We start from the raw sequence: 60,948 nt of genomic DNA on the forward strand, positions 1-60,948 counted from the left end.
AGGTCTCTATTATAAGTGTTTTATACTCTTAGTTATTAACCATGCACTTTACATACTGTATAAAGTATACATTCATCTTTTTGATCACACCAGCTTAAAAAGCGATGCTAATATTTAAACTCTTACATTAACCTTTTCAAGGACAATTCCTGTGTCAAATGCTGTTGCATAACAAGAACTTTTTGTGACATGGTTTAGTGTTACAGTAATATTATTGTTACTATCTTTCAATAGATCATGTCAATATAAATGTATTCCTTAAACTGACTTAATTCCAAATCAGCCAACCACAGACATGCCTGGACCATCTACACTAAAATTCACAGTTTCAGAAAGCTCCTCTTTCAGATAATGATTAGATTGATGAAAAGTGAAGCTCTTCTACTTCCTGGCAACTTTTTCCATTTAACCTTCTAACTAAGGACCTGGGTTTTAATATCTATCCATCATTTGAAGGCTGCTACACCTCCTTATCAACTTTTTGACATCTTCCTTGTTTGTCACTCCTTCACAAAAAAACATCTGGGCTCCTCTTCAGCATGTCTGGGAACAACAGGCAGCGGAGCCACATAGACACTCTGGAAACACTTCATCCAAAGATAAAGAGATCACAAACTAAAGAATTAACATCTATCACTTATTGCCAACAAATTCACCTGCCTGCAACTGCCTTCATTTTCGCATCCATTTGCCTGTGCTTCACTCAGGCCCCAGGGACACATCACATAAACTCATATACACACTTATTGATACTTGCATATATTCATATATGTAGATGTATTTATGCATTTGAGAGATCACATCTTCCTCTATTTATTCCTCAGCTGTAGCATGCCCTAACCAGCCACATCCCACCACTGAAACTTTTGTGGGTTTGTAGCTCATGTAGCAGAGAGAGCTAAGGCATGAGAGAAACAAGACATCTGAATTCAAATCTAATTTGGGAACTCTCAGCATTCCCACACATTACATCTACCAGAGGTGTGATTAGGTTTAATAAAGAACTTGCTTCATTAGACCTATCTTTTTAAATTGGTTTAATCAATTGCAATTGGGATGCAGGCTTTTATACAGGCCTGAATGTTGTCATATCCCATTTCCATACACGTTCTCTATATTTTTACTTCATTCGTTTTGAGAAGAGGCACCTGAACATTTCCGTTCTCAGCTGTGCCCTCTGGCAATCCCATTTCTAAGGTGAGCGTGCAGCAGACGTTAAGTAAGCAGGAGATCTAAGGTGTTCCTGAGCAGCCAGGAAAGATCTGAGAGAAAGAAAGCCTGTTCAACAAACACATGCTGGGCATATAAAAGTTTACCAGATAATAGGATCATTGTGTGGAAACACCCAGCTCCTATCTCTTAGACTCACGGTAGCTGCAAAAATGACAACACTGGATGTAAGCACAACATTGGAGTTGCAGCCAAACTGAAAGAATAACAAATAAATGTGGTGTTAAACTTAAATCTGGCTCCCAGCTGGAGTTCTGCCATAGCCTGACAAGCACGACAGGGACAAGAAGACTACTCTGGAGATCAGAGAGCAGGTGTCTGTAAAGAACAAAGGGTATCCAAACAGTATTGTTGGCTGCAGATACTGCACTGATAACTCAGGCAGCGTTTGGAAAGAAGAAACTCACAGGAGGAGAAGGGAGAAAAAGAAAATGAAGATGGCAGAGGAATAGAAGAGAACAAAATGAGACAAAACAAATGTAAATCTTCCCCTCTCCAGGCAGAAGAGTCACAGCTCTCTCAACCTTTCCTCATAAGAGATTCAAGTCCCAAAATCATATTTGCTGTCCTCCACTGGACTCCCTCCAGCAGCTCCCTGTCTTCTTAAACTGGAGAGCCCAGAACTAAACACATTATTCCAGATGTGGCCCCACTAGGGCCAAATAGAGGCACAGGATGACCTCCCTTGACCTATTGGCCAGACTCCTCCTAATGCAGGATACCACTGGGGAAGTATAATGGGATGTTGCCTCTTGCATCATGTCTGCTGAGGGGAGAAAAAGACATTCTGAAAATATCTGAAATTTGAAAATTACAGGAATAGTAATCAGCAAGGATATAATAAGGACAGGGACACTGCAGAACACTGTTAGAAGTAAAAATATACTTAATATAAAAGAATCAGCATAGAGAAAGGGACCTGTCAACATAGCCATACCTTCCCCCCCAGAAGAGTTTTCTTGGACTACTAGCCTGTTAAGTTCAACTCCCACAAGGAAAGTCCTCATGTTTTTTCTCAAGCCTTTCACAATCACTTGTAATTTTCTGCTCTTGCCTCCCTTCTAGACTTTTGACACCTAATCAGATCTAATTTTTTAACAAAGTGAATTTAAGTTTTGAAGTAATCATCAAGCATACACTCTCTTTATTTAGCTCATCCCTAGCTAAATCACTACAGCAGACACCAGATACTAAAGGATGCAGAGAACCTTTGTGTGTTATGTCCTTTCACGTGCCTTGTCCATTTCAGTGCAGTAGGGCAGACTTCATATTCTGTACCCACTGGAGAATACTTTTAGCATGTGGATAGGATGCTCCCAGGACAAGAGAACCAGCTGTGAAAACTAGACTTCTTGCTGCCTCTTTAGGGAGTGGTAAGAAAAATCAAATCTTTGTGCAGAGTATGGTCAAAAAAGAGATTTCCTCAGGAGGATTTTTCTGGTGTGAGTTCCCAACAAAGGTTTTCAAAGACACCAGCCCTGGGAGCAGCAAGGCACACATATTTTAAGTGATTGCTGTGGACATCACAGGTCAGCATGTCTTCAGCCTAATTTAGGTGGAGCTAGTACATCTCAAATCACTGGACTGTTGGCTCTCCTAGAACTTTTCCTAAGCATCTCCCTATAATGAAGCACTCCAAAGAACGTCCTGCTCTGATGCAGAATGACACAGGGTTTCAGAAGTTTAATCAAACAGGAATTCTCTGTGGTCTTGGCCTATAATAAAAGCTTCCCAGTGAGGTACTGAATAAGCATATTTTTCTAAGCACTCTGGGTAGTGCTCTTTAGTCCTGATTCATAAATTATTGGTGCCTCCCTGTTTTTTCTGCACACTCCTTCAGTGGAGGCTTCAGATCTGTGGTGTTGGGTAACTCACTGCTGGCTGTCCCTTACTGACACAGACATTAAAACTTTCCTATTTACTCTTCAAAAGCCATTTAAACCAAAGGTACTGTGGAGAGCTTTGGTTTTATTTTACACTTCCCAAAAATATCAGTGAGAGGGGACAGAGATATTTATTTTATAGTCATAACCAGAAAAAGAGAAGTACGTAAGTTGAAACTGAAAGTCTGCAGTCTGCCTGTTGTTAAATTTCTCCTCTTCCTTGAAATCACTGGATACACATAGTTCCAATACTACTACATCAAGAAAAGTTGTGTTAAGCAAAAATAATGCAACTGCCTACTACAATTGAAAAAGAAAATCCAATCTGCTCTGTCAGCTGGGTCCACTTCATATGAGATAGCCTCATTAGCTTTTTAGTCACTGACTTCAGGAATGGCTTTCATAGGTGCTCCATTTTCATGTTCTGTGAGGTCCTCTTTACCCATACTACTCTCTGGGGAAGGATGTTCAAAACACAAAAGCAGTACATCCAGCAAGTAGCTTTCTACATCGTTTGATGGGAATGAAACCATTGTGAAGATTCATTAGTTCAGTAAATTTCTTCTTCAGCATCTGTGCTTTCTAGCCACATAAAAAACTGGTGGCTTTAATGTAAGATAGGCCATTAAACTATATGAATTACACCATGCTGTTTTGTAACTGCCACCATCAGGTAGACTGAAAAATAAGAAGTAAAAACCACAGAAGAAAAGAGCAGAAATTAGAATATAATTAGGCTAGTTGGTAAATCTGAGTGTCAATTCATTAACATTTTGGTCTGGCTTATACAACCTCTGTTTCCAAGAGAATTCTGACAACCATCTTGTCTTTTGAGGTCAAACTTTGGATTTTTTCCATTTCCAACACATGTTGCAGTGTGTGCTGCAGCATTAGTAAGTCACCATGTTGTATGACAGGTCAGACAGTATGGCATCAATTTGTGTGTTCTGTCACCAGTCTACCTCTGCTTGCGACCTTGTTGACTTCTGGAAGAATAAGGCCCACGTTTGTGAGGGACTTCATTAAAAGAAACAAAGATGCTACAGCTGTAGGGAGAATGATGGCTTCCCTTGACTTTTTAAAACATTCAGATGGAAAATGCTGAGTCACTTTCCCTATATAGATGAGCTCTCCTACAATAGTGAGGAAATACAATGGTTTTATCTCCTTGAGTGCCAGCACTTTCATTAGCCCACCTCATTTTGCAGAATGTCAGTCTCTGCAACTTCGTTGTGAGTCTTGCAGTATCTGACACTAGAGCTTGTTGCATCAGGATACAGCTTCTATTCTGAGCAAAACTGAGCTCTTTGGATTATTGAGAAACTTAAAAACTATTAAATGTGTTCCTGAATGGTTTCAGATGATAAAAAAATACAAGAAGTACAATGAAGATACCATTATCTGCAAACTAGTCTCATAGGCTTGGGTAATTAATTCAGGATTTTTAATCTTAGGAGATGTCAATCTTATAGCTATACTAATAAAAATCAAAATGTACACTTGAAAAATATTGGGATCATATCTATTTCCTTTAGTCATGCCCAAGCAGTTGCAAGTTTAATTAAAGATATCCCACTAAATTTGCTACTAATCCCATATAAACACATAATTTCTTTCTCTCTAGTCTCTATAAATTATACAGCAAATCTTTCTATGTTTATTCAAGATTTTATTTCTAGACCAGCCTTCTAAATTATTATAAGCTGCTCTTCTTTAGAGCATTTTATTCTTTGTTCTGGCAAGCTTTCCCAAAGGAGTCATGTTTGCTAGTTACTAGAAGGTATTGGCTTTCTTTTTGCTCTTCCGCATTGCAACTATTGTGCATTTATTCTCTGTTAAGGTCCAAAAGGACCTCAGCACCATAATTGGTACACCAGATACATAAAGTCTGCAGGTACAAGGCATCCATACCAGCTCTGTGGCCCAGGCAAGACAGATGATATTATTCTTCAGGGAGCAAGATCAGAACAACTTAAGCCAGCAAACTGTCAATCAACTGAGTTAATTGACTGTGGTGTTAGGCTTGACATTCTGCCTTGGAGAAAGTAGCCTGGCTACCTTCTTTCTCTGAAAAATAGCTGAACCATACATTTGTATTTCTTAATACATTACTAAATCTCTCTAATCCAAACTTATATTACCAGCATACTGTGTAACAAACATTAGCTTTCAGACTAGGATCATGTAGGTCATCCTGCAAAAGTGTAAATGATGAAAAGCCATGAGTGCAGACTATGCCTTTTATTGTTGTACCTCACTCTTTAATTAGATCACATTTCCCATGGTTGTGCTAATTGGGAGACACAGGTACTTCCCGTTTTTAAGAACTTTCTGCCTCAGTCAAACAATAGAAGGGGCTTTAATCACACTGTACAGAGAATCTCCCACACTCTACTGTCAAAGCACTAGTCCATCAAAAGCCATATTCAGTAAAAGATTTAATCTCCTAACTTCTTGTTGCAAAAGTTGAGTAGGAAGCTAGCAGCTTGCATGTCTTATCAAAGGTACAGGATGAACAAAAGGTTTGCAGTACGGCTGAAAACTGAGTGTACCAGGATTCTATCCTCTTAATGATACAGTCTCCCAATTCAAAGGGATTATAATAAAAAGGAGAGATACTTGAAAAGTTTCCAGATACTCTTCTGTCTATGCATACTTCTTCTGGAATTTTTTACACTTGGGTTGTAAGCTCTTTTTTGTCAAGGACCATTTCTATGCCTGTCTGTAAAGCATCAAGCACAATGGCATCTTGGTTTGACTTAGTTTCTGACACAAATAACAGTCTGGATCTTAGATGAAATGGTTTTTGAATCCTTTTAAAGAACAAATGAAGTATTGTTATTTTTGTAAGCACAGAAGTAAAGCCAAATGAAAAAAAAAAGGGAGGCAAACAATGCTAATGCTTTCTGCAGACAGAGATATTGAAAGAGAAATACCTCCCTCATATTAGCATGAATTATGCACCTGACTACCAGGAAGTTTTTGTCATAACAGAAATCAAAGTGGACTCAGGAGAAATTACCAAACTGTGATCTTTTGTGAAGCCAGACTTAGGAAAGATGTTAAAGGCAATTGGAAATGGCCATATTACCTAACGTTAGCAACAAAGATGAAGAATTACTTTCAAAAGAATTCAAGCCACGTTAAGGTGGCCATATTTTTGTACACAGAATGATGGTATTATTTTTGTGCCATCTGTCAAATCAAATTCAAAGACTTCCAGACTGATGTTGCAGGGAGTGGAAATACCATCAGATGCTTTATATTGGTTTTGATGTAAGGCTCAGTTAGCTCATTGCCTCCAAGAGTCATTTGCTCTGTTATCTTATGAATATAGAAGAGGAAGTGTAAAAATTTAAAGAGTAAAGCAGCAAGAAAAGTAGTATATTCTGTGTTCTTTGGTAATACCAACATGCTCTTTGATTTTACTTTAGGCAATAAAGTGAGTGTAAGTACCCATAGCAACCCAGTAAGTTATATCTGTTAATCCACAAAATATAATCATAGACTCATAGAATGGTTAATAATAATCACAGTTTTCTGTTGCACATAGTCTGCTTTATTCTGAATTTTGGAATTATTTACATTATTCTAAGAACAAAAAAATATTGCTTGACATCTGAGCAACCAGCTACAGTCAAACTCCTGCTGATAGCAAGAAATCCTCAAAAAAGACCAAAAAAAACACACCTTACAAAGGTGGCAGATATTTACAGAGAAGCCAATGACTCCTTTTGCCCTGGTGCCCTTAGCTTCAGACAAAGGCAAATTGAAAGCCACTGGCATAGAAATGAGTTGTTGAAGGTAAGACATCTCCCACTGAGCTCTGGGAGAAGTTAGGGGTTAGAGAAGGTGGCCTTTTCCTGCACCAGGAGAAGCAGAAAGCCCCATTTTCCTGGTCCCTCCTATAGGACCTCTGCCTGGTCCTATCCCTTCTCTTCCCAGGAGACCAAGATACAGAGGAGAGTAAATCAGTATGGGCTGTCTGCAAGTGAGCTGGAGAGGGGACAGATCACCACATGAAGCAGAGGGTATACTCTGGTGACTCAGGGGACTCAGGGGAAAGTGAAAATCCCATATCCCAGGGGGAAATAGGAAAAGGAGGAAAGAAATCTCAGGCTTCTGTCCCCACTTCCGCTTTCCAAAACTCCCCTCTCCAAGCTTCTCAAAATCTCTAATACTTTTGCCCAGCCTAAGTAATCCACACATCTTGTTACACACTCAGAATAATCTAATCCCACCATATTCCAATGGACTCTTGCCCATTCTCATGTCATGATTCCCCTGGCTTCCTCTTTAAAGACACTGAGCTTTCCCCACAGAGCTTAAAGCCAGCTCTGGATATAACATTGACATGGATAAGGACTGGACAATCACTCTGTCACTTCCCCAACACGTGGTGGAGAGTATCTCTGCTTGAAGAGGTTTCAGAGCATCCCTCTGATGCCACTACACTCCACCTCTATCCTGTGGCCAGTCATTTTTACTAAACCAGGAGCAGTGGAAGAGGGGAAATGGCCACTGCCCCATAAAATACACTGCATTTAATCCCTTCCATGGCTGCAAGTCTGTCAGGTCAAGACACAAAGCTTGTCATTCCTCATGTTCTCCATAATAACCATGCTCACACTGGTGTGTTGGAGCTGTGTCACATGCCACCCCAGACAGGAGTCAGGAGGCACCTGGAACAAGCATCCACACCTATGAGCTTAGGAGCAAGAGTTCCATGGCTGCTGGGAGCTCAGTCCTAACCTTATCATACACAGTGGCAGACTGGAGGTCAGAGGCCTTACCATTAAAACAGTGCTTGAAATAACATTTTTTAGACCCTGTTCACCACAGTATGCCATTTGCCTTCCAATGTCCACAACATGCCCACTGGTGTGGATTAGCTTTGATGGAACTGGATTGGATTGGACAGGGAGCAGCAAACATAGTGCTCCACTATGCAGCAGCAGTAAAATCTAATTATCTGCTTTTCTACTTTTAATCTATCAATCTAACTTTCTTTGTCTGCTAATCATTTTCCATAAACCTCAGTGATATTTTTCTGTAGCCTTTTCATTATGTTTTTCTTAAAAACGTAATGGATAAATGGATGCCATGGATTTATTTCTACTATCAAAGTAAAATAGGCTATCCTCTGATTTATAAGAGAAGACAACTTTATGCAGTACCAGGTATTTTAGATAGGACATAAAAAGTTTCCCTTTCCCATTACTTAAAGATTGAAATATATTTTTACTGTGAAATATTGTAAAAGATGATTTTCACTGTGCCCAAATGAAGTGAATTAGTTGCAGGAAAACTATGAAGGCTCTACAGAACCTGGAACCAATCCTTTGTTAAATTATAAAACCATTCACTCTATTTTGAGAATAAATGAGTATATTATACAGATTTCTAAAGGCTTTAAATCAATGAAGTCCCTCAAACTATCTTAAAACTTATTATTTAAAAACTTGCCATTTGTTCTATGATTTTGCTTCATTGGCTGAGCATGACTCCTTACTAATCCTCTGCTCTGCCTTCTCTCTCTCTCCGCTTAGTGAATATAGGCATAACTATTTTCCCCAGTATATCTCAAAATTTGAATCTCTTTGCATTGTGGGCTGTTGGTTTGTTTGTTTTTCCCAATAACTCCATTCCACAAACAGCTGCTTGTTCTAATACATCTTAAACTCTGCCTCATCAAGGAGATTCACGTTGTTGCTTTTCTCTTGGAAGTTTCGTGGAAGTTGGTTCCCAAGCTCAACATTGTCGCTGGAAATCCTCATCTTTCCCTTCTTGTGGCTCTCCACCACTGCACTGCCAAGCAGAGGCACAGCAAGATGAGACCTAAGTCCACTGAGCTGGGAGTAGTTTCTGAAGGTTTCAAACATCAGTCTCATAAAGTAAGATATATGACATTGTAAAAAGTCATTAAAGATATAAAACTAAAATTAGGTATTTGGTTCAATCCTTGCAATGGAATGATTCTTCCTGGTAATATAAGAAGGCTTTTGAAAACCCTGTTAATTGTTGGTGAGATCAAAGAGCAAGAATGTAGGTTTAATAGCCTTTCCCTTTTCAACTGAGCCCAATCAAGACAAATAACAAGTGGCCTCTACCATCCCAGCACTTCTATTGAGACCCATGTTTCTTCTGTGAGAATGTAGCAAACTGGAACTAAGCTCATGCTTGTCATTTAATGATTGCACTGGATTTTTCAATATGAAGCTTTTCCTCCAGGTCAGGGCAGAAGAAGGAGCTTAAGAATACCTCGGGCATGCTCTTCTGTGGCTTCAGAAGATGCACTCTCTCCAGTTTTTTAATGTTTTCAAAATGTTTCCTAAAAAACTAGGATGAAATTCCTTTTAAAGTGTTTACAGCCCAAAAATGCATGTTTCTGTGACTCCAGCTGGGAGTAAGGATCCAAGCAGAGCTGTTTTCTCTTACTTTGTAGTTTCTGGATCAGAATATGGGAAGATAGGAAGTTTGTCCAAGAAACAGCGGGTGTTAAATCTTCAGTTTTCACAGCTAATACTACATTTGAAACAGTAACCAAGAGAGCAAAGATGGAACACCTGGCTGATTCCACAGAGAATAAATTAAACGTGCTGTTTATAAAAAATGTCTGTTTTGCAGAGAAATATTTAATCCTTTGGAAAAAAAGAAATTAACAGAGGAGAAAAAAAGCATGAGGAAATTCAAGGAAAACTTAGAGCTGTAATTACTTGTTAGCTAGGACATGAAGGTGCTCATCATAATATCAAGATCATAAGATGGTTTTTCACTCTCAAAAGGAAAGTAAATTATTGAATGTTAAGTGTGCATGCATATATATATACATAATGTCAGTGTATGGGTATGTAATGTGTTTGGAACAGGTTTTCAGGGAGCTATTATTTATGGATTTTTCTACCAAGCTGGGAGGAAATGCTTAAAGTCTTTTTGCAGCTCTAGCACTTCCTTTTCCATCCTTGAAGAGGTCCTCTAAAACACCAAGAGCAAAATCTAATGCCTTTATGTGACTCTCAGAAGCACCATAATAATATGAGCAGCTGAAGAAAAGAAAAAAAGATGTATTCAAAGAAGTGAATGGGCCAGATTTTTCAGGAACATATGGAAACTAAAAAAAAAAAAAAAAAAAAGTCAACAGAGGTTTTTTTGTGAGAGATTTCTTTTTTCAGGACTGAATTTTTAAGCTCATGTTGCTCTGATGGCATGAAGGAAGCTTAGATCCAAAAGTTAGGCCTACGCTGCTGAATTAAGCATGCCTGAAGCTGCTCCCTGACATTAAAGCCAAATGGCATGGAACAGCCTGAACCATCTTACTCTGTAAAATATGGTGGTTGCAGCTACACTGCATTTGGGAGCAGTCTCTGGCCTAAGTTCTGAACTTTGCCTGAGAATCATTTGGGAGAGCACTACTTGGCCAAAAGCAAGCCAGGGGGCATTTCAATAATTTAACAATATAAATAATCAAGTCCAGTGATGTGCCCTGGCACTGCTTAATTTATTAGAGCAGACACAGCTGACACAGCCAGCTGCTGATCCCTTAATAGCACAGAGAAAGGACAGATGGCCTTGGATTACTCTCCTCTTCAAGCAAGGGTGCAGGGAGAGTGCTGAAGCATATGCAGCTCTTCACCAGGGGCTAAAGGAAACCCTTTCCACGTAGAGCAAGCCAGGGCTCATGCTGCTAGCAATGCTGCTGCTTTCCAGCACTGCTGCCTCCTTCCCCTTCAGGGCTGTGCAGGCAAACAAGCCACCTTTTGTTGGTCCCAAATCTATGTGGGGCTGGAAGATGCTGCTGCAAGCTGCTGGGGCACTGGAGGACTGACTGGAGTTAGCGGTGATCCTCTACAGAGAGCAGCCAAGGTCCATGGCCAGGGCTTGGACACAAAGCCCTCTGTGCAGAGAGACAGAGCCTTCCCACCCTGCTGTGCTGCAGGGGTTTACTCACTCCAGAGTAAATATTGAAGAGGGAAGGTTTAGCAATGCACCTTTAGCATGTTTGCTGATGATAGCAAACTGGGAGGTGCTGTAAAACTCTCTTGAGGGACCAAAGGCTTTGCAGAGGGACATAGATACACTGGAGCACTGGGCTCCGTGATTAATGGGATGAAATTTAACAAGTCAAAATGCCAGATTCTGCACCTAGGATGGAGTCACACTAGGAACAAGTATAAATGGGGAGAGGAGTGGCTGGAGGTCAGCCTTGCAGACAGAGGTGCAGCCTCACTGTGAGCCAGCAGTGTACCCTGGCAGCCAAGAGGGCAAACCCCATCCTGGGGTGCATCAAGCACAGCACAGGCAGGCAGTGAAAAGAGGATTATCCCACATTGTATTTAGTGTTGGTGCAGCCTCACCTCAAGTACTCTGTACAGTTCTGGGCTTCACCATTTAAGAGGATGTGAAGATCCTTCAGTGTGTCCAGAGGAGGGCTTGCTACAGCTTCCTGAGGAGCGGATGGGATAAAGGAAGTGCTGAGATCTTCTCCCTGGTATGCAGTGACAGGACATATGGAAATGGTTCAAAGCTGGGCCAGGGAAGCATTTCTTTAACTGAGAGGGCGATCAAACACAGAAGCAGGCTACCTAGAGAGGTGGTCAGAGCCTCACATCTGCCAGTGTTAAAGAGGCATTTGTACAGGGTCTTTAACAATGTGCTTTGACTTTTAGTCAGCCCTGAACTGGACAGACGATTGGACCAGACCATCTTTGTAGGTCCCCTCCAACTGAAATATTCTCATCTAGTCTAGTATAGCCTATTCTGTTTAGTTCTTGTTCTGTTCTTTGGTGCCTGGATTTTGGTTAATAAAAAGGTACAATCCATTTCACAACTGAGAAGCACAGTTCAGCTGAGACCTGAGAGTTGTGCCTCTCACTAAGGAGCAGTGTGCAGTGCAGGGAGAGATCAGATCCCCCTGGGTAGGCAGTGGGATCTCGGAAAGCTGGGGGGGGGCTTAGTAGGAGGTACCTCAGGAATTACATTCCCTGCTTTTCCAGGTGGCAGACACTTTCCAAGGAGTGGGGAGTGAGCTGCTGGGACCTTTGTACAGCAGAAGTCACAAGCGGGCTTAGGGAAGAGGCTGCACTATGTACTGCAGTTTACATTTCTTAATGCAGTTTTCAAAAAAAGTGGCTTGCTTTGCTCCTGAGTAATAGTGTGTCTTTGGTGTGCATTTTAAAAAAAAAATCTATCTCCTTTTTAATAGACTAGTTTCACTACTGGACTACTCTGATCATTAATTTTTAAACAAAATGTCTGGAAAGGTAGAAATAACTTTTTGTAGGTCACTGGATAAAAACCTACTTTTTCTTTAAGAGTCTTGTTTTAAGAACTATAATGAACTAAAACACAAACATTTAAATGGCATAAAAAATTAAAAGAAAGCCATGCAAGGCAGCCATGCATAGACTAGCTCCCAACGAGAGATGCAAAAAAGCAACTATTTTGTGTTTGTCCCTCTCTTTATATCTGGAAGGAAAGCAGGCAGTCCTGAGGAATTCAACAGTCATTCCTTATCTGCCTCACAGCACTCTGCTTTGGAGCTTCCATGGATGAGAGACAACACATGCCAGGACCCTCCACTCTTTCTCAGACATACAGTTAAGAATGGCATTCCAAACTCCTGGTCAATGAAGGCTGAACCTCATCACTAGGATCCAGCCTCATGACCATCACAGTCTGGATAGTTTGAGTCAGCCAGTTAGTTTTGTTACAAAACTCTGTCCTCCAGCAGTGTCCACTGCCAGCCAACATCTGGGACATGCAGCACAGATGCCACATTATGTTACAGGTATGTACACGTGTTCAGAATCTTGTCTCAGAGACAGCCTTCATCTTCCTCCAGTGGATGATAGGAGAGTACTTTTGTATGGGTTTTTGACTCATTCTCATTCATTTGCATTCACATGATATCACTGTATAGGTTATGACTTACTCTTCAAAGATTACCAATCTTCCACGGAAGGATTAAGAGTTTTGAGTGGGGAGGACTTGGTGCAAACCTGGTACCACAGGGTCCACATGGAGCCAGGACATAGGATGTGCTTCTGAATTCAGTAATACAGGCATGGCCTTAGACCTTTTGACACAGCTAATTCTACAATACCTATAGTATGAAAACAGGCAATTTTTAGAAGATTGTTCTGATCTCTCTCAATAGCAGCAGAGCACAATTTTCCTTAAAAAAAGGCTATATTTGTAGGAATCTCTATACATTCAGGACCATAAACATGTTACTACATTTCCTGAAAAAGGAAAAGAAGTAGCAGTCTCATCTGGTTGTATTTCCAACACAGAATAAGTGTTATAAACTGTGAAACAAGACAAGGTAAACTATATGAATTTCCTCCCTGGTAACCCAGTTTACTGTTAGCAACTGTAGAAAATAAAATTATGAAGTAATAACTTTTTTTTTTTTTTTTTTTTTTTGAGACCAGAAACATAAAGTCTCTTGCTCCAAATGAATCTGAAAGGTGAAGCCACTGCATTTTGCTCTCTGTGGATACAAATCATTCTGCTCCTGCTATCGTCACAATTAAAAATCATGGTAGCCCTAGCAACTGGACTGCTGAATGCCTGAGACAGACCATATAAAAGCCTGAGAAATTTCCCAAAAGCCTGGAATAAACAGAGTTTAAAGGGAAGCATTCTTCTTCACTCCTTGACTACCATCTTCTTGTTGCTGAGGAAAGAGGCAAGTCTCCTAACTCCCAATATGATATCTCTGTACATTAAATAGTTAGAATAAAGGCTAAATTCGAAACTAAATCACTTGAGTAGAAATTCAGCACCTAATTTACTGTAATATTAGGCCCCTGGCTCCTATTCTTTTCAGTTCATAAATGCAGATTGGCTAGAGGGACTGCAAAACACAAAGCAATAACATAAAATAAACTATTAAAGCAAAAGACACCATGTTCTTCTGATTCTCACACACACCCACACACGTACGCCCACACGAAAGCTCCTCAGGAGTAAGAATTCTGAAATGTGAAAACTCCAGTATACAACAAGGCTGTAAAATAGACTTATTACTCTTTTATGTACATGTCCTCTGTCATTAAGCAGCCTCCTAGAAAAAAGACCATGACATCTACAGGCGGGTTTTTTTTGCTGCTGAAGAGGTAATTGCTTTTTCAATAGAAGTCATTTCAAGCTACTCGCTCCATGTTGAGTGACACGCTGGACAAGTAATTCTGTGTTCCCACAATAGCAAATTAGAAAGGCAGCAGAGAGATAGAGTAACCACAAAACAACCCTTCTCTCCCCTTCAAATATTTGCATGGAAAGCACTAAGACCACCACGATGTCCAGCTACCAATTTCACAGTGGACTGTATTTCACACCCAATTCTTTTGTGACAGATCATGTCTACAATGGCTTTTAAATTATTGTAAATGTCTAGAAATTAAAGCAAGAACATTATTAAGGGTTGTTTTTACAGAAATCCTTCTAAAAATTAGGCTGTTTCTTCATTTGGGAAGAAATTCCTGATTCTGTCTGGTGCCTGATTTGCCTTTCAGAGTTTTCCTGTCTTTCAGTAGCCCTCTATTCAGGTATCCAAATTCAGTTGTAAGTCCCATTTGCCAAACCATTTGCTGGTAAAATTACTCCTGGAGAGTACTTGCCTTCTCATGTCACATTCTGGTTATATGATACACGTCCCACGTAAACTGGGGATTGTGTGCACCAGCAAAAATTATTTCCATAAGTACCACAATTCTTCCAATTTTAATTTTTTTTTTTTTTAAATAGAAATGCAGCTGTCCAGCCACAGTGATTGTATCCTCACCCTCCCCTTTAAAGTGTCTGCTGGTTTTGAACAACTCTCATGCTAGCCGCCCTTTGCTATGTGTCTGTGTTTCCATCTGGAGCTCACACTGCAGTTCTAACTTGCCCTCAAACCACTGCTGCTCTTTCCTAAAAAACCTGACTTGTCTGACCTCTGAAGAGAAAGGGCAGGTAATCCCAGATACATCATTTGTACAAGAATAAAAACAAGTGTTTGTGCACAGGAGGAGGCTTTTGGGACCTGGAAAGATTGAGCAGTTCTGAACAGGAGAGAAAGAACTGCAGTGCTCCTAATGAAAGGCAGAGGATAAAAAGGGTAAGAAAGTTTGAAGCTGCCACCTCCATACTGGATGCTACAGCACAGAACTGGATTCAGTGTCAATATTCAATATTCCAACAGAACTGGAGCTCAAATTGCACCATTCCCCACATTCCATAGTAGATGCTTTACATCACTGACAGAGAGAGACCTGAGGCAGGCCAGCCAACACCAGTTTATTCAAAAGCATGCAGCCTCCCTCAAGGATTGTCTGATGTCCAGCTAAAATTAAAGCAGCCTGCTGAAGAAGTGAAAAGCAATTAAAGTAAGCTTGCTATTGTGTGCTCCAGTTTATGTTCCCTCCTCATCTATACACTCTTTCCCAAAAGAGTCAAGCACACCTGGAGAGAAGAAGGACAGATTCTTTTGAAGCCAGTTTCACATTGTGCATTGACAGTCATAAGCACACAAAAATGAAAACAAAATATTAATATTGAAAGCATGCAGAAAACACTTCCAAATGCATGATTTTACAGGAAAGACAAAAAGAACTTCTTACAGAATAAATCAAAGCAATGAAAACAGAAAAAAGAATCATGCTGAAATCCATAATTCTGTACTTAGACAAAAAGCATACAAAATTTAAAGCAAGTTTTGCAAGCAATTCACTAAGTGGTTGTTCAGATTCCATGACTTTTCATAAATAAAACGACAAATATGTAAGGTAAACTTCCAGATGCAGTACACTGGTTTTCCCATCTACAAATCCAAGTCAAAACAAATTACTTGTCTACCCTGCTTGGACTCAAAATTAGAAATAAGTAGAGCTGGTTCACTTCTGGCTCAAGAGATTGGCTTTGAATTGCCTTGCTGAGCTGAAGAGCAGCAATAAGCTTCCTGTTTGTAGAAAATAATCTGAAATTTGGCACTTGTTCTCCCTGCAGTCCTCCGGCACAACAGCATCAATTCAGACTGCCTACTTTAGCTGCCGAACCTAAGTGCTGAATATCTCAAAATGGGATGCCTAGCCACAGCAGGCATCAATAATGAAATATTTTTGAGTACCCAGTTTAGGGATACTTCGCCAGTGGAAAAGCCAGGCCTTCAAGAAGGCCCCTGAAGAATGATTTGAAGAATGACTCTGTGAACTAACAAAGATGGCAACTTCCCTCTGCTGCCTGGAAGGCCCTTAACAATGAAGAAATAATCCTGAAAGTTTCCTTGGGAGTGCCAGCACTTTGCTGAACAGACAATAGTCCGTAGGAGAGGAGAAGGTGGGCTACTAGCAGGCATTTCTCTGGAAGTTTTGCATTAAGTGTTTGTGTCTGTCTGAGCCTGGAACAATGAGATCTCTCCCGTAGACTCCACATCACTGCTGTGTCCCCTCCTCCTGCTGCTCTGGTGAGCAGACTGCCAGCTCAGGATTACAGAATCATAGAACGTCATCTTGGAAGGAACCTCAAGGATGATCTGATCCAACTCTTCTGATAATGTTGTTTATATGATACGTCTCAGCACCCCATCGAGCTGAGACATAAAACTTTCCAAAGTGGAGGAATCCACCACTTCCCCTGGGAGACCATTCCACTGTCTGTCCTCATAGTGAAAAATTAGGAGGAGCTGCTGCCTTCTAGCCCCAAACCCAAGGTCAGCAAGGAACTGAGCCCAACACCCTCTCTTCCCAGGCATGTGCTATCTGCTGTAAGATGATAACGTAAGATGACTGGCACTTACTTTTTATTTCTGCATCATTTGCTTGGTACCACTGGTGTCCAAAGTAGTACATAACACCTGAGCAGAGATGAGATGAAGAAGTGTTCATTAAGCAGAGTCAGATGGAAAAGTATGGCTCATACTCTAAGATAAAAAAAAAGCAGTGGGCCATATTCTGTCTGTAGAGTTTGATTTTGCTTCTTTGCCTCTTCAGCCATGCCCAGGTGAGGCATGCATCACTGTACTGCTGGGTATCACCTCCTCCTTGATACGTTTTGTGCAGAGACATGTACACCTCAGTGGCCCTACCCTGTGTCGATGATCTCTGCTTGCTCACAAGTCACCACCAAGTCTTCCAATTCCTCTACCTCACAGCTGCCTTTCATCATCAAAGCTTTTAATGGGTTTATCATACAAAAACATTGCCCAGACTAAAATTAATGTTCAATACCACAGAGGTCTGAAACTTCTTGATTGTTGTGGGAATTCTTCCAGCTTTGCAGCATTTAAATTCTCAGCCACAATCTTGTGTTAACGAAGAAGATATTGTGTCTTGAATAGGTTCATGCCTTCCCAGAACAATGTTAGATTAGAGCTTAACAGTTCTGTATCACCCAGCTTCTTGTCGCATGCTTTTTTTTCTTTTTTTTTTTCTTTTTTTTTTTTTCTTTTTTTTTTTTTTTTTTTTTTCCAAAATTAAATCCAGCTTTACCTAGTACATACTGATGAGTCCAAGCTCCTTCTGTTTACATGTTGGGAGTTTCCTAAGGCTTATGGTACAGGCTGGGAATTCTACTGCATATTCTGTTTAAAAGAAACAATGAAAAAAGCAGTTGAATATTGAGTCCTTAAGTAAAAAGACAAACTAGGAAAATTCCCCCAGCCCTCCAATTTAGAGCTTGCTCGTTCAGGCCTTCTTCAATGCCAGCAGACTGCACACTGATAAAACCAATTTTGGATTATTTAAACTTGAGTAAAAATTCAGTGATTTTTGAAAGCCAGCATGAAAATCACTGGCGTAACGACAAGTTCCAGCAATAAGAAAATTCAATTTAATCATTACACAGGAACATAAGCACTGATGGAATTTCCACAGCTATAATGAGGCCAGTATGGAGTTCACAACCGTCTATGAAAAGCATGTTTAACGATGATGGGCTGTGCCATTGAGTGTCATTATTTATTTAAAGTCCTAAAAGGGAGCTTGTCGTGCACTCTGGATCAGTCTGATCAGCCATACAAAGTGATAGCCTAAATAGAAGACATGTCTCTGCCTCTTTCAGCTTCCCCTTTACGGGCACCAGAAAAGAGAAGAAAATACAGGTTTTGCAGCATTCACACAGAATCACAGAGTGTTAGGGGTTGGAAGGACCTTGAAAGACCATTTAGGCCAAGCCCCCCTGCCAGGGTAGGATCATCTCTCATAAACTGAAAAATAGACAACTGCTGGTGAATAAAGGCCAGAGTTCAGCTCCATCCACGGGTCAAGGCAACACTATAAAGGATGTAGAAGGATTACTGTCTTGCTTCAGCAATCATTAAGGAAGTTATCAAAGTAGAGAAAGAAGAGGAGACCTGGGGTTAGGATGTACAAGTGAAAGAGATGTGTATATGGGAACAGAAACAGACCAAGAAGCTCCTGAGTTTAAAAGTAAAGCATGATCAAATAAATCCAATATATAAATGATGATGCATTTAATGGTGAATAGATGAAAATCACAAAGGCTATGCCTATACTTGTAAATCAATTAGCACCAAGGCACTCAACAATGCCAACCTCTATTCTTTACATCAATAAGTTATTAGTGATCCCTGATACAGCTCAGGAATATTTCAGCTAACACAACCCCAAACATTTCTAGTTGTGATTCAAAAGTTAGCAGGGACAGGGAGTTGGCATTCAGCAGCTTGTATAAGAAAGGAGGATGACAGCAGTGTTGATTTAGGGTGTCCCATGCCATTCAGAAATAGCACCAGACAGTTTCAATAATTTGCTGTATCTATAGCCAGGAAGTTTGTCTCTGTTGCTTCAGCCACAGAAGTTGTCCTTGGCTTCATTCCTGCTCCTGAAGGGAGTGATCAGCAGGGGATGAATTTCTGCCCCAAGTCACCACTTGAGAGTGCAGAATACTAGCATTTGTTGCAGTGTCCAAATTGCTGAGCTTTTACAAGAAAATACATCAAAAACAGGAAAAAAATGGCATCTGAATGTGTCACAAGATTATTAACATGGTCCTTTTTGTTTCATTTGGTTTACTTGGATTTCAAATCAGCTCTTGAGGACACAATGTACTTTGGACTCCATATGAAGTCCTCAAGTCTAAGATAAATTTGAACTCCCTCTTTAGGGAGCAGACAAAATCAAATCCAACACCAAGCAGGAGAATCACTTACTCCAGTACTACAGGGAGAATTAAAATACTATTAAAATAAATGCACAGCACCTTATATTCTCTTCAGATTTCATTTTGGGAGGAATATTTTTTTAAGGTTAATGCTGCTCTTTAAGTTGTTGCAGAGAGCTGGGGAGAAAATAATCGTTGTGTATCAAAAAATTGTGCTTTACAGCCTTCAAAGGATTTTTTCAATTTTTGAACTTTTAGTGTCTCCACCTGTCTCTCTGCCATATGAAGCTAAGACCTTTGGTTGAGTGTTTATTGAACAGGTATACATTACCCTGCCACATAAATACTGTTCTACTGACATTTCTCATGCTAAATACACCCTTCTTTGACTGCTTAAAATTCAACATCTAATAGTCAGTGTTTGTAGAAAGGTACTTAAAGAGGAGAAAAAAAGAAAGGGAGAAAAATGTTTCAGGCACTGTTTCCCATGATCTTCATCTTACTGTATTTATCACCACAAAGCATAGCAAAAAATAGTCCAGAGCAAAGTTATTTTTTTAACATGCTAAAGTTATAAAGGTCTGATTCTGATTTTCTGATATTCATCAGTCTTAGTCAGAAGAAAGCCAGTTCCTCTGTATTTCACACGCTTCTCATACACCCTTCTCACTCTTTGAACACAAGGCTCAGAAGAGTGGAGACTGATGCATTTGAGGATATCAACCTTATTCCCTCCCAGACCCTGATCTTGGCTATATTTCATGCTTACACTGCCAAGGAAGCACTCACACATGTTGTTTTTATCAGCATCTTTGTTCTCAAGGGCCCCCATGCTGCAGAGGACAGCTTGAAGACAGTTTGACCACAGCCTTTCCTCCCCCTTTAAAGAGCATAGAGAAACATCTGTGGAATAAGCCTGATTTTCTGAGGAGCTACTGGAGCTAGAAGTTATTACTAAGAGAAGTAAGGCAAGAAGAGAAAAAAGTAGGATAGGTCCAGGAGGGGACATTGGAGAAAAACAAGCCCTGAGTTGCTATGCTTTTTATAGATGTAGAGGGATTGCCATTTAAATGTTGATGTTTGCCATAGTAAATCAAATATTTATTATGGAAATTGTCTGTTTGGATGCAAAAACTGAAGCTTTTCAAAAGTGATGATGTGCTTACCTAGATGATAGATGTGCTTACCTTTTTTTTTTTTTTAAGTAATCAAACATTATAAACAAAAATAAAAACCAGACCTTGACACAGCAGAGTCAGAGCAATTACTCTACTCTGCAACGTTTGGAAATAACCCAGGTTTTTCAAAATTTGATATCTAAGGTAGCTCAGCTTCCTGCTTTGCACTTCTAAATGAGCTGCAGCCTCTGCTATAGGTAACACCGGTAAAGCAGATTGTGTTGCCCAATAATCTGATAGTGCTGATGTCTGCTTCATTTTACTGCTCCAGAGTAGATTATCTTGTAAGTGTTTGCTGCAGTGTCTGACTATACCTGACTAAAATATAAAAGAAACCCAGTGAGTCCTTGCCAGGAACCATGATCATCTAAAAAATTCTAATTGCTGTGGTTTTTATCCACAGAAAGGAAACAGTCCATTTTAGTTTGAATACCACTGCTGGGGGGGGTGGGTGGGGACGCAAAAAACCAAACCAACCAACCAACCAAACAAACAAACAACAAAACAAAACAAACCCACTTCTTTGAGATAAATTCTGTGTTTGTTTGCTTTGAAACAGCCAGACTTTATCAATTCTGCCCCAGTAAGATATCTGCTGCAGACAAATTCTTTAGCAACCAGAAGGCAGAACACAGAGAAAATCAAGTTATTATTGTGTAAATATCATTTTTCCACTACTGAGACTGGAAGCTGTTCTCACCGGTATTTTGTAAAACTTCCTCTCCAGCCAGTTAGGTGCAGAACCCCGTTGGGGTTTTTGTCTATTTGTGAGCATCCTTGAATTTGACATAGAAATACAAACTGATGCACTTCTTTAAAAATGTTCAGATCAGGGGTATTTAAATGTTAGCTATACATCACATGATTTTCAAGCACTCAAACAGCAGGTTAAATGTAATTAAGCTCTGGAAATAGAAAGAATTTTCTAAAGCTGTTCTTCTCTGATGTCATTATTTCTTGTAGTTTCCCATTCAGCTTATTAGTTTTGTTATGGAGCGTGATCATGAAAGCTCTGTGTTCATGGTCAAGGAAACAGCTGTGAACAGCTGTCATGTTTATGACCATTCTTATTGCAGAGTGATACAATAATTGATGTAAATTGCCATCATAACTGAAAATTTTCTCTTGTCATTGTGAGTCAACAGGTATTTTGTCCTTGACCTATAATAGTCTACATAAGGACTGGACATTTTTGACACATTTTGGAAAGTACAAAGAGATAGTGGTGAGATTATCAGTTTAAATAAATTAAACCACTGAAGTAATTCAGCTGTTGTCAAAATATGTAATAAGAACAGCTAGCATGAAAGCTAGCATGGCAACTACATTTCCAAAGTTACCTAACATAAGAATCAGGGTCCCATTCTTCTTTTCTTATGTTCGCTTGTCTACCCTCCTGCTTCCATCTCCTTTATAAACATGGTTACCTTTACTCAGCTCTACATTCCTGCCCCTTCAGACTGCAGGGTCTTACCCCACCCTCCTAAATGTAGCAACTATTACCTCTTTTCTTTCAAATGAATGCTTGTAATCCAAGCTACACCATCCCTGTCCATCCCAGCTCTCTGCACCCCAGTCACACCACAGTGTCCCAGAGTAGTTCCTGGCACTTTGCCTCAGCCAAACCTTGACATTTTCTCACTTACTAGACAGCTCCCTCCACATTGACTCAGATCATCCCAAAGATCATTATTTTCCAGGTATCACTGGGATTCAGCCTTTCCTGCTTCCATTTCTGGTGCCTCTGACTGCACCAACATCCCCAAACAGAACCGTGCACCCCTGACACCACCACCCCACCCCTGCCTTGCCCTTGCACTGCTGGGCTTGTCCGCTCTCTCCTGATTTGAATGTTTAAAATACAAGTGGTATTCACAATTACTTTAAAATGTTTGTGTTACTATAAAATGTTTGTTTTACTATATTCCAAGCTATGTCATCAAAGTTCCTGAAGTGGCAGAGGGAGAAAATACTAAGAGACATCACTTCTGGCCATGCACCAGCACAGCCCAGCAAGTATGTGCTCCTTCTATTTTTCTTGTTTGATGAAGGTTGATGGACCATGGCACTGTTGTATACAGGTGAAAACTGTATCTCTTTAGTTGATAACCCTTATAAATGTGTCCGAGACTGTAACTTGTATTAATGTGCTAAGCAAAGACTTCAGTAACCATTACAAGATAATGAAGACATTGAGAATGAAGTTTAAAGCTATTCTAGGAAGATAAAACGACCCAAAATTAATCTAAACTAAAGTATTTGAAGGCTATGTGTCTTGGGAGTTTAAAAAATGTAATGTCCTATGAGCTATATCCAGACAACCTGGCAAAATGAATTTTGAATATTATTTAGATGCCAAGGAAAGGCAGAGAGTTATACTTCAAATGTAAAACACTACAGATTTCTGTGAATTTTAGAGCAATGAGAATAGTAATGAGATAAATCAGAGGAAAGTAATGAAAGGACAAGTAAATTATTTCTTACATCCATATGATACAAGATTTTGCATCCATTTTTTCTGGTTTTACCAGTAGTTTTCCTGAACTTGTATGCTTTTTTTTTTTTTTTTTTTTTTTTTGGCTTCCCCACCCCAACTACTGTGGTTGTTTACTGCCTGTGAATTTCTGAATTATATTGCTTGAGGTTTAAGCAACTCTATGAAGATCTTAGCCTTTGCTGTACAGCACTTTTTCACCTTGAAAGGCATGCCACAGCAAAGGCTCTGGGAAGAAAGGAAAGAAATGCCTGCAGTGAAGTTGGGGCAGCAACCTAGAAGACTTCTGCCTTTGAAACTCACCCTTGGAGGTGGCAGCTCCTGACTGCAGGAGATGCTCCAGGAGATGTTCTCACTTGGGACAGCCTCAAACAACAAGATACCCATTTGCCTTGGCCAATTTCACATCCCACCATTTCCAGAAACAACGAGGTTCCCTTTGAAAGCAGAAAAAGATGCTTTGAAAGCAATAAGACTGCCAGCTCTAGGCTGGACTGACTACCAGAGAGAAGTTGCAGCCCTTTGCATTATCACTGCTCAGCACGGTTCGTGTTGTTGACTCTATGACTGTCACTACCCCATCTTCACTGCAGCTGTGCCTGACCTTGGTAATAGCATGAAAGTGCATTGATATGCCAGTTTTTCCTCTAGCCAACAAAGTGATCAAAGGTGCCCTTAGGCTAAAAAAATGCTGAAACTTTTGGATACGAAGTTAATGAAAGTATGTAGTGCAGTCTGTATTCTATTGAGAATCCACAGGGCCAGCACAAGGCTGATGCATCAAAAACTATTTATGTCCAAACAAGCAACTGCGTGTGGTAAAACAAACTGTTCTGAGGATCACCCTGTACTCAAATAACTCAGATCTTGGCACACGGCATAGATCTCGGCGCTACGTGGACCAGTAGTTGCCATCTCCTACTGCTGCCCTACAAATATGCTGTCACAGTGCTGCCCTCTCCTCCTCTTATGTCGACGCTGTGTCACAGATGTGAGTGGAAGGTCTTAAAGGTCATTGAAATAATCACTGACAAAGATATCAGGAGAAGGTGATTTTAATATAGATTTAAGAAAGTGTGACTTAACAGAAATCAATGGTAAGGTTCACTCTATTACTGCGTGGGAGGGATGTGTAGGAGGATGGAATTAGCTGGAGTAACTTACATGGGGATCAGGGGGAATTATTTATAGAGGGATAGGGGAGATGGAGTCAGGATTGGGATGGAGTGATTTGCACAGGGATCAGGGAAATAAATGAGGGAGGCTTTCTCATGAGTCATGAGGTTCAGAGAGGATCCCCTTGCTTGATAAACTCCTTCTTAGAGAGGACTCTGGGTGCAGCTGGATTCACTTCTAGTCCCTGACTTGGTCAACAGTTTAGAAGCAAAGAGTTTAGGTGCTGGGATTTCACCCAGCCACAGTAAGATGTTAGGCACCTTAGTGCCTAACAGTTAGGCACCTTAGTGCCTAACAGGTTTAGGTTCTGGGATTTCAGTGTAGTACTTTAACACATAATTATGGGTCTGGTGTAATTTGAAATGGCAGTAAATTCAGGTTGATTGTTACTATTATAACAAACCACAAAATTAGATTGTGTGATTCCCAGCAATACTGAATCAATAATCAACGCTTTTTCTATAATTAAATACAGAAGCTCAATTAAAGATCTAAAAAAAAATTCTAAAACAAAATGTGTGTGCATGCACACACTTACACACATACATACAAACACACAGAGATATAGAGGTTAACCTATGATAAAATGTTAAATTTTCCTACCGAAAGATGTTCAAACTGCACAAAAGGAAGTTGCAATGAAATATACCACCAATTCACCCATAAGATCAAATTATAGTAAGTTAATTTAATTTGAATTTTTTGCCATATGTATGAGAAGCAGATAACCACTTATCCCTTCCCATTGGATCGACCAATTTATGGAATTATAGAATAGAATCATAGAGTCATCACTGTTGGAAAGGACCTTCAAGATCATTGAGTCCAACCATCAGTCCTACACCACCTTAACCACTAAATCATCTACCAAAGCACCACAGCTATCCTGTTTTTTTAATACCTTCAGGGATGGGTGACTCCACCACCTCCCTGGGCAACTTGTTCCAATGCTTCACACTCTTTTGGTGAAAAATTTTTCCTAATTTCTAATCTGAACATCCCCTGGCATACTTGAATTTATTACCTTCTTGTCCTATCTCTAATCACTGGTGAGAAGAGACCAACACCTGCCTCACCACAGCCTCCTTCCAGGTAGTTGTAAGAGATCAGTAAGATCTCCCCTCGACCTCCTCTCCTCCAGACCTGAACAACCCAAGCTGTTCAGTTTGTTCTCCAGACCCCAAAACTTCCTTCGTGAGACACAGGGTAACAATTTGCTGTGAATCCGGGAGAGCTCTGAAGGGCCTTTCTTTCAGGACCAATATTTATGGGGTCTCGGTATGATTGACTTTGCTCAGTATGTTTCCATGATGGCCATAATTCAGATCGATGTATCCATGGCAACTTTCAGAGTGGTCCTTACAATCTGAGCAGGAGTGGTATCAGATATGTATTCACAAACGACAGAGTTCTGGGGAAGGTGAGCAAGTGCCTGATTTGCCCCAAATCTCTGTATTTGCACTAAAGGGTGCTGAGTTATTTCAACTTGCCAGCAGACAAGATCCAAAAGCACCAGACTGTCTCAGCGTACTGCACTTGCTACTGAAACAGTCACTATGTTGGGCCCACCACCCTTTAACTAAAGCAAGAACAACATTGGCTGCTGTTGACATTACAACACTGGAACACTCACTGAACAAGGGGTCTGCACCACCACATTCCTGCACGTATAACCTATCTCTCCTCTTGCTGTCTCCTGCCTAATACTCGGTGTTTGCTCCTCCATACACTTGCTGAAGCCAGCAAGAGCATAAGCTCAAGAGCAACTGCAGCTGCAAAGGTGGCTGCCTTAGGTGAAGACTAATGCAGTACTGCAAAGATGCTATGGAAAAGTACCATGATGTTAGCAGAGAAGAGCTTGGCGCCCTTTGTGTTTACAGAAATGACAGGTTCAAAGCCATTCTGGAAAAGGGTAAAAACCAGAAAATTGTTGAATCATGGTTGTTTTCATGAAAGTTGAATTCATGGTTGTATTTCATGCGTTGAATTCATGAAAGTATCTTCTGAAAACACGATTAAACCCAGTAGTAATAAAATAAGCCTTGGTAATTTTGTACCATCTAAGCAGACAGAAGGATTCTGAGGAATTTTAGTGCTCGTATTCTCATAAATTAATTGTTACTTCCTAAAGAAAGTACTGTAAATATAAAAAAAAAAAATCAACAAAGTTTTACAATGCCTTCATAAACCTGTAAAATACAATGCATTTTTTTATAACAAGCATTTTTTGTTTTGTTTTTGTTAAGTCTACCACAGAATGCTGATTTGTAAGAGCAGAATTATATTCTCACGAATAAATCTCTGGAACCACCCTGGATCTATCCACTTATGTCATATTGTATCCATTACAGCAGCATTGGACACTTTCCAACTACTTGCAATACAAATAACAACCTCTGTCTCCTTTACCACAATAGGATTGCATTCATTTTCCTTTCTATGCTAGCAGATTACTTGGTCTGCATACCTGGTGCTTGTATAGTGTATATCACAGCTTGTCCAGTGTCTTTGGCTACAACATAAATTAATAAGAAATAACAGAAGTGAAGTAACAGCTGGTTTGTCTGGTAATATTGTGTGTGCATACACAAGCCTGGAAAATCCAAAAATACAGCATTTGCTTCTGAAAGCAATTCTTATTTAGCACACAAGCATTTCTCTCATTTTGTACACACAGATTACCATCCCTGCTCCTGAAGATTTCTTGTCACACTGGTTCAAGCCCATGTGCATCTCATTGTAAAATAAACCCTCCATGAAATACTGGTAGTGAGATTTTGATTTTCACAGTCATTTAACAAAAATACTTCATTATTCATTCTGTAGGAGTCTCTCTAGAAATAGAAAGCACTCTATTAAGAGGGAAATGCTTCAGTCGTAAATCATAGAATACCAAGCTGGGCAGATAAAATCTGCAAAAAAACATTTAAATTAACAGAGAATGGATGAACAATTAATAATTAATTATTTGGGAGTGAATGCCACCACAATTTATCATCAAATATTTGCAAAGGCAGTACATACACTTGTATGCCTTCCACTGTTTTTAGGTAGGTCATTAATAGGGTCATTACTGAATGCTGGCCCAATCCATCCCAGTATGACTTACATAGTCAGGTCATTAGCCCACTTTTCCACAAAAACTGAGTGAAGGATAATGTCATTAATAAACTAAATGCTCATCTTTGAGCATAAGAGAACCAGGACTTTCAAAGATTATGCCTGTTACTTCAGTGTGACTCTCTGGAAAAGTTTATACAATGATTTATAGGATCTCTGTATATACACTTTTAAAACAGCTTGATATTATGAACTCCCTGTGTTTAATTTGTTGAGGCTGCAATTTCACTTCATGCACAGAGCTTGTTTTCCTCCTCTGTTGTTTTTTTTCCTTATCATCTCTATTTTGTACTGAAATTCCCAAGGATGGCGATTCAGGGCTAACAGCTGAGCAGTGATGCCATCTTTCTGCCAGTATCTGTCACATAACCTGTTAGGGAGTCATTTAGCAGCTATTCACTGCTAAACCACATATACAGCATCTTAGCAGAATAACATGGTCCTTCCTCTACCATGGTCACTACATGCACCATCACATACAACACTTCTGGCCCTCTGGTGGGGCTTCAGATCTTCGAAGTGACTTCACACGTTCATCTTAGATCACAGCAAGAAGGTCCTGAGCATGTCAGCTGCAATAAATAAATCTCATCCCCAGTCTTGTGGAGGATAATGAAGCACAGAAGCAGTAATTATTGAATTCTCAAATGAAACTAGTTTTTGTACTAAGTAATTTTATTTAGATTTAACAAAAATCTTTTGAGAGTTTCTAACACTATATCACTGTTTGCCATATCCTGAGGTTCTTGTACAATTTTTATTCAGTTTGAACCCAGGACTGACAACAGAAAAATAAGTGAGGCTTTTAGGATTGATGCTCAGTGGGAATTCACGTCTCCCAAACCAGAAGTAACCACATGTTACATGTAGGCCATTCCTTTGGGTTTGCGTGTAGCTGGGCAAAACCCTTTTTTTCTGATTTGGGAATTTTCGGTGGAGTAAATAAGAGGAATATATCCATTTGCTCAGAGTTTCTGGACTGCTGTATGTGAAGAGACTCCTGAGGTTTTGTTACCTATGCATAACCTAACGCAACTGCACCTGGTCAACCAGATGTAGAACTAGTTAGTCCTGCTATATATTGTAGAGTAAATCTCACATGCCCAAGCTACCTTGGTTTTCCCATACATAAGTAAATCCCTGGTACTTCCATGAGCAGATTTAATCTTTCTCTACAGAAGAGGCCTTGCGTTTACCATACAACATAAAACCACATGCTTCTGACACTTCCAAGACTCAGATTTCATCTCCCCTGCCCAGAATCAGAAATCTGCTTCTCAGAGTTTGCTGACAGTCAGAACATATGAGAGAGAGCTGAGAATATACAGAAGGCAAGGACAAAATATCTCACCTCCATCAGTCTTCAAGCAAATGTTCTTGAGAAAAGTTGATTCCTTTCTTTTATCTCCATTTCTAGGGAGATCCTGATGTGGTGGATTCTCTGGTGCTCCAGCACAAACTACACTGAGAGCAACAGCAGATGTTTCTATGAAGACTTCAGCCCAGGAGAGCATTCTCAGTGAAGTAACATAATGGTGGCAGTTATACAGAGAAATGGGGTCAAAATCATTAGACAAATAAAGAAAAAAAATTTATGCTCAAAATATTAAAAAATTATTAACCTAATACTTTTTTTTTCATGATACTCATTCCTACTGCAACAAACAAACTTTCTCTTCCTCTTAATTTCAAGTCATTTTGCCTGCCTGCTTTTTTTCTCTAAGCTGGCCAAAACATTTGGGTCTGGAGCATTGCAATATCTCTGGGAAAGCCTACAGACTAGCTTGCCAAATAATTTCTGTGGGCACATGCAAAAGATGGAATGAAAAGTAAAATGATGATATTGGCCTATAAACAGGAGTGAGACTTTCAAAGTCAGTGTGAGGTAAGTGGTTGGTTTTTTTCTCCTGGGGGTAAGTATTAAGCCTCTGAGGCTTATAGAATCATAGAATCATAGAATTGGCTGGGTTGGAAGGGACCTCAGAGATCATCGAGTCCAACCCTATGAGGGAATTAAACCCAGATGTCCCATTTTCTAAGGAAGTGATGTACTTAGCAAGCTATTTTATAATCTGATAGAACATATTAACCATGACTTTTCATTGCCACCTTAAAGAGAGCGACATAACGTCGCTTTTTGAGATAACAGCTTGCAGGTAAAAATTTCTCCATACTATGGTTTCCCCACTTTCTTGCCTACCTTTAAATACAGAGAAGTACCTAAGCATGTATCCAGGCTTGGTTTAAGGTCAGTGGAGGCAGACATTTCCAGAGTTTAAGTCAGATGCTTGGTAGGAACTCCGTCTCCTAGAGGTGCAGGTCTTCATGACTGTAGAGGATGTAGAGCCACTTCAGCAGAAAGCTGTAAGTTTGTAGAATGAACAGGTACCAGTACAAAGGTTTTTCTGGGACACTCAACACTCTCTCTCTCTCTAAACAGAAAACCTCAGGCATGGCTTTCAGCCTCGGATCCCACCTTGTGGATTAAGCACCTAAAAGTCACGCATTCATGTCCTCTATAACATCTTTTTTCCCCTCTCCTTCCTGTTAGTCAACTCCTGAATCAGTTTCAAGTTTCCTAGATCTAAACTGACCCCTAGGGAACCTCTGGAACTGGAAAACCTCTGGAACTCTGGTACTAAAGAGCCACATGTAGCTCTGGAACCAACTGGACTTGAGCAGTTCAGATGTGGTTCTTTCATCAAAGCCACACTTCTCAGGGTTGTGCTGGCCCCACAGTAGATGAGTCAGCTAAATCCTTGGCTGCTGGAAGAGGCTGCTGAGCTTGACTTTTCTGGATTGCAGTCCACCTGTGCACCTAACTCAAGAGCCCTTGCCATCTCCTGTCCTTGTGTTCAGAATTTCCTGCAGCCCATGGAGTGGTGTAACAATCCTCTCTTCCTCCTGAGTCCTATGGATACTGAACAATGGAGTTACAGGTTCAGGCAGCCTCCCCTTATTTGGAGCACGTCAACATGAGTAAACACCTAATCTATATTCTTCACTGCTTCTCAGTGCACTTCTCCTCTCAGTTTAAAGTATCTGTGGCTAACACCTTTTATAACAGAGGTTACAGGAAACATGGCCTTTTGCCTCCTCAGAGCCCTCTTGTAGCAGGAAGATCAGTCAGCATTCTCTGGTCTGTCTCAGGACCTAGGTGCAGCTATGTGTATCATTATCACCTACCTTTCTGAGCACAGACATTGACAAAAAGTCAAAAGGTCATGGAAACACCATCAGTGAGCAGGTCTGCAATAACAATTCATAGTGAGAGCAAGCTATGCCTCCTCACAAACAAGCATCCAGCATTAATAGCTGTGAACATAACAAGTAGTTACAAGAAATAATCAAAGAAAGAAAGAAACAAAAGAAGGATGGCGGAGGGCAATGCTAATAAATCAAACAGTTACAAGGCCTGACAAAGTACACAGCTGAGTGATTTTAATTGAATTCAAAGTTTTATGGGGCCCTTCTGTGACTAACCTCTAGTCAATCAAGAGCTAATTTTTAAGGTTATGCATAAGTTAGCTGTGCACAATAATGAAGAAACCTGACCTCAAGACACAGGATTTGCACAAACTTTCCACACGTAGCTTTCCACCATTTCCTTATTAATTTAGGTGGAACCTGCACACCAAGAACTATTAGGCAGGCCACAATATGTTTAAGACCAATGCAGAAATTTACTGTACAAATAAACCCAACAAAAACCCAAAAATTATTTTAGGAAGCCAGCTGCATCCATAGTATGACATGATTGTCAAAGCAGGAAAAAAAGAAAACAAAACAAACAACTTGTATTAAAATGCTGAATATTTTTTAGTCATTACTAGTCATGCATTACTTGCAACACTAGCGTGCAGCCAAGTGGATTAAGTATTAGTTTGGACATTAACTTGGATACCATAGCTGCTAAATTCTAATAAATAGGAGTGTTGTTTCACTGTTCCTCTGTGTGCATCCCCTATTTCCTAGTTTGGGAAAGTTTGGGGGCTTAGCAATGTTACAAAAAATGGAAGGGAAATAATGAAGCCAGGTACAGTGCCAGTTTAACTCTGAAGAAGTTTGATTAAACACACTTTCAGGCATGTGGAATTCAAATCAGTCACTGACCTTGTACACAGTAGCATTTAAGCCAGAATTGTTGATGGGGTGAAAACTATTCAACTTGGACAGAACAAGTACAGGATTTACCAGGAGACTTCGTCCTGTTTCTCACCACTGTGGCCACAGCCATTTAGCCACACAACTCTTTCTTGATCTCATGAAGGCAGTGAGTCTTTTCTTCAGCAAAGGTATCAAAACCTAGCCCACATCTTCTGATATCTTCACAGCCTTCACTCCAACTCTCTGACCTCTTCACATATTAACAGCTGACTGCAGGCATGCAAAACATACCTGACATGAGTAACAAGTTTTCTGACTTAGAAATAACTGGTGACAAATATGAAACTTTTTTTTTGTTCTTATAGAAGAGAAACTTCTCATTGACACCTGTATTTCCTTAGTAAAAACTGTTAAATGCTGTTGCCATATAATACCAAAATTAACAAAGACATAAATCCAATTACTGAAGACCAAAAAAATAAAATTCAAAGACAAGATGAAAAAAGTATCATTATAAGGTTTTATTGCGTGAGTATACTGCATAAAATTACCATGTAAAGCTCTGATTTAAACCATCATAAGGTGCTATGCCAAGTGTTCCAGTGTTAAATCTCCAGAAATGGAAATTTAAGAATCAGCTAAGCACTCAGTCCTTTTTTGGTTTTCAGACTCTGGAAATCTGGATGGCACAAGGTCCCGTTGTAAACTTTCATGGAAAAGGGAGACTTTGTGCCCTCTGAAAACACAGGGAAGACAGCGTATTTTAGCAAGCCAGAGGTACAGGAGACAGAGCTATCTGGCAGAGCTTTCACTCCTCCGGAGTAAGCAGTTCAGTCTCCCCAGCACAGCTGTTTCACGAAGAGGGTTGTGCATTACCATTTACAATGCTGCCATCTATCGGATTTTATCTTTTATAACCAGAGTCATCACATTTTCCTTTATCAACTTCTTGCACTTTTAGTTTTTCTCAGTAGGATTTATCTGGCTATATACACTTGCAACAAAAACACCTCACAAGAATTGCCTCAAGCTGCCTTGAATGTCAGTGGAAGGAAAAAGGATTTCTGGGATGTGATTCACTTCATCCCAAAGCAGATAACATACATCAGACAAATAGCACCCAAATAGCATTAGTGTGCCTTCTTTTCCGTGGCTGTAATGGGATTTGAAGAGTGAGCAGCTCAAGTGTAGGGAAGACCATCACACTGTAAGTAAGCATGGAAAGACAGCAAAAATACTGCCCCCTTAACCAGTGGGGAAAGTATGCAGAGGCACTGCTGAGTTTTAATTCAGATTCTATCCAAGCACAATGAAGCAACAGATAAAAGAAGAAGTTATTAATTACAACTAACTGTTGTTAGGAGTGTTGACATTTGGTCCAGAAGTCCAGATCCCCTTAATATTTTCTTGGGCACTAAAATTGTCTTTAAAAGTGTTTCTACCTCTCCTCCAGACTCTGCCTCTGGTAGTGTGTCCTTTCCCTTCTCAGAAAGCTTAAGTTAGAGAAGTCTATCACATAGGGAAATCAGAACATAGTCATGCTGGGGCTGAACAGAACGACAGACAAAGTTTTACTGTAGCATCTAGACCTTTCAGATATTAATTACTGGATGATTAAATCTGATGCAAATACCAGGCAAATTGTAGAAATTATTTCAAAAAATATTTCAGTAGATATATAGAGGATAAATGTATAAATCTGCTGTATGAAGGAGATTTGATATGTGTGAACTTTAAAGTGAAATCAAGTTTCACCATGGAGTGGCTTGGTTGTTTTTTTTTTTTATTCAAGCAGGTAACAGGAAGATTTTATCAATATGGTCAGCTGGGATTTTCAGCAGGAAAGCAGCAGTGAGCTCACCAGGAGAACTGAAAAATGGGAATCAAACGTGAGTTTCTTGTACTGGAAGCATTAATTAAAGCTGGGAAAGCAGACAGGAGAAATAACCTTTAGCACTGACAGTGGGAGAGGAGCTCTGGGGGTGCCCTCCCTGCAGGGTGGGAGGAGGGCTGTGCTCACCCTGAGCAGCTCATCTGGGAGAAGAAAGGAGCCATGGCATGGTAAGGGTTAACCGTAGGAGCTACTCAGCACAGTAAAGCTGAGGGCTTCTACTAACCATGAAGAAAACAAGAAAAATATTACAGCACCAGATAATGGCAAGCAAAATGCTGCATACATAAAAGTGAGATAAATGAGACCCAAACGGGATTGTAATCAAAATTTACAATTATTAAGCGAATAAAAGCAAGCAAACCGCACTGGGTACACCTTGAGACTCTGCTCTACCAAGATGCAGGCCCGCCCAATTCAATTCCTCCCTTTTATGCGTTTTTCTCCCAAAGTCCCTCCCTCTTTTCCCCGCCATGCCCTCTGCAACTCTTAAGGTCCTCTCCTCGGCTCGCCCTTAGGACGATCCCAAACTTTACACGTGGGCTTTATAGGCTTTCTCTTACACAACACAATGCGCTCAGCAGCAAAACTGGTTTAAACTGGTATACAGAACGTTCATCAGGTGGCTTTTACACAAAAAAACAAAAAACAAAAACAAAAACAAAAACAAAACAACCCCAGGAACTATATACATCCTATATATTATATAGGTTATGTGGTTATACAAGGGTATGTGAGAGAGAGTCACATTTCATTATGCAACCCCAGCATTGTTCCACATTGAGGTGAATCCAATGAACATACTTCACAGATGGGAAACCGTATACAGGGTAAAAAAACAACACACCTGCTGCACAGGCCCACCAAGACCAAACACGTGAAAATACTAGCACCCTAGTTCCAGAACCGAACAGAAAGTTTAGGTATTAATTGAGCCAGAGGTCATAGCCCCTGGAGTGCCAGCACAGCATAGCACAGCATAGAATCAAGAATCATAGAATTGGCTGGGTGGAAGGGACCTCAGAGATCAACGAGTCCAACCCATGAACCACCGTTGCTAGACTATGGCACTGAGTGCCACATCCAGTCTCTTTTTAAATATCTCCAGGATGGAGAATCCACTACTTCCCTGGGCAGCCCATTCCAATGCTTGATCACTCTCTCCGTAAAGAAATTCCTTTCTAATATCTAACCTGAACTTCCCCTGGCACAACTTAAGACCCATGCCTTCTTGTCTTGTTGAAAGTCGTTTGGCAAAAGACAACCCCCACCCACTCCCACTACACCTCCTTTCAGGAGTGTAGAGAGTGATGAGGTCTCCCTGAGCCGCCTCTCTTAGACACCCCCAGGCAGCACTCTCCTCATAGCGTTCTGTGCTCGAGTCCCTCACCAGCCTAGTTGCCCTCCTTTGGACCTGCTCCAGGACATCGATATCTTTCCTGAACTGAGGGGCACCAGAACTGGAACACGTACTGTGTGGCCTCACCAGCGCGCAGCATACGCGCATAGCATAGCGCGCAGCATAGCGCAGCGCAGCACAGCACAGCGCATAGCACAGCATAGCACACTACAGTTCAGTAACGTCCCAGCTTGCCGGTACGTGTCTCCTCCCGTGAGTGCTGGGGGATCGGAGCCGATATCGAAGGGGCAGACGGGGGTTCGCAGCCCGACTCTGGGGGGGGTGGTGTCAGCGGGATACACGGGTCCGCTCTCCCCGCACCACCCCGAGAAGCCCGTGAGCGGTGCCGGGGGCCCATAGCCGCCATGCGGTAGCCGAACGCCGCCACGCAGCCCACAAGATGGCGCCGCGGCACCAGAGAGGAGAAGGAGCTGAGCGGAAGGGAGGGAGGAAGCTTCCATTGCCGCCCCGCGGCCGTCCTAGCCGGAAGAGAGGGAGGAAGCGCCGGAGACGGCTCCGAGCGGCTCTCGTTACCCCTGGAGCCCCGGGCTGCCCGCCGGGTGGGTGCGGAGACAGCGGTGCCTTCGCGCAGGTTGCGGCCCAGGCCCCTGCGCCTCGCTGGGCCGCGGGATGGCTGAGGGAGAAGGGGAAAGCGGAGAGCTGTGGGGGGCGGGGAGGAGTTTCTTGCGGGAGTGGAGAGGTGATGCGCATGGTACTCAAACCAGCTCCACGGTTCGGGGCTTTTACTTTCCTCTACAAAATGTCGGCCTCTGGTCTGAGGCGGGGGTGCGGGAGCTCGGGTTCAGGGGTCCTCTGTGTGCTAGGGGGTTGGGCCTGGGGCCGGGTGGGGCTCGACGTACGGGTGTGTTTCCCTGACAGCCCTGAGGTTTATGTGCCCTCTTTGGCTGAGGTGAGAGTTGCTTATCGCTTCTGTGATCCTGACCAGAGCCTGGGCACAGCATCTGTGAGACCGTGAAATTAATTTTGCCTTTAAAAGCAATATAGTCAAAGTGTCATCCTCTACCTCATTTATAAGTAAACTGAGAAGTTGTATATGAAACGTAAAAACTAATGAAGCAACAAATAACAGAAGCAGCTTTTAGCACTTCTCTTTGAATCCTTATTAATTCTAGCCCAAAATAGCTTTTGGGGTTTGTGTCCTGGATTTCAGAGGAGAAAGACCCTCTTTCTCAGAGCAGCAGAATGATTACACTGTCTCAGGCTCTGGTTCTGGTCAGAAAGAGATCAATACCGTACAATAAACTTTGATCTGCAATGCTTAGTTGTAGGTCTAGGATTAATGTGGACTTCCCCTGCAGTGAATATAAACTCATTTTACACCTATTTCTCTTTCATTCACAGGAATTACCACTATTGATATAAGGCTTTGGTGTGAAGACATCATAGTGATAGGTAGGTCGGCATAGCTCAACTGCTTCTCCTGCTGGAATGATGACCAGCCCTGACAGTATCTTAAGTGCCAGACAAGTCTTGTATTTAACTCCATTCACAAACAAGAATGCCAGTGTATAGTGCTGGGAATTTTTAGTCTGTTTTCTTTTTAAGGGTAATAACTTGCACTGCCAACTGTCTCGGCAATCACAGGCTTAAATTTCTGCATCAGTGTAACTAGGGCACTTTGGTATTAAATCTATTAAACAGTCTAGGAATGCACAGTAATGATCTGAAGCACAGGGTGTCAAAACACTTTTCAGACATTTCCTTCTTATGTTGGTAATTCTGCTCCAAGAGTAAGCATGAGATGTATAAAATGAAATAGGTGTTCATGGGAAGATGCGCAGCCTTGATGTTGTTGCATGGTGTGCTTTTCTTACTGAACTCGTCAGCTATTTATAAAGAGTAGTAAGGTGGGTTCAAAGTAGATGGTGCATATTGATGTCTGACAGCTTAACTTGTGAATTTTTCTGCCATGTCATGGATACGGTATTCATGGATTCAGAGAAATTACACATTCTGGCTTTAAATGCCAAAACCAGTTTGGAGCTAAAAAGTGCCTGAACTGCCGCTTGCTAAAATCAGGAGACACGTAGCTGGGAAAGTAATTTCTGTATGCATACTTCAGTGTGGTATTTACTGATCCTCTTATCACCCATTCCCAGAAACTGGATACTGAGTTAGGGACATCTCTGGCCTGACTGAAGGAGGCACTGCTCACAAACTAAAGGAGCAGGGACAAAAGCAGCAGTGAACAAATGATGTGGTCATCTGCCTGTTTTTTGAATGTTTCTGATTTAAACATAGATTTTTTTTTTTTCAGGAAAGCCTTTTTTAAAATGGGTTTATTGAAACCGAATGAATTTATATAGATTTCACTTTCCTTTAATAAAATCTTTTACCTTAACACGATGCAACAGGTTAATTAATTTTCTGATCAAAGTCAGCCCCTCCTTGATCCTGCATTGGTAGGTTCTTTCTGAAACTGTGCTGTGGAGTCCATATTACAGCTGTGTGGCAGGCACTAGATCCAAGAGACCATGACAAGGCTTTGCTCCCATTAGTGAGTTATACAAAAAAACCACACGAATAGTGTTCTGTGGTTGTGTCTCTGAAGATGACAGACATTGTTTCAACTTCTTTTGTCTCTGGTGGATTTAATTGTTGTCATTGCTTTGATCAGATTTATTTATTTTCACTAATGCTTTCTCGCCCCAAGATGGTAAGAAGACAGGCATGTTTTGATGAAATATTTAATATTTGTCAGTGGAGAAATATTAAAACTTAGAAAATTAATAACACATATGAAAAAAAAAGGTTTCCATCATTAATGGTCAGGATAGGCAAAAAAGTCTGTGTTCTAAATTTTACATTTTCTGGTGAGTTTCATGTGTTCAGTTGCTTGCCTATTTTATTTTTGAAAGTATAAGTTACAGAAGTGGAGTTACTACATTTGTTTTCTCCTTCTTGTCATGTTTGTTTATGTAGTTTGTTTTGGAAGACTAATTCAGCTAAAAATTTGTTATTTATTTTAATGTCAGGGCTAGCAACATTGTTGTGCACCGCTTTATATTTGTAGTCTAATGTTTGAAATTATTTTTGAAAATAATTAATTTCTGTGTTGGCAAAGCAGTTTATTATTATTTGCAGTTAATTATTATTTGGTAAACAAACAGTTTTGCCAGGGTTCTTCACCTCTTTCCCCTTCAGAGAAGGTATATACATCGTAATTAATAATAGTCTCAGACACTCACCAACTTATATTTTTTAAAGTGTGTTTATTAGCTCTGAACATGATTTCTATTTATGCATAAGCTAGTTCAAGATTGTTATGTGGGAATTATAGTGAACATGAAAATAAAATATACATACGTTTTTTCTGAAGTGAAAAATGGAAGAATCAGCTACCATGGACTAAGGTTTTTAAGTATGAAGAGAAGAGATTATGACAGCTCTGACAGTATCCAGATGATATGGCAAATGGACAAAAAAAACATGTGGACATCATGAGAATGAAGAAAAGTTTTGAAAAGTGCTAGCCTGGGAAATCAGATGTTTGAAATTAACAAAGAGGGATAGCCCAGGAGAGTTTTATGTATGTGTAGGTATCCAGTGTCCCAAGTCACCACAGTGTTTTCCAGTGACCTCAGAACTGGGTTTCCCCTTCCTCTGAGCAGGCAGGAGAGAATAAATACAATGAACTCCATGCTTTGGTTGCCTAATTGCCTGATGCTGCAATCTTTTGCTTGCTTGAGTTGTCCCATTGATTGCAATGGGAGTGCTCAAGTATGGAGGGCTTCTTGTTGGGGGGTTGGCATGACCAAAGGGTTTGGGGGTTTGAGCGTGGTGTGAGCTTTGCAAAAAACAATAATTTGCCTTTGTGGTTGCTGCATGATTTACATTTTCTTTGAACACGGGCCTTCCCCATTCTCCTTTCATCCAATACAACTTGTCTTAAGGGGCAAAAGTTGCTGTTTAATCACTATTGTTCAAGATAAGGCAGAACACAACTGGTATATATGCTATATTCATACGCATTTTGAAAAATCCTAGTTTTATACTGCTGTGGGATCTACAACAGTTTTAAGTGCTATCTTGGCTATATTCCAGCATTGCTGGGAATAGTATTTGACCATGTCTTAAGAGGAGCAATGGTAGTTTAATTTCTGTAACCCCTCACTGGCATTCATCTAACATAAAATTCAAGTTGAGGCTGAGGGTGTCAGGAAAAATGCGTGAATGAAGCAGCTGACATCTTAAGCAATACAAAAATTTTCAGGTAGGGAGGTTTTTCATAATATTTCTCAGTGATTCATGCTGGTAAATCACACTGAAAATGTAATTATAAATCCTGCCTGGTAGTTATAGGTATCTTGTACTCCCTCTCTCTTTCATCTTTTTTTTTTTTTTCCTCTCCAGTTGCCCCTCTTGCCTTTTCACACTTAAAAAATGTGGTTGCAATCTGAACTGGCTTGTGTTTTCTTCATGAACAGCAGGATCAAATGCCTGAAAAAAAGAGAAATAAAGTGAAAGAAGGGATTGTATGTGGCTATAAGTGTACCACAGGTTTAAACAGAAACCTTGCTCCTTGGATGGAATCAAGATGGCTTTAATCATGTTATGGTAGTTGTTTTGATAAATGTCCTTGTGCAGACACTACTAAAAAGTAAGAACAGTGTGTTTCATTTAAGTTTACAGTTTTGTTTGGCATCAATTTGGAAAGTAAAGGTTGTAGAAACAAAGTGTGGGAGAAAATAGAAAAGCATGATGGGGGAATAAAAGCAGTCAATCCCAGCCTTTTAGGCTGCATTGTGTAGAAGGCTTGCTTGTAACTTTTTATTGTAGTGAGGAGTTTTAAGGTATGGGATTTTTACTGATGGTTAATAAAGAAATATAAATAAGAGACCTTAACTAGCCACAACATACTTGTGACATTTTAATAGCTGTAGGCCACGGTACTCAAGTGTAACAAAAATATATTCAGGGCTTGTGACCACCTTCCATACATACATTTTTCTTAATTAAAGCTACCATTTTCTTTTCTAGTTTACCTCAGTCGCCGGGACAAACTCTACAAGAGATGGTAAGCAGTCTTTATGGATTTCTGTGTGATAACTTAGTCACATTATATGTACAAAACACACCTAAATGGTTTTTTTGGCCTGTCAGTGCTGACATATAAAAAATTAGATGTGAAAGTAGCTATATAGCTTTGAAAATAGAATTTGGATTACAGCAGTGAGTGATTTGTCTACTCCTGGGAAGATTCCAGCGACATAACAGGAAAATAACAGAGGACTGGTTATTTGCTTTAGATTTATAGCTTTTGTTTCCTTGAGGAAATCTCTTATTTCCATTTATTCCACAGCTGAAAAAGCACAGGCTTGGAACTGTTAGACTTTTAATGTTCTTTCCCTTTTCCACCCCAATGTAAAACATCTCTGAAATTTTTTTTTTAACAGCTGTCTTTTTTAAAATTCAGATGTAAAAAGGGTTTTCAAGAGTCACTTTCAACAAAAAAGCCACAAAAAGTAGTTGGACGGTCACCAGCATCACAGTTCTGTCTACATGAAATGGCTTTTTGTCTTCCTTTCTCCTAAATTATCAACTGGAACTAGTTAGCTAACAGCCTGCAGGATTCCACAACTTTCAGTAAAGTAATCAAGGCCCCTTTTAGAAACATTTTAGAAGAACTGGAGATAATTTTTAAATTAATAAATTAATTGAATTTAATTTTTTAAATTATGTTGTCTTCTTTGGTAATACAGAGAACGTAGGAGATACCTGCTTTTGTCAAGCTTTATGATTTTTCAAAACTGGACTCTTGGCTAGTGGAGAAAATAGGCAAAATGTTCTAAAAGTAACTTGTGAATGTATCAAATTTGACAACAGGACATTCTCATCCATCTGCTGAAGGATGAGGAGTCATTGTGACATTCTTAAGCAAGGAAGAACATAAATAAAAACATTGTTCATCCTAGCTTTTTAGGTGGTTGGATGATTAAGATTTGAAGAAATGCCATATGGAAAGCAGATGCTTTTTTTGCACTCACTCGTTTCAGGAATAAATCTGAAATGGTTGGTCTCATAGCAGCACAATGTTAGACCAAGTGGAGAATTAGAATGAAGTTTCACCTCTGTGAGTTGTTACTTTTCAAGAAAGGTAATTTGTGTGGGCTTTTAAATCACCTAGCTGAGCCCACAGTCATTTGCAATTAGGGAGCAATTTTGATGAGAAATTCTTAAGGAATAAAAGTTTGTTCTAACAGGTTTTCTTTATAGACCCTGTTTGCTGCAGGTATTTTTTTCTGAGAGCACTTAACAATGATCTTAAAAAGAGAGGACTTACGGGATCTTATCTTAGGGGATAATGGACTTAGTTTTGCAGAAGGAAAAGAAACATGAGATTTAATAATTATTCCAAAATCTAGCATTTGCATTATCACCCGAGAACAAAAAGTGAAAACAAATATAAATAAATGAAATAAAGCTCTCTTCATATTGTTAGCATTAAATGGGAAGTGTTTCTTAGCTTTTTTTTTCTTCTGTTTTGGATATTTATTTTTGCCAGATAATAATTCTTTAAAGGCTATGGAATAGTGCCAGCACAGATCAAGAAAACATGCTTAAAGAAGGATTTTTGTCTCGTATGCCCATTGCCCAAACTAATAAAGGACTGTAAATGTCACATTCATCTCTGAAAGCCTCAACTAATCTTCCCATAGTTTTGAGAGCTTGCCAAAACATGGCTTAATTAAAATTCTTCCAATTTAAAATTTAGACTTTCTGTTTAGCCTAGATAAAAGATTTCTTATGGGAATTAAGATGTGAGGGGCAAGGAAAAAAAAACATTTACAATTATTTCACTTGATCTAGGCTTTCGTTTACTTCATGGTTTTTTGGTCAAGATTTTCTATTATCCTGCTTTTTGAGAGAAGGATGAGGAGGAGGTGAAATGGCTGTAGGAAGGAGGCTTAAGGCTAGAGGGACTGTGGGGCCTTGTAGTTGCTGGAAATCTGAACAGCGTAAAACTTTTTTTTTTCAGGAAAGACTGGGATTAGCTGTAAGGCAGAGAAGGTGTGTTACAGCATGGTTCTATAGAACTATTTTTCCACATACTTTATCAGTAGTACTTTATTACCTTTTCATACATTGGTTGCTGATGAGTACAAAAGGGAGATTTGCTGGCAGTTTGTGCTTGCCTAAGTAGAGTCTTGTTTTTGATCAAGATCATGATGGATATATGAACTTCGCTGAACTGCCATTTGACCTTTTCTGAGAAACTTATTTTGGCAGGCAGATGGAAGAAATATGTTACTGGGTAAAATGAATGCCTTTGTTTAATGTGTTGGAATTTTAATCTCTTGTGTTTTTTGTCAGCAGATTTGGAAATCAGGTGTAGGTTGTAATGCATCAGCCTTGGAATGATTTAGTTCTTAAAACTCACATGAGCAGCTAAGGAATTGTGGAATATATTCACACAGGGTATCTCCTAAAAAAGAAAATGAAAAAGCAGAAAACAAAACCGATTCCCACTGCAGTAGCACAAACGCTTGGAAAATACCTTCAGGGCACTACAATTCTCAATTGCTAGTTCTTCACTAGTAGTTGTGTTGATGCAAAATCAGTCTCTTACAAGAGTTATGAAGTGTAGTGCACTATGTTAGGATTTGTCCTCATTCAGAGCCATATGGTTTACCATAGGAAGAGGGTGCCTGATGATTAAACAGCAAGCTTTGTGTTTATATCTACGGTGTTTCTGCTCTTCTCCTCTCAACTTCTCAACTACCATTTCCTTTCTCCTTTTTTTTTTTTTTTTGTTTGTTGGTTGGTTTGTTTATTTGTTGTTTGTTGTTTGGTGTTCATTAACTCTGCCCTGTGTTTGGCCACAGGAAGACCGTGAGCCGTGGTATTCCCAGCCAGTGTATGCAAGATACTGGAAGCACTATGACTTAGCCATGCGTTGGATGCGGAGACACCAGAGAGCCTACAGGAAAGCCATAGAGGCCTTTTATCGCCTACCGTGGCATCCTTCTGCAGCCTCTCCAAGTAGTCACTACTCAGATTGGGATGGGTATGATCTCCCACATACCCAAAACTCTTCTTCCAACTATAGCCCACGTGGCAGAGCCCGGTACCATGGAGAGCTCGGCAGCGCACAGATGCCCACCAAAGCAGCAAGGATGCAGACAGAGAATCTGAAATGGAGGAGGACTCTGAGTCTGAAGGAGAGATAGAATATGACCTGAGTAACATGGAGATCACAGAGGAGCTTCGCCAGTTTTTGCACAGACAGAGAGGCACCGGGAAGAACTCCGTAAGTCCATGCTTGTTCTGTGGTTTCTGGTTCTTGATGGCCGTAACGTTGGGTGATGGATGACTTCAACATTTACAGGTTTTGTAAATACTCACAGAAATAGGTACTGCACTTGAGGAAGCCAAACAGAATGAATCAGGCAAAATGGGTTAGTGCACTTAAGTACTATCATTAGAAATAAGTCTCAGATAAGGTTTGAAGTTTTTTGTTAAGAGGGAGAGAAAATTATGACTGCAAAGAGGAGAATAACACATTTGTCCAGAGGGCAATATTCATCTTCAGAGTTGAAGGAAAAACACCAGAATTTTTATGGTTAAATCTAGTTAACGTGGTATATGGCTGAGAGGGGAACTCAAAGGAAGTCCTTTACTACATGACTGAACCCTAGTGTAACCCTTAATGTATTTAATAACATGGAGTAGCCATTTTGTATATTATTCTTTGGCTAACCCAACAGTAAAATTCCATGACCTTTTTCTTCTCCCCCTGCATCCCTAGGGTACTCTTCATTCTGTACTATACCACAAGTTTCTCTTTGTTTTTACATCTTGATCTGGACCCAAGTCCTTGAGCAGGAAATAGAAGCCAAAGACTTAGGTTTTTTCTCAACTCTTGATCCTCAGCAGTTTGGTCATCTTTGTTTCTGTGAATTCCTTGGAAGAAATAAACGATTGTGTTGTACTTTATTGAGACTTTACTGGATATACAAATGTTTCAGGCAAATTTATTATCTATTTTAAGAATGCAGTATGATGAAAATTATTTTTGCCGTGACTCCTATAGGAAATACCCAGAATGCATGTTTAACAGAGCTTTCTCTGCAAGAGAAATCATGCATTCTAAAATTGCATGATAAAGGCATTAATTGGGAGGGAGAGAGAAAAAAAAAATGTGTTATTTTAAGCTCACTGATCAGAGAATATCCGGTGAGCTGGAACACCTCAGCTTAACTTCACACTTCCCATCAGTATGATGCAGAGTTGCTGTAGTTATCAGAGGAATGTGAGTTAAGAAGCACAGTGGTAGTGCCTGACATATATGGCTTTCCCATCATGCTTTTGCAGAATCAGCTTGGTTTTCTCTGTTGAAACACCACTTTGATGAGATGCAGGGTGCTTTAAGATGCTTGGCTTCTTCTGGAAATGAAGTACTTTTTCTTTGGATTTATTTTGTCTTTGTGATTAGTGGTGTTTAAAGGTGTGTGTGTGTGATTAAAGTGGTATCCTGGAAATGGGCAAATCTGGGCTTAAAGACGTTCTCTGTCACAAATATCCTATATGACCTTGGTATAGCTATTTAATCTCCTTCCTGACCCCTCTCTGTCAGCTCTTGCTAAAAATATGACTTGATTTTTTATGAGGAGCAGGTGAATTAGGAAGAGGACTGTTGCTCAGAATACAGATTTTGTTCCTTTCATTACTGTAGTACTTGGAGCCTTTTGGAATAATTAGGTCTCTGCTGTGTACTAACCTAGTTCTGAGTAACTGTAACTCCATTCACATCAGCAGTACTATGTTAGATCTTCATGTAAATTTAGGCAGAATCTGATCTTTAGCTACTGCATGCCTCAGTTTATTTAATAGTTTTGCTGATAAAGTCAGGATAATAATTCTCTGTAATTCCTCAGGCTGTGGAAAAGTAAATAAGTACTTGATTTAATAGAAATGTAAAAGTTCCTCTCTTGGGTGAAAGATTCAGTCTTAATTGCTGTTTTTGTAAGTAATAAATACCATATGATCTTCAGAAATAATTTTTCTTCTGTGTTGGGGGAAAAGGAAAATAGAACAATTCTTTAGTTCTGTTGAGGTTTCTTAAAAGAAGAAATGTAAGCAGTGGGAGAAGGGGACAATCATTGTTTCCCTGATAGTGTGGAAATGAAGTGGTATGGAGACCGTGTTGAAGGCAATACCACTCTAGGAAGTAATGTTACTAATTTTCCTGGGTCCTGTTTCTAAATAAAATTTAGGAATTCATTAAGCTGCAATCTGTAATGACACTGTCATGTTCTGTCATACTGTGCTGAAAAATTGTTGCCCTTCTGTATTGCTGCGCAAGAAGACAGATAAAGTATCCCTAAAAGAAACCCACAATTACTGAAGTATTTCCTCTCTGATGTGTTTTCCATTTAACACCAAACTGTATGTCCTGGTCTGCCTCCCTCACATTAAGATAAAATTTGTAAAGAAACTTGAACACTATAAAGCTCCCTAATGCCTGAAATTTAGGCATCCATCTCTGGAAGAGACATTTGTAATGCTGAGGTAAGAGTTGTAATTTTCTGTAAACTGAATGAGAATGTTTGGGCATGTCAAAGGGAAATTCCAATAGTGGCCTTGATGAACAGTTGAAGTATTTGTCAGCTGTTAGGGAATGCTTAGAGGAAGTGTGTAGCTCATGTTTTTATTCTCTGGCATAACTACGGGGCTCCAGGTAAAGTTCACAACCTTTCACCCCTGCACCTTGATGTGCACTTGGGAGTAGACACCTGGCTTGCTGTTCTTTGAAAACTAATGCTAGGCAAGAATTTGATGTATGTTTATTGGTGACTTGCTGAAGTGAGACACATGGGAAAAGAGCAAAAGGTACAGAGAAAGTAAAATTTGGCACATAATGAAAGGGATACTAGTACAGGGCATGGAGGTCTGATTTATCTTTCTAAAGGATATGTCCATTAGTCTGGTGTTTTTCAAGCCCTGCAAAATTAGGAAATACTACGTGGACTTAATGCAGGTAATTTAGACATGAATGAGTCTTGATCTGCCAAATAAGATTCAGGTGATTCCCACACATAATCCATGTATCATCAACAAGTAGAAGGATGATGAAATGGTCTGAAATAAATCATAGCTGATGACAGACTCTTCACTTCTAATGCCTGCTCTAGAGTTTGCTGAAGGTTAAAGTGATCACAGGCATCAGAGGATAAGATCTTGCAAAGTTTAACTGTGGAAGACTTAAATAGGCCTGAGATTTAGGTGGGAAAGACATTGGATGGTAAAATGCAAGTATTAATGCTAATTGTGAAAAGTTTCAAAGATAAGCATGCCAGTGTGTTAGACTAGCCACAGAAGCCATCAGGTTTATTTAATTTTTTGGTAACTACTACAGACTTGAAGAGCAAGCAGATTCCTAGCTTCTGTAAGGATTTTTTTGTTTTGTTTTCACAGTGGGCAGTTGCAGTGATTGGCTGACTTGCACAGTAAAGCCTTTGAAACTGGCAAACACTGATGCTGCATGATATAACACTTCAGCAATGATACAGTTGTTCACAAACAACCTCTTTTAAAACAACTTCTGTTTTTGTCTTTGAATTCATGTTCAAATTCTTACTGGTTTTATATCCAAGTTATGTGTTCCTGGAATGCCCCGAAGTAATTGTGAGCAGAGCTTCGCTGAGCTTGTATGAGCTCAAACATATTAATGCATTACAAACGTGTCTTGTATTCTAGCTATACTGTGCATTTGCTTAAATCCCCTTACAGACAGTATTAATTTCTTTTAAATTAATTTCTTTCCTCTTCAGTTACTTCTTCATATGCATTCATAATTATGTACTGAATCTCTTTTTTAGAAGTTTTGTTGTCAGGCTAGTCTGTTGTTTTGGTTTTTCATGGAACTGGTGATGTTAATGCACTGTGCTTCCTGGGGATGTGTTTAGTTGCATTTAGAAGTTTTCCCTCTGGCTGTTGAAAAGCATGGAGTTATTTTTCTGGGTTACCATACCTGCTAGACCTAGGTAGTGTACTGAATTCTCCAAGCATCCTAGATATAAAGGACAGAATACAGTAAGATGCCTTTTTACATTCATAAGAATTTAAAGGATAAAAAGTAAGAAAGGAAGATTTGTAAGCCTAACAAGTCAGTAATTTAGCTAGCTGCACATAATTTCAAGACTTTTTAGTTTAGCCTTTGAAACATGTGTTTTGTCCTGATGCAGGTTTCCATTGTATCCTTTTTACGTGTAAGAGAAAATTACTACTGTAATTGAGCGTATACAGCTTTGGGAGTAGTACATGGAGGACCATTTTGTAGTGGTAAATAGGTGAGGAGGCAGTGTCCTTTATTTAAAAACAAAAAAAAGTACCCTCATGCAAGTCCATTACTGAAGGATAATAATCTCTCAATTGTTAATGCTATGACAACTTGTTTCCACTAAAGCTTCTGTTTGTATTTCCTACACATACCCTCCATCTTTTCCCAAAATAATGTTGTTTCAACTTAAAATTTTCATGCCAAATGGAAAACCTTTTAAAAAATTGAAAGGAAACAGTGAATTAAGATGTTTGTTTCAAATCTGCAATTTGTTGAATTTTTTTCCCTTGAGTTTCTTTTTCTCTGAAAGATTGCCAGTTGCCACTGCCTCTTCCATGAAGAGGGGATAATGGAATTTTTCCATGTTTTGAAACTTCTTTGAATAGTATCAGATCCATGAATCTTTGGTTTTAAGGTCTGTGTGCTTCTTTGCAGAATACTCTGCTGGTTTGTTGCCATAATGTTTTGCTTCTTTCCTTCACTGTTCAGAAATGCTTCTCCCTGTTCTTTATATGTACTTTTCTCCATCAGATTGTCCTTCAAATAATTACTTTTGTTCACCAGCATGTTTTTGGTTTCTTCTTCCCTACCCTGAGCTGTCAGAGCAGTGTGGATGGCAACCTTATAAATATCCACTGAACTTCCTTGGCTTTCTCAGCTTTGTTGGCATATGAATTTCTACCATTATCTTTAGAAATTCAATGGCTGAAGGTTCTGAGAAATACCTGTGTGAAAAAAGAGCACTCTGCAGTATGTATGGGCATTTGAGGGGCATTTTGAAGCACATTATTTTGTGAACTGAGGGAGAAATGTGAAAGACCTTCCTTTTGTACTACGTTTCTCCTCTTGATGACTGAATTTTTTATCCTGTAGCAGCAGAATCTTATCAAGTGCACACACTGATAAAAGTGTAATGTAGAATCTGTTATTTGATACTGGGAGCCAACAGCTCAGAAAATTACTCCTTACTAGGGATAAAAGGAATTAGGTGCCATAATTTTCACTACCGTAACAATGAAAACTAATCTGTATTTGCAAAAATAGAGAGCCTCAGGTGGCTTGTTGAGAGGTTTGATTTATACGTATTTATAAAGGATTTTGAGTACCTCAGCAGAAAGTAAGCAAAGGCCTGAAGTGGCAGAAAAGCAAGCCATATGATCTGAGAAGAACTGTTCATTCCAGTCCTTTTGCTTACCAGTGAAGTTAGATGTCATCCCTGTGACCAAAAATGCATCCTGTTGACATCATCTTTGATGAACAAATACAGAATTTGAACTGCCCTTTCTCCCAGAGACCAATTACTCCTACTTTATTCCCAATCAGTAAGAGAAGTCTGGAAATCTTGTATTGTTGCTGCTCTTAGTAAATCAGTAGTGTGTAAAATTCTTTCTGACTGGACTTGAGGATGTAAGATGTTCAGGGCAGAGACAGATGATTGCTCCTCTCAGCTGCCCTGTCCCTCACCATCCACGTGCTAGGTCTGCTTTTGGTAGCTGTTTCTTGATAGTTGCTGTTCTCAGAAGGATCCAGTGGAAACAGGTCAGTAGCTTGCTGTGATGTATTAGCTATTAGAACTTTCTCTTTATGAAGAAAATACGTGCAGTAATTCAGTTTTAAGTCAGACAAAGTGTCAGCACCTGTTTTGTGTACATGCTGTTTCCAAAGCTTGAGAGCATTGCTGTGACATACCTGACCTCAGCAAAGCTTTAGCAAAGAACCACCAGGCAGACCCAGGGCTGAGAGGCCGTGTGGGGAACAAGGAATCCTTCCCTGGTCTCGTAAGAGTAAAAAGTGCTTTCAGAAGGCTGTTACAGAAGGTTGATTCATATGGGAACGGTTTGGTGGGGGAAGACACAGACACTGCTTACATTCAGAACTGGTGCTGGTAATTTTTTGAAGGCAGATGTGCCTGCTTGCTTATGCCGTTAGCATCTGCAGCTGCTCTGGGTGGCTCCCATAGTCTTCCCTTCATCCTTTGTCCCTCCATGGGAGCGTGCAAAAGCAGCTGCTGTGGAAAAAGAGCAGGTGAGACTATGCCCACAGAAAGCTCTAAGAAAAAGTGGGGTAAAAACAATTCTGTGCTAATTACTCCTCTTGGGCAGTCTGTCTTCACAGTTTCTGCTCTTTTCCATTTCCCCTGAAATTCCTCGATACTAGTTCCATCTAGTTGCCATATGCAGCATTTCTGAATCTCCAAATTATTTTTCTTAGGAGAGAGCTCTGACTTCGTCCTGTTCTAATAAATCTGAATCTGTCACCTTTAGCATGATACTCTCAATCTTTCGAAGTGAACAGTGACAGTGTGAGCTATGAATTAAAGTTTTCTAACACAACCTTTTTTATACCTATCTTAGGGAACGACAGGGTTTTCAGCACTGGAGTCATCCTGAAACACATTGTCAAGGACAAAGGTGGAAAAGGAGGTAGTGATATTGTGTGCTTTTTATGCTCTTTATCTGCAAAACCTGCTCAGAATTTACTATGCAGTATTACAGCAAAATATCAAGTATTACACATTTTGGATGTCTCTGTTAAAAAGCATACCCCTTGTACAGATTTGCTTTGAGACATAATTTACACCTGATAATTTTAAGGGGGTGTTGTTAATGCCAAGACCTTCAGTCACATCATTTGCTTCTCAGTATCTCTCACTATGCCTCTGTTTTATCAGAAGCATCCCGATGGAATTCACATCCATTGTCATTAGGAAACATCGGTGCTGTGGAGGCAGAAAGAGAGTTCAGAGACCTCCATGTGCCCAAGTCTTTTCAAAACTTGTTTCCTTGCAGGCTCAAAATCAAGTAAGAGAGACAGACAGGCTACATAACTCAGATGTGGGTGGCCTTTGCAGACTTCTGTCATGACCATGGAGATGCCATTTGGTACTAGATCCACAAAGCTTTCAATGTAGTTGGAATTTAGAAAGAGATTTTCAAAATAATCATCTTTCCATCTCTGCTGTCAAGGAAGATGGGAGTCATTCATATCCAAATGATAACGCTCCTTAAACCCCAAGGTGCATGGCAATATTGTCAGTCTTATCTTTTCCAAAAGCTAAGTTGACCACCTTTGACACATTGTGATGGGATCTCCATTCCAAGGGATCTGAACCCCTTCCTGCTGTAGGAGTTGTTTGTTATTATTATTTGGACTTTTAATATAGGGGTGATAACACATCCCTTTCTTGCAGAAAAATAGAGAAGGTTGATAGGACAACACCCTGAGAAATAGTTGGGCTGCAGCCCTATGAAGTACTCAGGACAGACTGATCCAGCTCTACAATGATTACTGGCCTCCAAAGTATCCAAACCTGTTTCTCTGGTTATCAGAGCTTGCCCTAGATATTTTCAAGAACGTAAGTTTAAGTTGTCAAAACACTGCTCTGCGGTACATTGCGATCATGGAGGCAATGTAAAAGGAAGAATAAATCTTAAATGGATATTTGTACTGAAACTAGATTTATACTGAAAGAAATAATGTGGTTGTTATCCTATTGATTCACAGAATCACAGAATGTTAGATGGAAGGGACCTTGAAAGATCATTGAGTCTAACCCCAGTTGTTACTGTTCATGTTTAGCTGGGTAAGAATCTCCTGGGTTTGTTTTTTTTTTTTCATTTGTAGTTGCTGAATTGGTGGTTCTTGCTCTAAAAGTCAGCTCTGTATTCACAGAAATTGTAGAAACTTTGCCAAGGAATGTAGGTCTCCAAAGAGCATGCTGGGCCTCAGTGTTAATATGGTTGTTCAAATACTGGGAAGCCAGTGCTGCTGTTCTCTCACTGTACAAGCCTTGCAGAGCAACTTCAGTTATAGGAGGTGTGCAATCTCTGATGTTGTTGCTGAGCAGAAAGAAGGGCTGGAAGACTCACTTTAAATTTCATCAGTTGTCATTGCTTCAAGAGTTTTCACATCTGATATGGTGGGAACAAGGCTGAAAAACTGTAGAAGAATCCATACTATGGAGACTGCATCATGTGTGACAGTGGAGGAGGTGTTGAGGTGGTACATGGCAGAACATCTGGCTGGCTTTGGAGGAGCACAGGAAATAGGATCTGCCTTTTTCTGATGTCTCCATTTCTCAGTAGGTAAAGCTGGTAATGTAGTTATTTGCATTCTCTGCTTTTGTGTTCTCCAGTTGGCATTGGTTACCAACCTTTGTTGTGAACAGGTTGTCAGGCTAGATGAGTTTTCTATCTGGTGGCTCCCCTCATGTAAACTTTTCTCTCAGCAAGTCACTGAAACACTTCCTTCATGTGTGAATTACCCCAGTGAAGTGACAGAGGGGAGACCTGGAGCTCCCACTTGCTAAGAAATACAACTTAGCAGCTGGCATCCTGCCCTTCGTCATGTTTTTTTGAAAGGAGACAAGTGCTCAGACTCCTACTCCAGCAACCGTGAAATTATTTCTAGTGTCAATTTTCCTTTTGTGGAAGGTATGATAGATGCACATCTGCAGGTTGTCTCTGGTGTATTTTCCCAATGGCTTTTTTTGTGTGTTTTAATACCAAACATAGCAATTATCCTCATGTATTGAGTAGACTTGCATTTAATTTACTAGAATGCTGAAATGAACAATGAGAAACTCAGAAGGTTGGAGGTAAACTTCCAAACCGACCCCTCAGTCATTTTTTTCCACAAGTTGCAATATATTTTGTTGATTTCTTCAATTTGATCCTCTTTCCAGTTGGCTCTTTCAAAATAATTGGTTGAGCAGCACACTGTAGTTTACTAACAGCATGGGAAAAAGGTGTGTTAACTTGCCACATTCTATCTGGATCAGAGGTTGCTGTTTAACTCTGGACGTCTGTGATAATACTAACTTATGGACCTGCCAGTTAACTGGAAGGTCAGTTCATAGCCTGAGTGTGCTTCCTCCCATAAAATCAACAACACTGGTTGCAGGTTGCTCTCAAATTTTTTTTCAACTGTTTTTTGTAAAGCTGTAAATTTCCCTTCATATATGACTGTGTTTCTTCCTCATGTCATAAAATAAAATAATTTGTATTTAGCAGTGTAGGCTGTGGCTGGAGTCAAAAAAGACATTTCAATATATAGTTCAAACGTGTGAGTTTGATTTAGAAGACTGGTACAGGTTGCTTCCATTCTTTTTTTTTTTTTTTTCTGAAAGCACTGAACTTTTAAGTATTATTTATCTGTCTAGAGCTCTGTACATTATGAAACACTTTCTTCCAAATGTATGTGCTTCATTTCTATTTAGGGCATGTGTAAAAAAAAATGACTGAGAAACTTCTGTTTCTTCAGTGTGCTGGTTTGCTCTTAAAGAAGCACTTTTAAATTTGAACATTTCCTTATCCAGTCTCCACTGACTGTGCCGAATTTATGTGTGTGTATATATTGGATACAGTTATTAATAGATTTAAGTAATCCTTCTGTTTACTCTAGCACCCCTGTCTTTGTCTGGAGTCAGCATTGTTGCCATCAGTGACAGATTGGAGTTTTTTGGGGGGATGGGTGTGCAGAGTCAGCTGGTCTGTATTTAATCTTATTGCTGTAGCCTTGATCCTTACTAGAAGCAGCTGCCAGTGCCTACTCCTGTACTAATTTCTAAGAAGTGGCCACTCACTGACTTACTGGCTGTTTAATTCTGTCAGCACAAGCATGCAGTCTGGGCACCTCGCAGTCTCTGGTGTGATACAGACCCTTGGTTATGCTGAAGTCACCAGGGTGTTTTCTGTCTGAAAAGCACATATGCCCTATGTAGGGACTACATGTAAAGCATTCACATTTCTAGAGCTGGCTTTGAGGTTCCTTTGAGGTTCTAGTGGGCTGCCTAGTTGCATCGTGTTTATAGGACTTTTGAAAGTTCAGTTCATTCTCTGTTTGAAATGAGCATATCCCTTCCTAAGCATTTCATTAAAAAAGGTAATAGAAGAAAATAAAAGAAAGGTGATCTGTTGTTTAGCTGCACAGTAACCAGTGTAGCCTACTGCTAGTGTAAACATGGATGTGAAGGCTTGTATTGTTTCCACCTAGGATCTTTGGCAGTTTGTTTTGGAGACCACAAGACAACCCTTCTTGGTTTTTAATCCTTAAACAGAAACTGGCCTCTTTATTAGATGGTTACCTGTGTAACTGTCTGCCAGTTGCTTAACGCACAGATTTCAAGGTAATGTGAGATAATTAGTTCTTTAAACCTCTCTGTCAGGTAGGAAAATATTAAATTACTTTTTCAGATTCATTACAGTGAGGAATGTGGTTAATTAACTTGAGAGTGATACATACCACCTAGTAGCAAGCCTGGAAGTGGAGCACTAACCTTAGTTCTAACCTTAGTTCCTGGCTTTCTCTTCTATTGGTTTCAAAGGTAGTTGCTCTTCGCTTGCTGTCTTGGTAAATAATTTTCCCTTTTTCTACAGAGCTGTCCTCTTCGGAATGCTTTGGAAAATATGTATAATAGTGACAGAGAAGGTATCAAACTAACTGAGATTTGCAAACTCTGTTGGCTGCTTATACAGCCTGTGGCAATTGCATCTTTGTTAGGGATGTTTGTTAACCACTTGATCCCCTTGTGCTATTCCCTGCTTTTACCAGCAGGTTTGCAGTCAGGCTGTGCTGCAGTTAACATCTCACTGTGCCAAAACCAGGTTAAGCAGTTGTTCATCCCAACCATTCAGTGCTGCCCCTTTAGTTCAGCATGTGTGGTGCCAAGACACAGCTGTACCAGAATTAAGGATAACTTGCTGGGGATTCGGTTCTTTTGTAGGATTCATTGTGTGGCCTCTCAGACAATTGCAGTGGCTGCAACTGAGGGAGAAAAAGGGGAGCAGAAACTGCATACGTGGGTTTTGTAACTGAGGGAAGAAAAATGTCTGTGGAACCATGGTTTCAGACTGCCACAAGCGTGCCAAGGAATCACATCTGCTCTTACTTCAAAGCCTGTAGCAGAACATTTTCTTTTTTATTGAGAATATTGCATTGCTTGTAGATATATGTAGTGAAATATTCAAATTCTTTTAACTCATTCCCTTCTCAACTAGCAGATGGATAACTTGTCAGTGTACATATATGGAGTTTTAATACCTTCAGCATTTTGGCTAGTTCTCTTTCATGGTGGTTGTAACTGGTGACTGAGAGCTTATCATTGCAAGCAATTACTCCCACAAGTAAAAAGTCACTTAAATTCAAATTTAGTGTTTAAAGCCATCTACAGCATTTTTCTTCAAAGGTTAGACTGCTGGCATAGTAATATACGGCCTATCTGACTCCACTTCTTTGAAGGTCAGACTTCTGCTGTTAAAAATGGAAAGGCAGTAGTTACGTTGTATGATCGGTAGTTGTTTTGTTAAATTTTTTCAAGTGCAAGGTTTTTAATTTAAGGAGAAGTTTAAACATAAGTGTCTTTTCCCCAAGCCCACTTAGAGCTAGAATGAGGTTGTTCATTCTGCTATAAAATCATAACTCTCTTCTTTGAGTATGTTTCCACAGTTCCTGAATTTTGCTCAGTGTTCCAAAGTAACCCTCCAGCAAATGGAACCATGCTGTTTTCAGCAAACCAGAATTTATTTATCTTCACAGATGTGGGGATAAGTCAGAAATGTTTGTATCTCACAGGCTCCCACTGATGGAAAACTCCTGTCCTGCAAAGCTTTGTGCTTGATAAAGAGTAATGCTTTAGATGTCAGCCCTCTGGGAATCTGGAGATCTTCAGAGCTCTGTAGAAATTAAATTATCTGAATATTCTGTTCACAAATTCTCAGATTTGAATCCTTATTTTGCTGGAATTCCTTTAGGCAAAGATTTTGCTTTTCCCCATGATATGCTGGGTTCATGCAGGTACAAGCATAATAAAATGGTCTGATGCTATCACTTCAGAAAAACTCATGTAAGTTTGTGGTTAAAGGTACTCGGATCTTCCAGGGAGATGAAGAAGCTGGCATTTTGCATTGAGAACCCTGTGTGGGCAGAACATTTAACACAGCAGATAGGCTTGTGGGAAGTGGCATTCAAAGAGAGAACTAGGAGTTTTTTTAATCAGTAGAAATGGGTAGTGTTTTTTAACTCTGTCGGTGTGGGCTGCTCAAAATCAGCTCAGGTAGCACTTAAGGCAAGATGAGAAAGCTCAAAAAGTGCACATGCAGCGGTAACAAAGTCATTCATCATTTGAAATAAGCAGACAAATATGCGAACAGGGTATAGGTCAGTCTGAAATAATGGAAAAGAAAAACAGATCAAGGCTGTGGAAAATGAAGTATTTCCTTGAAGAATAATGTGCTAACTTAGCAAAAAAACTGGAAGTCATTAAAGGCCATTTGACACAAGGAGCAAGCCCTTGGTCTCTTGCATGGGGTCTCTTGCTCCATCATGTGGGGTAGAAGATGGCAGAATGTGTGCAGTTAGAGAACTGTGGAGAAGGCTGCCTGAATGAGAAACTTTGTCGGGTTGCATATGATCACTGGCTACAGTGAGCTAAGGGTTGGATATGTAAATATTAAGAGCTCAAAATGGTACAAGAAACCACACAAGGCTGGGTATGAATCTTTCATTAAAAGCCCAACATAGATAATTGACTTCCCTACTTTTATCTCTTTATAATGTTGCGAAGTCTCTCCATGGGGACTTCAAATACGGAAATTGTTTTGGTTTTGGTTGTGAGGTTGTTTTTTTCCTTGTTTTGGTTCTCTTGGTTTTTTTTCTGTTAATAAGAAAAAGGATGAATTCCAGAAAGGAAATTTTTTTACTACTACTTAAGCTTCTCAAAGGATATTACAAAGAAAGAAGAACAAAGTGGATAAGACTTACGGAAAGTAGATGACGTTTTCCTTTTTATAAAATAAGAGAAACAAGACATCTGAGTGTCTAAGGGCCTGTGGGGAAAATAGCTTATGTCTTGAAGGGCTTAGGTCATAGTTTTGCTGAAAGTATGTAAGAGGGTTTTTATGTGCATATGAAACCCTGAGTTCAGCAAACAGCTAAGATACTGCATATTGCTTATGCTGCTTTTGGCAGGCCCTGAGGATGGAGGTTGTCTGTTTACTTTTCAGATAGTACACACCATTAAAAATCATCAGTAAAAGATGGGCAAAGTGGACTGGAAACAACAACCCAGAATTTACTTTCAAAAGGCTTGGAATCAATGATTCTGAAGGGGTCCTACAAGAAAGCTGGGGTAGGGCTTTTTACACGGTTGTGTAGTGAGAGGACAACGGGATATGATTTGAATCTTGAAGAGGGGAAATTTAGGCTGGACATTAGGAAATAATTCTTTCTTGTGAGGGTGGTGAGATGCTGGAACAGGTTGCCCAAGGAAGCTGTGGCAGCCCCATCCCTGGAAGTGTTCAAGGCCAAGTTGGATGGGGCCTTCAGCATCCTCATCTAGTGGAAAATGTCCCTATCAAGCAGGGGGGTTGGAACTAGATGATCTTTAAGGTCCCTTCCAACCCAAACCATTCTGTGATTCTTTGTCCCAGAATGCACTCTGAGTTAGGTAGATGTCTCTGTATTCCTTGAATATGGAGAATAAAGCCTGTTTTCTCTGTTAGGAAAAAGATGTCTCAACTGGTTTTAGCCAGATAATGATGAATTCCCAGCAGTGCTGGGATGGGTAGAAAAAATTCCTTCTGAAAAGAGCTTCAGGAGAGGAAGAACATTTTGCAGAAGATATGAAACTGACCAATTAGCAAAATTTCAGCAGTGCTTTTTGTTTGTGCAGGAACCATCCACAACTGGAGCTGCTCCCTGCCCTGTGAACACTTGCAAAATTACCCAACTGGGGGAGGTTTTCCCATAGTTGAAGCTGAATGCTGTAAAAGAAAGTACATTTACTTTAATCTGAAGGAAGAACTGTAAGGAGGAACTACTTAGAACTGTATAAAAATTACTTGTTTCACTTTTATAACTTGGCAGAACAATTACTTGCAAATTTGGAGTATGAAACTCTGATCTGAGAAGGAGCTGGAAACTTCATTGTAGCAGGCTGAGAATTGGGGTTTTGGTAAACCTTGCTACCTAATTCATGGATTAATATTTGGTGCTTCCTTTGGAGAAATTCTGATTGCCTCTCTAGGTTTAGGACTATAAACAGTTTTGGAATTTTTCCATTGTCAAATGTTTGTCACCTTTTTGATGAAGAGGTAGTTATACGTTTAAGTTGCATGCTTCGTATGGTTTTTAAAGTAAATTTTGAAAGAACCCAGAATGGTGAAAGTAAGAACAGTTCTACTTCCCAGCCCCTGCCCCACCAAAGGCAGTTTAGTGTGCATCTCAACAGGACAAAATTTTCTCTGCTGTCATCTGTTTCTTGTCACTGTTTGCTTTTAAATACTGCTTTTGACAAAAAGTTCCCACTTAGTTCCATGGCTACTCTTTCCATGATGATGCCAGCAGACAGTGCCATTACTGACAGTGGCATTTGTTGAGGTAGCATCTCTCCACAACTCTATCCTCAAATTCAGCCTTTGGTACAAAAAACTGTGGATCCCTGTAACAGAGTTCTGTCCCCAGCCTCTGCAGGGACTCTGTAGATCTCATTTACCTGTCTGAGACTGTAGTAAAGTCACTGGGAATTTTTTTAATGAGTAGCTATGGGATAGTGAATGTCAGATTAGTACATCTGACTAGTATGAAATAAAGCATATGCTCCAGACATTTGTTAGGTGATTTTGAGAATGGAATTGAAATTGACAGTGTTATTTTTATTGTTAACATTAGGACCTGAAGCTTTATGAACTACTCTGTACTACAACATGGAGATTGCACACAAAACTGATCCATTCATCCATCATAAAACTTGTGCTAGAGGCCTACTTAATTTCTAAAGAGAAGAATTCATCATATATCTCCAGAGAAATTAATTTTTCTCAGGTGTTATTGTTTGCAATGAGCTATCAGACAGCATTCTACAGGAAGGAAGCGAGGACGCATCTGTCTCTAGCATGCAGTTATGGCACTGATGAATAAAAATTTTCCACGGGCAATACAAAAACAGAAGGAATTATCTTTGTGGCCCAAAAACATCTGTAAAATATGGGTTCAATTCATTGCCCTGACAGAGTCTTGCTGTGTATCCTACAGCGGGAAATACTGGTTTTCCAGCAGATTTTTGTTTTCTGTGTAACATGTTCAGTATCATTTGCATCAAGTTCATGCCTAAAAGCATGTTACCTCGTTACGGGCAGGCTGGTGTCCCAGTGAGTTTGTTTCAGTGGGATCCAAGTGACCTGTGCAGTCACAGCCTTAGAGCTGTATCCTATCCTCATCGTGCTGGGCACTCTCTAGGCAGCGTTAGTCCTTTTAATTCAGACCTTCTGGTTAAAATGGCCAGACACCAAGTAAATCTGAACTCTTCCAAAAACACATATGGACTCTAATGTATATTTCCTGATGAATTCTGGCAGTGCAGCACACTTTGGGGGTGTGCCCTTAAAGCAAAATAACAGAAAGTGAAACATCTCTCTGGAATACATTTCTAATAACCCCTCAAGCACTCCTGCCCTTCAACTATCAACACAAAACTGTGGATGGTGTTTGAAATTACAGGAAAAAAGCTTTCTGGGACCCTGTCATACAAACAGATGCCAGAATTGAAGTTGGGGGTTATGCTGTTTAAAATATCTGTTTTCTGTGAATGAGGTCCAGGGCATAATTCATTTAGTAATCCTGACAGACAGTCAGTTGGCTGCTCTGTACAGTACTTTCTTGTGTAAAAATAAACTGCAGATGTTTGACACAAATATGTCAGGACAGTTAACTTTGGGTTAGGCTTTGCAGATGTCATATGTTTTGTGAAAACTAGAGCTCTCTCTTAGGGGAAAGCGGGAAGAGGTACATGGCACCAAATGGTGAGAAGCATGTCCTGTGTGTGACTAATACATCCTGGCTTGTGGACATTCTGTCCCTTTTGATTTTTAAAGAGCAAAACAAACTAAAAACTTCTTTTATTAGTGGTGAACTGGTTTTGTGACGACATTTTGATACCTGCCCTTTGTGATTAGTAGTTGAAGGAGTTAATCTACTGCCAGGTTATTTTCTTGACTTTGTAGGAATGTCCCCATAAGAGGGGAGTCTTGGGTAGCACTTTACTATTTTAATTGCATTGAGCTTTGCTATCCATCAGATCAGCACACAGAAAGTGGAGGTATGTTTAGGTGTGGAAAATCAAATTCTTGCTTCCCTGTTGGGATTACCAAAGAGGATTTTTGATGACTAGTACAAATGTGTCACCTCTCTGATCTGTTTTAAATCCTCTTAAAAAGATGTGTAGGGATTAATGTTGAGCACTGTTTGGTTTTGTTGTTGTTTTTTTCTCTTTAAAGCCATAGCAGTAATGCTGTTAGTTTTGAACTTTGCAAATCTGAAGAAATGGGTGAGGTTGGCTTGTTTATCTAAGCACATCACTTAGCTCTGTTTCACTGAATGCACTTGATGGTGGGCACTTACATGACAGTGATTTATTCATTTTCATAGAGTAGTAACCATTTACATTTCCTCTTGGCTCTAGTTCAGCTAAAGTTGCAGTGTCCTGTGCATTGTTTCCCTATCTAAGTCATTGCATTGGAAACACTCTCTCGGGTTGAATTTGCTTGTGGTTGTTTTTTGTTGGTTTTTTCCTCTTTTCAGGGCGTGTGCATGCTGGGGAGAAATGAAACAATGCTGATTTTTAGTTGTTATTACTAGTACAGAGGTTTTCTGCAGTTTTAGGCTTCGATTCCAAGATCTTCCATTCTTTCCACTTTTTCCAGCCTGGGTTTATCGTGCTGCCTAGTAGGAATTTGTCATTATACATAATGAGCACAGCAGGATAAGTAATGCACAATTAGTTCTGTAAGTTGCAGAAGCTGGCAGGAGGATAGAATGTGTGTATCTCAGCTCTCTAGGCCCAGTACAGATTTGAATGTGTAATACTTAAAAAGTCAAAATAAAATGTAATTGCTTGATAGCTCAGTAATTTACATCTCTTCTGGTCTTTTTTGTTTAGGGAGGCAGCAGCAGCTGGAGGCTGAGGACCAGTATGTGGAGGCTGATCAAGACCTTCACAAGATGATGGAGCGTTCTGTGCAGCCACCTACAGAAAGACCTGGGGAAAGGCGAATGGCAGAAATGAAGAAACTGTATGGTGCTGAAGCTGCCAAAATCCAGGCAATGGAGGCTGCCATGCAGCTTATCTTTGATAGAAACTGTGACAAAAAGCAGCCCAAATACTGGCCCATCATTCCTCTGAAGTTGTGAGTACCTGGACTGTGCTCTCAGCTGGCACAGAGCTGCAGGGACAGGTGCCTCAGGTTGTGCTGCTGAAAGAACAATCTGCAGATGTTGGTTGCATTTGGTCTCTGAGGCAGAGGCCAGCAAGGGCAGCATGTTTCTTTTCTCTGTGTTCCTTTTACACTGTCTGCCAGCAATGGTCACAGTCCTTTCTGCCACATAAAGCTGTCAAATAGTAATAGGAGGGAGTAATACTGAACCTGCTTAAAGCTATACTTACTTTTTTATACTTACTTACAAGCTTTTACTTACTTGATATTCACCTGCCTTGAGCATTCTTGCAAGGAAAATAGTTATGTCTGTACTTGGTGAACTGGGAAAGCTTAAAGTGATGCCAAAAAAGAAAAAAGTCTATGAATTGTCTTGTTTTTCCCTTTTAGGAAATTCAGTAGTCCCACTTTTCAGTCTTATTTAACCTAATAGCATTCAGATTCTGTTTAACACTGCACAGCTAGAACTGTTATGTCTGTTAATCTTTTTTTTTTTCTTTTGGGGGGGTGGGGGAGGGAACCAGGAGCCCACTGGCCAGTGTACAATGTATTAAATTACTGTAGCCCAGCCACTTAAATTCTTTTTCAAAGGTTTATAATAAAGCAGGAAGTTTTTCTTTCAGACTGATACTCCTCTGGCAGGAGTTAACTCTAAAGCAAAAATACATAGAAAAATATTTTAATGAAGGGGGAGTGGGAGAGAAGCCTGATGTGGTCCTATCAGTTAGAGATCTGTTTACCAGAGGAGAAACTTAAGAGAACAAAGCACTCTTGGGGCCAGTGCCTACAGTGATATTTGCTGTTCTAATAAAACCATCTAATTGGTTTGAAGCTTTAAAGAAAATGTAAGAAGA

The 60,948-nt window shown here is 40.0% G+C and overlaps 1 protein-coding gene across 1 annotated transcript; it reads left to right on the forward strand.

Annotated features, from left to right (window-relative positions):
* Positions 1-35,018: 35,018 nt before the first annotated feature.
* Positions 35,019-60,546, forward strand: GEMIN8 (gem nuclear organelle associated protein 8). Its single transcript, XM_030469471.1, is given in 7 exon segments — positions 35,019-35,142; positions 35,945-35,995; positions 39,584-39,620; positions 42,430-42,603; positions 42,606-42,816; positions 42,819-42,854; positions 59,821-60,546. Coding segments are annotated over 5 exon segments (675 nt in total). The 5' UTR covers positions 35,019-35,142; positions 35,945-35,995; positions 39,584-39,617; the 3' UTR covers positions 60,072-60,546.
* Positions 60,547-60,948: the final 402 nt, after the last annotated feature.

The sequence above is a fragment of the Calypte anna genome, chromosome 1 (assembly GCF_003957555.1).
Source record: "Calypte anna isolate BGI_N300 chromosome 1, bCalAnn1_v1.p, whole genome shotgun sequence".
Classification (NCBI taxonomy): Eukaryota; Metazoa; Chordata; class Aves; order Apodiformes; family Trochilidae; genus Calypte; species Calypte anna.